Consider the following 72,089-nt stretch of genomic DNA (forward strand, 5'->3'; position numbering starts at 1 on the left):
AATGACTAATATAAGAGATTGAGGAATTATTAGAATTAAATTACAAGTTTGTTATTAGTGATAAAGAAATCATTCCTTGATTTGTAACTTATATTTTATATCATCAAAGGTTACATGTTAAAGGTACTTGGATGGAAAATTATGAGAATATTTCGATTAGGTAAAATTACGAAATTACCCTTATATTGGAAAATGACAAGAATTGTCCCTGGAAGTCGATTAATAAATCTGAAAAGACATATTGATGTGCATAAGAAATGTTAGTTTTACTTGGAAATTATCGATAACCGGTTTTTAACCCCAAAAGGGTTTATGCAAGATACTAGAAGTCTGTTAAGGAATCATTTCAAGATCAGAGAATGTTCGAGGAAACAACTAATCATAGGATCTCTAAATTATAAGTATGCTCGTTAAGAGTTAATACTGAATTCATCTGGTTAAGAAATTATGAAAATGCCCTTGAAAGGTAAAAATAGCTCGAGTTGACCCTGAATGAGAAAGTACTTTGAGGATTTGTACTTAACTCAATGAATTACAGATTTAATTGTTAAGATCATGTCTTTGTACAGAAAATTTCTGATAACCTGTTGGTAACTTCTGAGAAGACAATTGACCTGAAAATCTCCGAGTTAAGAATAAATTATCGAGGGTGCTCATTTGTCAAAATTATTTGAAAGGTCTGGAATAAATGATAAGTTGGAATTAAATAATAAGACTAAAGGAAGGAAATGATTAAAATACACCGAATCTGTAAAATGGCCAGAATACCCCTATAATGAAAAAGACTCAAGAATATTACCAAGCTCAGGAATGATTGGATATCCTCGAGCTCTGAAAAGAATAGAATGAAACAGAGCACCAAATTTACCAAAATACCCTTATGACCTAAAATTAGTAGAAGTGTTGGATTAATTAAGGAATCCAAATAAACATGGATGTGGTACTGCTCTTAAAAGTTATGGATCACATATTAAGCCGAGCAATCGATGCTAGTGTATACGTCAGTACCTAAAATGTATAGATGCTACTTGAATGCGTGTTCGTCTTCTCAAGTGTGGTTCGATGATAATTTTGAAAGTACTCAGCTCAACTCAACTCTAAGTCGCATTCGATAATAAGAAATATATATTTGTTAGATAAATTAACCACGAGGACCAAATTAAATTAAACGGAAGTACAATATGTATCTGAAATTCAGAAACGTCTGGATTAACTGGAAAGCTCTGAAGTAACCGGGATAGACTTGACTGATAAACGAAATGAGTAACCTCAATGACTGAGGATTAAATAGGTGATTGGATGATTTTGGGAACACTGTTGAACTTACATGATGAATTATCCTTATGGTCATAAAACATGAATCAAGTAAGTATGTATTTACTGATTTCGTTGAAATATGGAAATGAAATAAAGACTATTAGAAGATCTATTCAGCGATGATTACGAAGATGATTTATGGACAAGAATTGTTGGTATTAAAGAGTAAATACTCTGAAAAGGCAGTAAATTGACGGGTCGACATGCATTAGTTCTGAGAGATTGTTCAGTTCGAATTGTTCAATAAACCGATCGATTAACATGGATTGTAAATGTCTTGAAGCTTCGTTTCTCCTTTATTAGCTCAAATCACTCTGGGCATTCTGGAATACTTTCCTGATGCACCCGAAAATATAGTGGAATTCTAAAGTATCAACCTTAAATGTCTGGCTAGATCGGTTAGTAATCGATTCTCCTCAATAGAACCTTGTTCCTGGAATCCGATCAAATTGCTCGAGTTTCATGTTATCCTTATTGATAACGATAAATGCCTCTGATAAATATACGTGGATACTCTAGTGTGTTCCAAATAAATTACATGACGATTTTATATGTTTTGAAATGAGTTTAGTACAAGTATTGATTTACTGGTTTATGAACCATGGCAACATGGTAAGTGATTTATGATTATGGTTTTATCGAAAATATAAATTGTTTCTGATTTATGGAATCACGGAAACTACTGGTTTATGAATTATGGTTTTATGTTTCACTGGTTATACTCGAACTGTTTTACTGGGATATTATATGGGTAGACTGGAGGTACAACTCTGATCAAGCTGGAAATTTCTTACGGACCTAAGGGGATCTTTGGGTAGGCTTTCAGGCCGAAGGTACTCCCTTGGGTTAATCATTTGACTACTTATGGTGTACAGGTGGAAATTTGATATACGATTTTTTTCATGATCACGGATATGACATATTACTGGATCACGATCTAGGTATTACGATTTATGGATAAAACAAATTTCTACTGAATTTTTATATGGATAGGAATCTGGAGTATGGAGGCACATCCCTGATCCGACTGTAAGTCCTTACGGACCTAATGATATCTTGGGTAGGCCCCAAGCATATCCTTAGGTCGGTTCCCTTTGCTGTATGCATAAGGTAACCCTACAGACCTAATGATATCTTGGGTAGGTCCCAAGGTATATCCTTAGGTTGGTTTCCTTTGCTGTGTGTATAAGGTAACACTACAGACCTAAAGATATCTTGGGTAGGCCCCAAGGTATATCCTTAGATTGGTTCCCTTAGCTGTGTACTTAAGGTAACCCTACGGATCTAAGGATATCCTTGGGTAGATCCAAGGTATATCCTTAGGTTGGCTCCCCTTTTTGCTGTGTGCCGAGGGCAAGCCCTATGGATGCAGTTCTGGGGAACTGCATAATGGAGTTTGGTTGGGGGTTCAACTATGGTTTTAAAAGATTTATATCTTTTCACTGGTTTTGATTGGAACACACTAGACATTTTATTCGATCTCCTGAAAATGTCATACTTTGAATGCTTCCTATGAACTGTGATCTTTTTGGCTTCAACTTGATGAACTACTGATGTAACCCCAGATTATTCCGTAACTGGTATACGTCTGATTCAATAAGGAAATTATATGGCTTTCCATTTATCTGCATGTCATGTAGCATAATCTGGTAGTTCTGTATTACTGAGCTTTTCGAAGCTCACTCTATTACTTACCATTGCAGGTTAAAAGAATTGTACTAGTATAGCTACAACATCAGTAAGGGAGTTCTTCCGGCGTTGCTTGCTGAGTATGGTACATGTGATTAGGGGGCATGTAATTGTATTTTGTTTTATATCTGAGTTTGAAAAACCTGTTTTATTTCTGAATAATAATAAATCATTTTATGATTTGACATGTTTTAAGAAATTTTTTAAAATTTCCGCTATTTTTACGGTGGGTCACTCCGGTGGCCCAAATGTGACACTCCAGATCGGATCGGGCTACCGCATTGGTCTGAGGGGTAATATTATTTGCAAAGCTTAAACTTCTAAAATATTTTTATTATTCAATTAATTTTCTTATTAATTAAAACCACCTTATTAGATGCAATGAAAAGCTTTACATTATTGTAGCTTATAAGACTCTTTGTCTTACAAATTAGATTTTGCCTCAAAGATAGGAATGAAGTTGGACTAAATTATCCGAAAACCAAAGGCCATCGCAGCTGCTCGTAGTTTCACCTTAGCAAATGTACTCTGTGTAGACACCCGTTTTTGTCCGAGTCTTTTCTATCTAATTGTAATTATTATTATTATTATTATTATTATTATTATTATTATTATTATTATTATTATTATTATATTATGCTTATTTATTGTTATTAATATATTACAAATTTTTGCAGGCCTAATCCCTAAGCCCAACAGCAGATACAAATGAACTGGCCCAATCCCGCAGCATACCCAACAAGCTGGAGCCCAAACCCGGTTCAGGCCCAATACCAATCCCAGGCCCGCTCAGTAACCCAAATATAGATTAGGGTTTACCCTAATCATCATCAGCCGCCCCAACAGAGGAAAGGATGCCACGCTGCCGTTACTGTTCCGGCCCACTCCGATGGTCCAGCCGCCGTTCCCACGTCACCACAGTCATCTACAGCAGAACCAATCAAACAGAAAATGAAACATCATCAACAGTGGACCAAATCACCCTCAAATCCAGAACCCATTAAAAACTAAGATTAAATCCCGATTCTTCGGGATTTAACAGATTAAAAAAATCAGAAGCTCATGCCCTATATTCTAGATCTCATGATATCTATCTAAAGAAGACCATAAAATGAATGGAGAGAACGAAAAGAAGAGGACAGAGAGAGGAGATTCAGAAAAAAAAAACGAAAATAGAAGGAAAAAAAGAAGAAAAAAAAGAAGGAAGCTCTCACCTTTGGTTCATCTGCCACCATCGGTGTCTCACCGGAGCCACAGTACTCCGTCCTTGAAGGTATATGTTTACCTTGGGGGTTTATTTTCATTTTAGGTTTTGAGAGGGAGGGGTTAGTTTCGTTTTAGGTTTTTTTAAGGGTAAGGAAAAGATAAGGGTGTTTGGGCGTAATCTTTCCCTTGGCCACCGAGATGTGGTGGCCGGAGTCACGGTTGTGACTCCCATCGATGGCAGCAGAAAGGTTTTTCCTTTCTCTCTCGTGAGAAGAGAAATGGAGAGGGAAAAGAGAGAGACGGCTGATGAGGGTAAATGAGAATAGGGTTCTGAGAAAACCCTTAATTTAGCATATATACCAAAGGAGACGGCGTCGTTTTGGGCTAAGAGAGGAGACCAAGCTGTTATTTGAGGGATAATAGTTGTCTTGGTCCCTGTGACCTTGTAAACTCATACCGTTTCCGGGATTTAAGGTTAACTACATGTTAGGTCCCTTATAGTTTGTAATCGCATATTTCGGTCATTAAATGAAGTCTTATTTTATTAGTTTTTTTAGCACATTATTTTCGGTTCTTATGCTTTAGTCCTATTATTAAATGCTATGTTATTATTATTAACATTTAACTTTGGCCATAATGTTTGTAATAGTTTCATCCTAGTCACTATTTTCGTGGGTTGTGATATTTATGGATGTTTGAATTTAGCCACCATATTTGTAATTGTTATATTTAGTCACTGTTTTAGCTTTGGGTTAATTACTTTTTGTTCCTCCATGTTTCTGTAAAATTTCATTTTAGTCCTAAATGTATTTGTGGGTTTTTTATTTTGGTACTTGCATGTTTAATATTTGCTGTATAGGCTCTGGTTTATTTGTAATTGTAGTTTAGTACTTAAGTTTGTTGTATGTTACTATTTAGTCTCTTAAATGTCTGTTTCTGCTATTTAGTCCCTTAAGATTCTATTTTTACAGTTTAAAGCCCTTTAACTTTCTGTTATTGTTATTTTAGCCCTTTGGAGTCCTTTAAATTCTTGTTTGTACTATTTTGGTCCATTGAGTGTATGTTTTTGCTATATTGGTCCTTGTAACTTAAAAATACTTATTTTTGGTCATTTAATTTCAGTTTGTAAAATTATTTTGCTTGTATGCCAACTCTTATGTATGTACATATTTTTATGTCATGTATTTATTTATATATTTGTAAATAAATATGTTTAACTTTATTTTTTATAAATATTTAGTTTCGCATATTTTATTTATATTTGTTTCCATTGTATTTCTTTATTTAAATATTGTCTGAATATGTTTCGAGAACGGTATTTGTAGAATGGGCATGGAAAACACCACTTGGTCGAAGTGATGTAATCCCATATGACATTCGAATTAAATACAAACTTGAAATAAATTAATTATATTTCGCTCATTATTAATTTATTTCACTTTAATCCAAATATTGCAATGAATGACTAAATAATAATTTATTTCATTCCATGCGAATTGTTAATCTTAATTCTACATTTTTATATTCGATTCATTTTTAGTTAATCAATTTATTTTTTAAATGTAGACTTCATTTTTTTAATATTCGATTTGCATTTTTAAAATCAATGATGAGTGAATATTTTTTATTGATAAGAAATAGTCGAGTTAGTTTTCCCGATGAAGGATTGTTAATTTCGAGATTTCTTTTCGAGTTAAAGGATTTTCTCTAATTAATTGATTCCAAGCAAATTAATTATATTTCAATAAATGGATCATATTTTAATTTTATATTCGATTCGTAATTTCCACCATTACGACAATGCGTAAGTGACACAGTACCAATTCTGGGCGCTGTGGGGTGTTTACCCTTTCCCACACGTAACCGACTCCCGAATCCATTAAATTGAATCTTTGGTGACGCAGACTAAATTTTGTCTTAAAAAATGATTTTCCTTAAAATTGTTTTGAAAGACGGTTTTAGGTATTCGACCTACCTAACTCAAAGGTCGATGGCGACTCCTTTTCTATTTTATTCAAATCAATTCCAAAATCACCAAATTTTCCAAATTAAAGTCATAATTGTTTTTAAAACTATATCAAATTGTTTTGTTGAAAATTGGTTATGACAGCTTGGCGACTCCGCTGGGGACTTTTTTTAGAGAGTCAGGCTGTATGTCGTTTACATATTGTCATCTTGGTGGAAATTATGATTTCTAGTTTTTAGTTAATTTATGATCCATTTATTGAAGTTTTTAATTGCTTCATTTTTAATTATCATACTAATATTTTATCTTTTTGCTTTCAGGCTCTGTCCAAGTTTTTGTCGAGTTTTTTCTTTTCATTTTGAGTCAAAGGTAGGTACGTTCCTCCTCACACACATCACATACATGTGCATAACATAAGCTCTAGACACGAGCTTCGATCCAAATTAGTCGGGGTGAGTGCTTTACTCTCGTAAGAATTTATTCTTCGTATGAGTTTTAGCTAATAACCCATGGGATACATATCTTATACCTTCGTAGGGATTTATTCCTCGTATGGGTATAAGACATTGAATCCCCTCGAATTGAACTCGTTCCGTTAGAAACCTGTAATGGGTGAGGATAGAGGGTTTGGCAGCCCAATGGGGCACCGACATCAAGGACAATTCGAGTCCCTTTTTCCAGTTAGAGCCAAAACCATGCATATAGTGAACCGTAGAACGGTCACCCTAGGTATAGCTATATCGAACCTATGTCCGTCAGTAGGTACCCAAACTAAGTGTACACCAAGGAGGAGCGTTTCTAAACCCTTATATTCTGCTAAGGTTCGCAGAATTTATTTTTCTTTTCGAATAAAAGCATGCGAACTAGATATCATGCGGTTAGGACTAATTTCTTGAAAATAGATAATTGTGGGTAAAAAGCATGTCCGGGTAGGATTGCTATCTATTGAAAGCATGTTCGGATAGATATCATGACGGGGTAGGTGTTATATTTATCTCTGAATAACATTTTACTCGTATCAATTATTTTACATGTACTAACTAATTTCTTTTCTTTCATTTGTGTGCACTAACTTATCTATTTTCTGTTGTTTGTGTCTTTTTCTCATTCTTCTTTGCATTGCATCATCATAACATAATGCGAAAATGTTGATCAGCAAGGGGATATTCGAGAGAAAATTTTCTCAAGAAGAGATAAAAGTTTTTCAATCAAGCAGTCACATATAAAGACATGCATCGAGGGCTTAAAGAAGGTAAGGGTACTAAAATGAGAATTGCTCGATGATCGTGCAATATCCGATACTGAAATGACGATCCATTGATTTGAGGAAGAATCCTGTAGTAGATTCTCTTTTACGATCATTCCAACTCTAATCATTGAAGAGTGGCGTAATGACTTCAACACCGCTGGGCCTCAACCGAGTTAGGTTACATAGCAATGAGGGGCATCATTTTCGAGGACGAAGATCCGAGACGAAGCATCGATCTACTTCAGACTCAACCATGTAAGCGAAGTCAAGTCTGTAAAGGGGACTGTCTTGTAATGTGAAAACTTTTGTCTCTGGTGAAGATTTGTTCTAAAATATTCGTCGTTGGGATCAATATTTTTGCATCTGCATTTTCATCATTATATTTTGTACAACATTCATTTAAGCATTGTTACATGCATTAATCATACCTTGCGGGAAACTTTAAGGAAACACTTCTAACTGTGCAACTGCATTCACACAGTATTGAGAATGGATGCAAAATTCGAGCAATTGAAGAAAGAGCTAGAAGAGAGTTTACAAAAGATGCAAGCTGAGTGGGAGGTTAAAATGGAGCAGATGCAAAAGACCACCGTGGATCGTATCTTGCAAAACCAAAAGGACATAGTTGGCCAAATGGTAGCAAAAATGGCTGAGCTTAACCAAGGAAAAGGTAGAGAGAAAATTTCCTTGACCCGTGAAACAGTTGAATGTGTGAAGGCACATGCTAATTCACAACCACTTATCTCGTCCAACAGGATTCCTAGTCGCCAAGCGACGAGAAGAGCCAAGAACGAGATCCCAGAGAATTTGAAACAGTGGTGCAGAGAGACATTTCAGGGAATGAGAGGACAAACCTCTCACAACGGGATGGATGCAACAGAACTAGTACTAGTTCCCGACTTGGTGCTCCCGCCCAAATTCAAGATGCCCGAGTTTGAAAAGTACAGGGGAACCAGTTGCCCCAATGCCCACCTCACGATGTTTATTCGAAGAATGACTAGATATACTAACAATGATCAGATGTTGATCCACTGCTTTCAAGACAGTTTGATTGGACTCGCTTCAAGGTGGTACCACCAACTGAGTCGTTCTCAAGTCCGCTCCTGGAGGGATTTGGCTAGTGCTTTTCTGGGCCAATACAAGCACATGATTGATATGGCCCCCGATCGAACAATGCTTCAGAATATGGGGATAAAGAATTATGAGAGTTTTCGACAGTACGTACAACGATGGAGGGATATTGCATCTCAAGTGCATCCACCAATGACTGAAAGAGAGTTCATCACTCTATTCATAGATACATTACAGTCTCCTTATATCGACTACATGATAGGGGTTGCCACTAAGAGTTTCTCTGACATTGTCATGTGTGGAGAAATGATTGAAAGAGCTATTAATAATGGCCAGATATGTGGTACTAGCCATACTGGCATTGATGAAAGAGCTGAGGTCAGTCTAGTGGATTTAACTAATCTGGGGACCGTGTCTCATAATGTTTTTCGTAAAAAGACATGCATCAATCCAATTCCGATGACATATGAGGAATTGCTCCCAGCTCTAATTGAGAACAACCTGGTGATTCCAGTTCAATCCAAACCAAGAACTGACCCATATCCTGAAGGCCATGATATTAATGCCATATGCAGCTATCACATTGGGATCTCAGGGCATACCACTGAGAATTGTAGGGCATTAAAGTGCAAGGTCCAAGATTTGATCGATTCAGGGACATTAACGTTCAATGTGTAATGGGGCATTCTGATCGGAAGTCGGTCGGGGCATCCATCAGGAGATTTTGTTGCATTCTCATCTTGTTTGAATTTGTTTTTCTTTTGTTCTTCTTATGTTTAAATTTTTGTAAGTCACTTGACGTTCGAACATTGTAAATAAAATACTTCCTTTTGAAAAAATGACAATGAGCAAATTTTAATCCTGAATTCTTTGAATATTATTTTAATTAAAAGCTTTTTAATAAATGAGGTTGTAAATCTTTGATAAATGACAAGATTGAACCCTGCAAAATAATGACCCCTTGATCCTAATCCAGAGGTGCACCAGAATACATACCGTTTTCTTGTAGGGACCGAGCTAGTTTTCTATTCACATAAAGAGTCAATCAAAGGGTTTGGCATTCAGGTATGTGTTAGGAGCGGATAAAATGGGGCAACTAGCACATGAGAATGCAAAACTAATTGGTTATGACGTTCAAAGATGATCATAATCTTCTCAGATGGAATGGTCAAGTAGATGAATCTAGTTTAGGTCAGTTGCTTGGGAATTAAACTCTAACGATGAGATTTTCTGACCTTTAACAAACACCGAGACTATAACAGGTTTTCCTCAGCAAGCTTAAGAAATGGAATCCGTAAACAAACAAAAAAAAACATATATATGTATACAATAAAGCTGAGCTATTCCGCTAAAGCAATTGGTAATAGAGGAAATTCGAAAGCCCTGGCTTTATGAATAGATTACATTCAAACCATGACATTGATCGGGTACTTGGCAATCCGGTGTATGCTCCACTGTGGTTGTCAAGTCGAAGACTTTGTGATGACATGAATCCTTCAGCTAGCTTGATAAAGGCAATTATAAAATATATGTACAATAAAGCTGAATTCAGCTAGCCAAACAATGGCAAATTAAATCAAATTTACTAAATAAGGAGTTTCGGCGAATATGGACTAAGGGAGTTGAGGAACGCCTGTTATAGTCGACTTCACACGAGCACTCAGAATTCTCGTTTTTAGACCGATATTTCTGCACTACCTTGACTAGGTAAGTCTACGAAGCTTGAACAAATTGAAGATTTCAGAGAACTGAAACAAAAGTGTTCTAAAGAGTTTAGCAAGTGACTATACTAGTTGTGTCATTTTGTTCGCCGCTGATTAAAGTGCCAAATCAAGAAAGAGGGGTATGACATTACCTTCACAAGGACCAATGGATGAAACACACCTTAGAATTTAGGTAGCCAACCTCTAAACCCACCTGTCGATCTTGATATTTGTCAAAGATTTGTAACTATCAATGATTAAAAGAGCATTTGATTCTCTTGATATCCAATGAATTCATGTTTTATGATTGGCTTCAATTGTGAAACTTAGAAGGAGGCAATATTTTTCAAAATTTTGAAAATTCAAGAAGAAGAAAAACATTTTCAAACAAGATAATCTCTCTGGAGGCGTATCTTGGAATTCAAAAAAAATATCTATCTGAAGCTCAAGATCGAAGCTGGGGCAAGAGAAGCTAAATTTTAGGGCAAAATTTGATGGAATAAACAAATGGTCTCAGGTCAAGGTTTGTAAGAGTACACATTGGTGGAAATACGGACAAGTTGAATCAATGATAGAGTGAAGACGGCTCTCGCGATCATTCTCCTTCTAGATCGAGAAAAGTATACACATACATACATACATACATACATACATACACATACATACATGATACATAAAATTTGTATCAAACATTTATCATCATGTGTATTAAAGACATTTTTCTCCTCACTTGAGGAATAATCAAATAAATTTCATATTGACATCTATCATAACATCCAAGATAGTTAGTCAAAATGCATCATTCTGATCTTTTCAGGAAATAAGAGCTCGGAAATAACCAGACGTTTTCAACTTGAAAGAACAATGCAATCCACATATTTGGCTTCCTGAAGTCAACAATCAGATCTTCTGAAGACGTTTCCTCAACATGCAGGAATCAATAGACAAACTTTGAGCTATTGAGATTATTTTGTGAAAAAAATAATAATAATAAATAAAGTGTCGTCTCACTAGAGATAGTTTTCTTAAAAACAAATTTTATTTTGTCTCGCTTGAGACAACTTTCTCTTTAAAACAAATTATGTCTCGCATGAGACATTTTTCCACAAATTTTGAGATTTTTCTAAAAACAAATTTTGTCTCGCTTGAGACAATTTATTTCAAAACAAATTTCGTCTCATTTGAGACCTTTTCCCTTTGAGATCCAAATTTCGAATTTGTTTCACATTAAACAAAGTTGATCTCATTTGAGATCGTATCTATTTCAAAACAAATTTCATCTCGCTTGAGACATTTTTCCACAAATTTTGAGAATTTTAAAACAAATTGCGTCTCGCTTGAGACATTTTTCCTTTGAGATACAAATTTTGAATTTGATTCACTAAAAACAAAATTAATCTCACCTTAGATTGTTGTTTCTTTCAAAACAAATTTCGTCTCGCTTGAGACCTTTTCCCTTTGAGATCCAAATTTCGAATTTGTTTCACATTAAACAAAGTTGATCTCACTTGAGATCGTTTTCTCAAAAACAAACTTTGTCTCGCTTGAGACAATTTCTCTAAAAACAAATTTTGTCTCATTTGAGACTATATCTTAAAGCAAATTTCGTCTCGCTTGAGACATCATTTTCTCTCATAATACAAATTTCAAGGTTGTTGTACTTAAAGCAAAATTAATATCACTTGAGATTTTCAAAGCTGATTTGTCTCGCACGAGACAGTTTCCCCTTTTAACAAATCCTGAAATTGTTTCATTTGAAAAAAAATAAACACTTTTGAAAACACCTTTGAGATTATTTCCATATAAACAAAATCGACAATATTTGAATCTTTTAAAACGATTTTTTATCTCTTAAAGACAATTTCTTTTGAGGAAAAAATCTTTGAGTTTGTTCCTCTTGAAAAAATCTTGAGTTTGTTCCTCTTGAAAAATCTTTGAGTTTGTTCCTTTTGAATAAAAATCTTGGAGTTTGTTCCTTTGGAATAAAAATCTGTGAGTTGTTTCGTTTGAAAAAAAAAATCTTTGAGTCTATTTATTTTGAAACAAAGTTTTGTCTCTCTTGAGACAATTTTGTGAAAAAAATCTTAAGATAGTTTCTTTTGAAACAAAAATCTTTGAGTTTGTTTCTTTGGAAACAAAATTTTGTCTCTCTTAAGATAATTTCTTTTGAAACAAAAATCTTTGAGTCTGTTTCTTTGGAAACAAAATTTTGTCTCTCTTAAGATAATTTCTTTTGGAAAAAAAATCTTTGAATCTGTTTCTCTTAAAATGAATTTTGTATATCTTGAGACAGTTTCTCTTGAAGTAAATCTTTGAATACGTTCATTTTGAAAATCTTTGAGTTTGTTTCTCTTAACAAAATCATCTTTGAGTCTATTTCTTTAAAAACAAATGTTGTCTCTTGAGACAGTTTCTAATGAAAAACTAACTTTTGAGATTGTTTCATTTGAAACAAATTTGGTCTCACTTAAGATGTGATCCATCTTTGAGTCTGTTTCTTTTGAAACAAAATTTTATCTCTTAAAGACAATTTCTTTTGAAAAAAAAAAAATCTTTGAGTTTGTTTCCTTTGAAACAAAATTTTGTCTCTCGAGACAACTTCTTTTGAAAATACCCACCTTTGAGATCGTTTCTATTAAAACAAATTTTATCTCGCATGAGACAGTTTCCTTCAATGTCATCTTTGAGTCGTTTCCCTTGAAACGAATTTTGTCTCTTAAAACATTTTCTCTTAAAACAAGATCATCTTTGAGTTCGTTTCTCTGGAAACAAGGTTTTATCCCTTAAAACAGTTTCTTTTGAAGAAAAATCTGAGTATGTTTCTTTGGAAACAAAATTTTGTCTCACTAAGATACAGTTTTCTGAAAAACAAAGTTTTGTCTCTTATGAAAATGTCTTTTAAAAAAAAAAATCATTGAATCTCTTTCTTTGGAAACAAAATTTTGTTTCTCTCGAGACAGTTTCTTTGAGAAAAATCTTTGCGTTTGTTTCTTTGGAAAACAAAATTTACCATCATTGAATTTGTTTCCCTTGAAACAAAACAAACATCTTTGAGATCGTTTCCCTTGAAATGAATTTTGTCTCATTTGAGACAGTTTCCCATGAAACACAGATATTTGAGAACGTTTCCCTTAAAAATAAATTTTGTCTCGCTTGAGACAATTCCCTTTAAACGTCATCTTTTGAGTTGTTTCATTTGAAATGAATTTTGTCTCTTTCGAGACAGTTGCTTTTGAAACACATTATCTTTGAGCTTGTTTTTCTTGAAACAAATCTTCGAGTCTGTTTCTTTTGAAACAAATCTTTGAATTGGTTTCTCTTGAAACCATAACTCCTAAAGATGGCCAGCCGTCCTCATCATGTAGGAACCGTGTCATCCCCAGACCAGATCTCCTCATCACGTAGGAGCCGTGTCAACTATAGATAACCAGCCGTCCTCATCACGTAGGAACCGTGTTATCACCTTTAGATGGACAGAACTCTTCATCACGTATGAGCCGTGTCATTCCCCAAACCAGATCTCCTCATCACGTAGGAGACGTGTCAACTATAGATAACCAGCCGTCCTCATCACGTAGGAACCGTGTTATCACCTTTAGATGGCCAGAACTCTTCATCACGTATGAGCCGTGTCATTCCCCAAACCAGATCTCCTCATCACGTAGGAGCCGTGTCAACTATAGATAACCAGCCGTCCTCATCACGTAGGAACCGTGTTATCACCTTTAGATGGCCAGAACTCTTCATCACGTATGAGCCGTGTCATTCCCCAAACCAGATCTCCTCATCACGTAGGAGCTGTGTCAACCATAGATAACCAGCCGTCCTCATCACGTAGGAACCGTGTTATCACCTTAAGATGGCCAAGAACTCTTCATCACGTATGAGCAGTGTCAACCCTCGACCAGATTTCCTCATCACGTAGGAACCATGTCACCCTTAGACGACCCGAACTCTTCATCACGTATGATCAGTGTCGTCCCCAACAACCAACATTATCCAATTTCTAAGTTTAAAAAGGAGAGAACCAGACAAAAACGAGATGTCTTGTCATCTTTGCCCTATTCTTGTTAACACAAGAATGTGCAAAGAGGGGCAGCTGTAGACACCCGTTTTTGTCCGGGTCTTTTCTATCTAATTGTAATTATTATTATTATTATTATTATTATTATTATTATTATTATTATTATTATTATTATTATTATTATTATTATTATTATTATTATTATATTATTATTATTATTATTATGCTTATTTATTGTTATTAATATATTACAAATTTTTGCAGGCCTAATCCCTAAGCCCAACAGCAGATACAAATGAACTGGCCCAATCCCGCAGCATACCCAACAAGCTGGAGCCCAAACCCGGTTCAGGCCCAATACCAATCCCAGGCCCACTCAGTAACCCAAATATAGATTAGGGTTTACCCTAATCATCATCAGCCGCCCCAACAGAGGAAAGGATGCCACACCGCCGTTACTGTTCCGGCCCACTCCGATGGTCCAGCCGCCGTTCCCACGTCACCACAGTCATCTACAGCAGAACCAATCAAACAGAAAATGAAACATCATCAACAGTGGACCAAATCACCCTCAAATCCAGAACCCATTAAAAACTAAGATTAAATCTCGATTCTTCGGGATTTAACAGATTAAAAAAATCAGAAGCTCATGCCCTATATTCTAGATCTCATGATATCTATCTAAAGAAGACCATAAATTGAATGGAGAGAACGAAAAGAAGAGGACAGAGAGAGGAGATTCGGAAAAAAAAAAAACGAAAATAGAAGGAAAAAAAAGAAGAAAAATAAGAAGGAAGCTCTCACCTTTGGTTCATATATTCTAGATCTCATGATATCTATCTAAAGAAGACCATAAATTGAATGGAGAGAACGAAAAGAAGAGGACAGAGAGAGGAGATTCGGAAAAAAAAATGAAAATAGAAGGAAAAAAAAAGAAGAAAAATAAGAAGGAAGCTCTCACCTTTGGTTCATCTGCCACCATCGGTGTCTCACCGGAGCCACAGTACTCCGTCCTTGAAGGTATATGTTTTACCTTGGGGGTTGATTTTCATTTTAGGTTTTGAGAGGGAGGGGTTTAGTTTTGTTTTAGGTTTTTTTAAGGGTAAGGAAAAGAATAAGGGTGTTTGGGCGTAATCTTTCCCTTGGCCACCGAGATGTGGTGGCCTGAGTCACGGTTGTGACTCCCATCGATGGCAGCAGAAAGGTTTTTCCTTTCTCTCTCGTGAGAAGAGAAATGGAGAGGGCAAAGAGAGAGACGGCTGATGAGGGTAAATGAGAATAGGGTTCTGAGAAAACCCTTAATTTAGCATATATACCAAAGGAGACGGCGTCGTTTTGGGCTAAGAGAGGAGACCAAGCTGTTATTTGAGGGATAATAGTTGTCTTGGTCCCTGTGACCTTGTAAACTCATACCCGTTTTTGGGGATTTAAGGGTTAACTACATGTTAGGTCCCTTATAGTTTGTAATCACATATTTCGGTCATTAAATGAAGTCTTATTTTATTAGTTTTTTTAGCACATTATTTTCGGTTCTTATGCTTTAGTCCTATTATTAAATGCTATGTTATTATTATTAACATTTAACTTTGGCCATAATGTTTGTAATAGTTTCATCCTAGTCACTATTTTCGTGGGTTGTGATATTTTATGGATGTTTGAATTTAGCCACCATATTTGCAATTGTTATATTTTAGTCACTGTTTTAGCTTTGGGTTAATTACTTTTTGTTCCTCCATGTTTCTGTAAAATTTCATTTTAGTCCTAAATGTTATTTGTGGGTTTTTTTATTTTTGGTACTTGCATGTTTAATATTTGCTGTATAGGCTCTGGTTTATTTGTAATTGTAGTTTAGTACTTAAGTTTGTTGTATGTTACTATTTAGTCTCTTAAATGTCTGTTTCTGCTATTTAGTCCCTTAAGATTCTATTTTTACAGTTTAAAGCCCTTTAACTTTCTGTTATTGTTATTTTAGCCCTTTGGAGTCCTTTAAATTCTTGTTTGTACTATTTTGGTCCATTGAGTGTATGTTTTTGCTATATTGGTCCTTGTAACTTAAAAATACTTATTTTTGGTCATTTAATTTCAGTTTGTAAAATTATTTTGCTTGTATGCCAACTCTTTATGTATGTACATATTTTTTATGTCATGTATTTATTTATATTTTTTGTAAATAAATATGTTTAACTTTATTTTTTATAAATATTTAGTTTCGCATATTTTATTTATATTTGTTTCCATTGTATTTCTTTATTTAAATATTGTCTGAATATGTTTCGAGAACGGTATTTGTAGAATGGGCATGGAAAACACCACTTGGTCGAAGTGATGTAATCCCATATGACATTCGAATTAAATACAAACTTGAAATAAATTAATTATATTTCGCTCATTATTAATTTTTTCACTTTAATCCAAATATTGCAATGAATGACTAAATAATAATTTATTTCATTCCATGCGAATTGTTAATCTTAATTCTACATTTTTATATTCGATTCATTTTTAGTTAATCAATTTATTTTTTAAATGTAGACTTCATTTTTTTTATATTCGATTTGCATTTTTAAAATCAATGATGAGTGAATATTTTTTATTGATAAGAAATAGTCGAGTTAGTTTTCCTGATGAAGGATTGTTAATTTCGAGATTTCTTTTCGAGTTAAAGGATTTTCTCTAATTAATTGATTCCAAGCAAATTAATTATATTTCAATAAATGGATCATATTTTAATTTTATATTCGATTCGTAATTTCCACCATTACGACAATGCGTAAGTGACACAGTACCAATTCTGGGCGCTGTGGGGTGTTTACCCTTTCCCACACGTAACCGACTCCCGAATCCATTAAATTGAATCTTTGGTGACGCAGACTAAATTTTGTCTTAAAAAATGATTTTCCTTAAAATTGTTTTGAAAGACGGTTTTAGGTATTCGACCTACCTAACTCAAAGGTCGATGGCGACTCCTTTTCTATTTTATTCAAATCAATTCCAAAATCACCAAATTTTCCAAATTAAAGTCATAATTGTTTTTAAAACTATATCAAATTGTTTTGTTGAAAATTGGTTATGACACTCTGCATGTTTTGGATTTTGATAATGAGATTGTTGTTGTCTGAATGGAAAGTTCGGTTTAGTTTTATAATGTAGGGCATCATTTTCTTTAATGCTCTCGTTTGCCCCGATTTGGTGTTTATGTCTCTTCGTCCGATTTTGTTTGTTTGGGACTTGGTCGGAATCATATGATAATTGAAACCATATATTGTTGTTGGGGTATTAAATCAAACATTATTATGAGATGAGGTTTTCAAATTAATCTGTCTTAGCATGTATTGTCTACTGAGTATCGTTTAACCAAAGTCTCGACTGTCATTAACATATATTTATAAAATTTTAAAAGACTAAAACGGATTATATATAAAATATATAAAGAAAATATTTAAATTATATAAGAATTTAAGGGCCCATTTAGTTTTAGAAAATATTGATTATTTTTATTTTCTTAGAAAATATAAAACATTGAAGAAACGTGTTCAGTTGTAAAATTGGAAAATAATTTCTAGAAAATGAAAACAAAAATAAATGAAAATATGAAAACATAAAAAAGATGTTATCACTATTTTTATCAAAATTGTTTTGAAAATTTGGAAATTTGAAAATATGGAAATATGATATCTAGAATTTTAACTTAACTTACACATGGACGGCAATCCTGAAAGGTAAAAAACTGTCAAGAGTTTCTCGCGTTGGAGCTGCACGATTGGTTAGAACTGAATCTTGGAAATGCAGCAGACTTTGTTGGCCAGGTAGAACACTAGGACGTTCTGTTTGGGTCAATTGTGTGAAATATTTGGTTACATCGTAATTCGATGGTTTTCGATTCACTTGGGGAAGACAGCAGATCAGTGCTGGAGCGTAGTAAATCCTTATGGGGGTTTAAAGTGCAAAGTTTTGGCTACTGAAAGGTGCCAACGACCTTTGATGCTCGACCCGACTCACAGGAACATTTGTTGGACACAGCCACATCCGGGATGGGTGAAGGTTAGCTCTGATGGAGCTCGGGATAAGGTGTTAGGTACCACCTCCGGGATATATTTATAAGATAGAGAGTATTTTATATTATTTTAATTATTAAACTTTTAAAAATAAAATAAATATAAAATTTAATATACATTTATGAATGATTATAATTATTTTATCATCAAGTATAATATATGATATATTAAATAAATAAATAAATACTATTTCATTTGATTTCTTAATTTTAATTAAAATTTAATTTTTATATATTTTTGTATCATTTTAACACAAAAAAATTAAATGAAAATAATAAAAATTCAAAATTCAAAATTTATTAAATATAAAAATAATTTTTTAAATAATTTTTTAAAAGTGTAATATTCTATAAAATTTTCAAATTATAATTTAATAACTTAAATAATATAAAATAATTGTAGAACCCATTTAAAAAATACTTTTAATATTCTCAAACATTAGAGAATAAAAAAGGTACAGTCTTTATATGTGTGTGTCACAAAATCAAATCAATACATAGGGCCTTAGTTACAAAACTTGTTTTCAATGAAAAGAAAATAACACATTAAAATTATTTTTATTGAAGAAAAACAAATTATTTAAATTATCTTTTAATAACCTAAACAATTATAATATAATGTTATTCAAAAAAAGTTATTATAATTTTTTTTCTTTTTATCAATAAAAAGTTAACTGTTACTAATACATATATTCAAATATTTTATCTACATATCTATTCTAACTCGAATTTTAAAAATATTTTATTTTCTAAATAATCTAAAATAATTATAAAATATTTTCTATTTATTTTATTATTAAGAATTTATCAATCCTTTTATTAGTTGTTATCAGGGTAATTTATTAATTATTAACTTTTAAAAAAGAACTCGTAAAACAACAAAAAATTATTAAATGTATTCGCTTCACCCATCTATTCATCTTAAAATAATTTTCAATTAATAAAAAATAAAGTAATTTTTAAATAATTATTTATTATTTTAAAAAATAAATAAAATTAATGTATTTTATTGATTGAAAATACGAATATGATACTGTGTGGACGGATTGGTCTAATAACTTTTCCAAAAAGGTCAGCAGCTACTTAACAAAATTATAGTTCCTTCTTGGTGTTTTAGGGTTTATATCTTAGCTTGGGAGATACACAAAGCGAGGAGGGCTACAATGGGGAACCAGAAACAAAAATGGACGGCGGAGGAAGAAGATGCTCTTCTGGCAGGAATCACCAAACACGGTCCTGGAAAGTGGAAGAACATCCTTAAAGATCCCGAATTTGCCCCTTTCCTCACTACCCGCTCCAACATTGACCTCAAGGTTCTTCGTTTGTCTGAGTTGATTTTTGGATTTGTTTGTTGTTTGGTTATAGGGATTATTTTCCTATGAGTATCAATTTTTGCCTTTTCACATTGTTTTAATTGAGATGATATTTTACGTCAAGAAACCCTGACTGTTAGTTTGACGTTAGTTGAATGGTGACAGACAGGTTAATTTAAAAGGATTCTGGAATATTTGTACAGTGCACGTGCTTAAAGGTTAAACTACTAAACGTTTAACCTTAATTCATGTACATGTTAAGTGGTACTGCATAATAAAAGTTTTGTTCTTCATGATATCAAATATTTAAGCTTGGTATAGTTTTGGAAGTATTCAAGATTTTGTTGTGGGTTTATTGCAGTAATGGGTGATATAAGGTTACAGGGGCGGGGGACATGGTCATTAAGAAACCTATATTTTGATGGCTGTTAAAACTCAAAACTAAAGATTGAATGTTTATCTAATTCTAGTTTTCTATATCCATATGAATGATGCTTGGTTTAGGTGAATATATTTCTTCCTGCTCTATTGTGGTTGAACTATACGATTTTCTCATTTTTTCTATTGTTTTCAGGATAAATGGCGGAATTTGAGTGTCAGTACCAATAATCAATGCGCCAGAGACAAATCCAGAGCACCCCAAGTAAAAGCCATTGTTGCTTCCCTTCCCACCACTCCCAATTCTTTAGCTCCAGCAGCTTCACGTGCTCTCAGTGCAACTACTGATGATGTTGTGGGCGATTCTTCGAATAACAGCTTAGATGGAAAGAATGCTCCTAGGTTTGTATTATATTCTTTCTGTTCTATGTCTAAAAGACATCTGTTTTGAAGACTTATCTTCTCATAACTGTGGTGTGAGAAATGGAATAAAATGAACATCCCTATTTGCTAGAGCTTTTTGGATGTAATAAGGAATTTTGTCTGAATTTGGTTTTTCATGGTCAATTAGAAATCTGAAATACCCTTTGCGTATGAAGGGTTCTTTTTTATAATTATTATCATTATGGTTTGCATTACATTACTACTTTTATTTTATGTCAATAATAATTATTTTATCTTCCGTAAAATTTGAAATAAAATATTAGTAAGTCTTAAGTTGAATTTCTACTTTTGATTTCATAGTTTTTTTGTGGTTTCTAAATCGATGCTACACTGCCTTGCAACTTTACTGGAACACCATATTATATGATTACTATAGTCTAAACCATTTATTTTTTGAGATGCAGAGAGTTCATGTTGCTTGATAAATATGTTATGCTCCCTTCTTCATTAGCTACTTGATTCTATCTCTCTTCTTTTTATTATTATTATTATTATTATTATTATTATTATTATTATTATTTTGGTTTTACCAGGTATAACACAATGATTTTTGAAGCCCTTTCAACGATTAAAGATACAAATGGATCCGATATAAGTGCGATTGTTAGATACATTGAGGTGAGATGGAATTTGTTTCTTCTTTTTCTTTACCCCCCCTTTTTAGCTTTCACTTGTATGTATCTTATGTTGAGGGAGTTGCAATACTAGTATACTACTAGCAAGAAGATTGTGGATTAGAACATAGAGCATCGTTACAAAATGTTAAATTTCCGCACAAACACTCTGTGGTAACCAAATTCTTTACAAACGGGGACCTAATATTGCATTAGATGATTCAATTGCGGGGCCATGATGCTAAAATGCTGACTGTCAACATGAATCTCATATTATTTAATGTAGAAGACAAAGATTAAATAATTTTAGGTACTTTCTTGGAGCTGGATAGCTTGCAACTAATATCAGGCTGTATTTAGAAATGTAACAAACGCTTTTTCTCAATGCCTCACTTTTTAGTCCAAATCCTTCAATAAATTTGAATTTTTATCTGCAAAGTACAGTGCAATAATTCACTTTTACAGGCACATCACATCCTTCTTTCCTTAAAATTGTGAAACTGGAATATCTATGTTTTATCCTGCGGGGCCTTTTCTCTTCCATCTGCATGTGTGTGTATTTGATCTAGTCTTCCCTATCTATTTATCTATGCATGTTTGGAATATAGATATTAACTGTGTGGATTTACAATGCTGCAGCAAAGGCATGAGGTTCCGCCAAATTTTAGAAGGTTACTAAGTTCAAGGCTTAGAAGACTTGTTTCTCAAGGCAAACTGGAAAAGGTAAATGTGTTTCTATAATGAATAATATACCTTTGACTGCCTTTTTTATATATATAGATATGGTCTTCTGGAGCGTGTGCTAAACATGATGAAAAAATCCTTTCAACAGCTGGCATTTTCCCATGCTATTCTAAACTTCTAAAATTGCAGGAAATTGAAGAGAATATACTTAAATTGTTCAAGTTTTTAATTCTTTTCTGCACATTCACATTAGTTAACTGCATAAGTGTCTCTAGATTGACAATCAGAATTGTATTCGCCGATCTCTTTAAGAAGACAACTTTGGCTCTATTGTTGAAACTCTTCTACTGTTTATGCATTTAAAAGATGACTATTAGCAAATCGGTTATGGTGATGACATGCTAGCAAATAATTAGTTTATATGCAAGAAATTTTGATGTTGTATTACACTATAGAATCATTTAATTGAAAATGTGATTTTATGGTGGATGTTTTTAAAGGTCGCATATCCGGATGCCATCCTCTCACTCATGTCAGAACCATCCAATGCAGGTACAAAATTGCTACAAGATCAAAGAAGATACATTGACAGGAATGGAATCGCCTACCCCTAAACAAAAAGATATGCATTTATGGCAGAATTCTAGTGCAGTGAATTCTGGTGAAACAGTGGCAGAAGCAGCAATCACAGCCGCCTATAAAGTTGCTGAAGCTGAAAATAAATCATTTTTAGCTGCTGAGGCCGTGAAGGAGGCAGAAAGAGTCTCCAAAATGGCAGAAGATACCGATTCAATGCTTCAGCTAGTGAAAGAAATCTATGAACAATGTATGAGAAGCTGCACGTTCATACTATTTCTCGGGCATAATCTTTTTCCCTCATACCCTGGAACCTAATTATAAATTATTTTTTCTTGTTGGTACAGGTTCACGAGGTGAAACAGTTCTGTTGGCTTGAGTCTTAGCTTCCTAGAATGTAAGTGATAGTTGTCTTTCTTTTATTTTATAATTTTTGGCATCTTTGTATGTATGTGAATTGTGAGTCCATTGATCTTGTTGAATGAATCAATGCATCGGCATTGAAATGCATTTATGACCATTCAAGATCTATGATGATTCATGTAGTTAGTATATTATAAGGTTTAATTGTACAATTAGCTCGTTATATGAGAGTGGAAACCGGTTTTGACTTTTGGAAACAAAATTTAGTTTAGGGGAATGTACATTTTGGAATCATAGTAAGGAATGTACTCATTCAGCTTCATCCCATGACATTGGCAATGAACCTACATTTATATTTACAATTGTGATGGAATTTTGGGTATGCAAATTTGTATGGTACGACGTACAATTTACACTAAATTTTACAAGTATATTGTAAATAGATTTATATTTAATGCATTGAGAGTGTATAAATTTCCCATCAATTGAAGTGTCATCACACCCGATGAATTGTATGTTGTCACCTATTAACAAATTTATTCAACGGTTAAAAGTTTATATTATTCATATTTGTTTTTAGGGATAATTTTGTTTAGCTTTTGAATTTGATGAAATTTTCAACTTGGTCCTTGATTCTTTTTGTAGTTCACATTAGTCCATGAACTTGGTAACTTTGTCCATTTTCAGTCTTTTGGATGATGTGTCATTTTGGAAGTGTGGCATACTGCATAATTAAGAATGACACATCATCATAAAAATTAAAATAGGTAAAAAAAAAAATCTAAGTTCAAAGACTAATGTGGACCATAAAAAAATTAGGGACTGGGTAAATGTCGTCAAGTTTAGAGATTAGAAATTGTTTTTTCTAAAAGATTTTAACGACATGTCAACATGTCATATTTAGGTAATAATAATAATAGCAGACTGCTCGATTATCTGCTGTTATTCATTCGCTTTCTTGATTTAGAAGAAATGTTCATTGCTATCTGAATAATAAAAAAAATCAAAAAGTGGATGAAACATCCAAAAATGAGTAGAAATCTACTCAAAACCCCATTTTTTGAATTTTTGTCAATCAAGTCACCTAATTATTTAAATGCATTCAATCAAGCCATTAACCGTTAATATTTAATGAAGGAGGTGACACGAAAGTTAAAAAATTGGTATAATCACACATTTGGTCCTCAATATTTATACTTTCAATCAATTTGGTCATAGTTTTAAATTAATTTAATAAATTTAATATCCAATTAGACAATGACACATGTCATTACAAGATTGAATGATATTTTATTAATTTATTTTATACCCAATCAGTTTATGACACGTGTCATCGCCGGATTAAGTACAAAATAGGGTGGAGGAATAATATGAAGTTGAAGGATTCAAACCCAAGTTTAACCTTTCCATGAGAAAGCTTAAACCACTGGACTAAGCACCTCATTTGGTCATGATCTACAGCATTGTATATACAATGTGTGGCATAGAAAGTTTAACCTTTACTTGACTAAATTATACAATATCATATAAATGTATAATCATTAAATTGAGTTTTAAAAAAAAAAAAAAAAAAACTAAGGTTTAGATTTTTATTTAAACTATATTTATTTTTTATATAATTTCTTTATATATAATCATTAAATTAACTTTTAAAATATAATTAATAATTGATAATTTTAATTTTATTTAATGATTATATGTAAGCATTATTAATTTTATTAAAAATTAAATTATACTTTGGTTATATAAAAGTCAAATATTGTAATGAATATTAAACAATCAAAACCCTAGTATGCTGCCGTTAGGGAACCCGAACGTAAACCCTACTTTGGTTGAACTCACCGCCCATGCTGGGAGGCCACCGGACACTATTGCCATGGTTGATGGCTTGGCGGTCCTGGAGAAGCCAGGGTCCCCGCTGAAGGATGAACGGGAAGTCAAGAAGTTACGTAATGAACGTGAGCAAGTGAAACCCTTGGGTGGGGATAAAACAATCACTGTGGATACGGGTGAGAACTCGTCAGCTAAAAAGGAGTTTCCGAAGAACGTTGAACAGGTTGTGGAGAAGCAAGGGGGGGAGTAGGCTGTTAAACCATCCTATGTAGTATGTACTCATGGTCGCTGGCAACACGGACAACACTAGATAGTCGCTGGCAACTCGGACAACACTAGATAGTCGCATACGTTTTACGATACAGATGATATAGAAGTCCTTGATGATATAGATGCTGCAGGACCTATTACAACGATCCGGTTCTCAGAGTGAGTGCATGATAGGATAGATCAATACATACAACACGTCCTTATCATTTGATTGTTGAATAGAACAATTAGATACAAGGCTTTGGAGAATCGATTGATGGCATTATGGAAACCCTTGGGAGAAATTCAACTAGTAGACTTAGATAACAATTATTATCTGGTGAAATTTTACAGTACTAACAGAGGGACCCTGGATTATTTACGGGAGCTATTTAACGTTACAACCATGGAGTAGGTCGTTCTCAACTTCTGAGAAGTACCCTTCATAAGTTCTAGTATGGGTAAGTCTGTCGGGTTTACCTTATCGCTATTTTCGAAGGCTTTGTTCCATAGAATTGCAGGCGTGGTGGGAAGAGTGGTGCGAGTGGATTATAACACTCAAGAAGGAGGTCGAGGAAAATTCGTCAGGTTAGCTGTAATAGTACTTGAACAAACCATTAAAGTTATGCATTGGAATCGATGGTTTTCTACAAAAGTTAGTATGAGGGTATAACCAACATTTGTTTTTCGTGCGACATCTATGGGTATACAGCCGATAAGTGCGGAAAAGATTGTGACAGAGGCAACTAAGGAACACACAGTACCCATTACTGGTCCTTCCTTGGAGTCCCGTGGAGAGGGTCATGGTCATTAAGAAACCTATATTTTGATGGCTGTTAAAACTCAAAACTAAAGATTGAATGTTTATCTAATTCTAGTTTTCTATATCCATATGAATGATGCTTGGTTTAGGTGAATATATTTCTTCTTGCTCTATTGTGGTTGAACTATACGATTTTCTCATTTTTTTTCTATTGTTTTCAGGATAAATGGCGGAATTTGAGTGTCAGTACTAATAATCAATGCGCCAGAGACAAATCCAGAGCACCCCAAGTAAAAGCCATTGTTGCTTCCCTTCCCACCACTCCCAATTCTTTTAGCTCCAGCAGCACTGGAGCACTGGCAAATCTGGAAAATGAAGATGACCCGACGTCTCGGTGACCGGAACAGGTGATTAGTGCCAATAGTGTACAACAAGGTGGAAAAAGTTCGATGGGGAAGCGGGTTGAAGTAGGCTCTAAGCATACGAAAGGTAGAAAGAGACAAAACTCAAGTGTTGATGCTGGAAATAAAATAGGATCACAAGCGGGTACCACACGTGGAGCGAATCTTGATGGCATTCATGTGTTACCCTCGGTGAAAGGACATGCAGTTAAAATTGTTATACACACTACTACTCAATTACTTGAAACTTACAAGGCTCTATCCATTCAAGAGCCAAGTCAGCGTGGGAAAAAGGAGATTGGCTTCAAAATAAACCCACTGAATGGTGGGGTGGTTAAAACATTCAAGGAAAATATACGACGATGGGGGATTGCAAATATGAATCGGACAAAGGCCAGTGAATGGGTGATGGCTTTGTCCCATTAGATCGATGTTGATGGCAAAGCGACCAATCTGACTATATATGCAGGAGCATATAGATGCTCGGTTACTAGAAGCAGAACTCATTAGTGATAATGAATCAATGGAAGACGTTGAGAATATGGATGCCGAGGAGGTGGAGGCTTCCACGTAAGCCTTCTTCATTGGTGATTCTTCTGTATTTTGTTAATTATGAATTGCATGCTTTGGAATTGTCAGGGTGCGGCAAGCACTACGTTTTGACAGTTTTTTCAGACTTTTTTTAGGATTTTAAACCATAGATTGTAACGTTGTTTGAACCTCACATCCATGGTAGAAAAGCAGATAGAATTATTGTCAAACTAAAGTATTCACACCCTTTTCTCATTGAGGCACATGGCTTCAGTGGTGGCATTTGGTTGCTTTGGGATGATGCAGTGGAAGTGGAGATTCTAAATTTGTCGAACCAATTTATCCAGTCATGTTCGGATTTCGGATACACAGGGGTGGACAATTCTCATGGCTATTTATGCTAGACCGCATAGCATCATTCGGGAACATTTGTGGCCATCGTTGATATCTCTTGACCCTGGGTGTGATCAATCGTGGCTTCTTGGTGGAGATCTTAATTCTATTCTCCATACTCATGGGCCTAAGGGTGGTAGTAACCGATCCATCCAAGGTAGTAAAACTCTTCAAGATTTTCTTTTCACAGCTGGCTTGGTGGATTTGAGCTTTAATAGTCCGCCATTTACGTGGTCCAGGGGTAATCTACATCAGCGTTTGGATCGGTTTCTCGCTAACGATACTTTTTGTACCATGTTTCCTAGTTCTAGTGTGATGCATCTTGATCGAATTGGGTTGGATCATAGACCAATCCTTTATCGAACTTCTGTGGATACCATTCAGTTTCGTAACTGGCCTTTTCGGTATATTACGGCTTGGAATGATCACCCTAACTTCTGGGATTTCGTTCAGTCCTAGTGGCATGAAGGTCGCAGTCTTATCCTAAGTTTGCAGAAATTCACATCGGAAGTTCAGGCTTGGAATAAAGAGGTCTTTGGATATATCGGACAAAGAAAACGATCCTTAATAGCCCGTATCAGGGGAATTGAGCGTGCTTTGGGTGACTACCTTTCGGATTTTCTTTGTGACCTTGAAATAGAACTCCGAGCTAAATTAGAGGTGGTGTTAGATCAAGAAGAAAACTTACGGAGACAAAAGACGTTTTCTGACTAGGTGCTCAATGGGGATAGGAACACGAGATATTTTCATGCTTTTGTTCAGGCTAAATGGAATCGTAACAAGATCACAGCTTTTTGATGAGAGAATGGGGATTGGTGTACGGACACCGAAGAGCTCCAGGCCTTGGCCGTGCATTTTTTTCAGTCTTTTTTCAAAGTGAAGGCCGAACTGCTCTTCCGTATCCTATAAAGCGCTTTCCATCTTTGACATGGCACCATTAAAAGCACCTGGAAAAGATGGTGTCCATGCATCCTTTTATAAAAAAAAAGTGGTCAGTCGTCGGTGCGACTACTTGCAGGTTTATCAGAGAGATTTTTTAGTGTGATACATGGCATCCGGAACTCAACCAAACATTGCTAGTTCTCATTCCTAAGTTGACGGTGCCAGAATTGATTAACCAGTTCAGAGTTCAGACTAATTAGCCTATGCAATGTTGTGTACAAAGTAATTATCCAAATGGATCTCGGAGAACCGGACTAGCTTTGTTCCTGACCGGTCCATATTGGATAATATAATCACATCGTAGGAGGTCATCCATTCGATGAAGGGTAAGACGGGACGGAAAGGCTGAATGATGATTAAAATTGATCTTGAAAAGGCTTATGACCAATTAGAGTAAAACTTTATTGAGGATACTTTGTTTGATCTGAGTATTCTAGAGACGTTGATCAAATTAATTATAAGGTGTATTTCTACAGTTAGTATGAGTATTCTATAGAATGGTGAGATATCTGAAGAATTTATACCTTCGAAGGGGATTCGACAGGGAGATCCACTCTCACCGTATCTCTTTGTGCTTTGTGTAGAGATTGACTCAATCGAATCAAGCGGAGGTTTCATCAGGTGTGAGGCGTCCGTTTTAAACCTCTTCGACTGGTCCAGGAATCTCTCACTTATTATTTGTGGATGACATGGTACTCTTTGCAGAAGTATCTAGGGAACAAGGGCAAGTCATTCACTCTGTGCTCGTAAAATTTTGTGAGGCTTCGGGACAAAAGGTTAGTGTAGCCAAAACCGTAATGTTTTTTTCTTCTTTCAAAGAACGTCTGTCAGACTCTTCGCAATCAGATTAGTTCAGATTTGGGTTTTAAAGTGGTGACGAACATGAGAAAATACCTTGGTGTCCCCTTGCTTCATGGTAAGGTCAATGTGGCTGTTTATCAGATCTAATTCAAATGGTCCGGGATAGATTAAATGGGTGGAAAATACGGACGCTTACCTTTGTTGGTAGAATAACGCTCACAAAATCTGTTTTGGTTGCTCTACCAACATACACGATGCAATCAATGGTAATTCCGTAGAGAATTTGTAAGACGATTGAATTTCTCATTAGACGCTTTATTTGGGGTAATAATGGAGATAATGGCGGAACATCTCGTTAACTGGGATTGCGTGTAAAAACCAACAAAAGCAGGAGGGCTTGGTTTTAGGAAATTGAAACATCAGAACGATGTGTTTCTAATGAAGATAGCATTCCAATTTTTGGCAAAGGACTGTCTTTGGGTTCAGTTTCTCAGGGCCAAATACAAGTGTGGGGAAAATATCCCTTGTGAGATAGCTCGATCCAGATGCTCCGCATTATGGAAGGGTTTGGCCTGCGATTGGTCGATGTCAGACAAAATGTAACGTGATGTGTCGAAAATGGCAATAACATTGATTTCTGGTTTGATGACTGGTTGGATGATTATGGACCTTTGATAAACCACGTTACGGCAGCAGGCACAATCGGAATGCAGAGAGCTATGGTTGCCCAGATGACTGATGAACATGGGAACTGGCGTTGGCCTTTAATCGAACCATTGCTGCCCCAACCTGTGCTGTTGAGTCTAGCAGCGAAAATAGGTCCTAAACAGCATTTTATTGTGGACTCGTTGGGCTGGAAACCACGAGAGGACCAACGTTTTACAGTTAAATCAACATACGAGGCTCGTGTTTCTCAACAGGATACTGATACGGATGTCGCATGGAAGATGATAGCTAAATTTCGAGGGCCTCCAAAGATTAAATTCTTTTTATGGCTTGTTGGCAGGGGGAGAGTGTTGGTTAATGTTGAGCTGAAACGAAGGAACTTCATTATTGATAGCTCATGTCCGTTATGTGTTGCACCCATGGAATATCTTAATCATCTGTTGCGTCAGTGTCCATCGTTAAATGCCATTTGGAATGCACTGGTGAAACCAGATCGATTGTCAATTTTTTTTAGCATGAACATCCGGAATTGGATCGTGCTTAATCTGGATAATCCTCGCGACATAGTGGACCAGGTTGAACATTGGGATTTACCGTTTGGTGCAATTATTTGGAATATTTGGTTACATCGGAATGCGATTGCCTTTGACATCCCGGTAGATGATGAACAACCGGTGCTGAAGCGTAGTACACAATGACTTGAAGTCATGCAAAGGGCAATGGTTAGGGGGGATGACTCAGACCTCTGCTATGTGTGGCTTGAGGACAGAGCTCAATAGGTGGCAACCTCTCCCTCCGGGATGTCTCAAGATCAATGCTGATAGGGCCTGGCAAAAAGACTCTGGCCTGGTCGCGTGTGGTGGTGTGATTCGAGACAATGCTGGCAGTTGGCATGTGTGGTTTGCGAAATTCCTTGGTAAGTACTCCGTATTCGAGAGCGAACTTTAGGGGCTGTACTTGGGACTCATGTGCTCATTGGATATGGGTGCTGTAGACACACTTTTTTGACCAATTAAAAGAAAGCATATATATATATATATTATTTTATGTATATATTATATGTATTATTATTATTATTAACAAACATTTTTTATTTACAGGCCCAGAACCATTACAAAGATAACTCAACAGTGGGTAACCAGAGGCCCAACAAACAAGTGACCCAACCCGAGTCACATAGGGTTTCCACAAACCCTAGCAGCTTCCTCATCCACAGCGCTGCATGTTCAACGAGAGATCCCCCACAGTCGCACTCATCTCAACAGCGTCGGTTTTCTCAGCAACCACTAATGCCACGCCGGCCATTTCGCTCAACAAACAACAAACGCGCATTAGATTTCTAGTTAGATTAGGAGTCTAAAAATAGATTTTTTATGAACTATAAATAAGTGTAATCCCCACTATTTTGGGACACACTGGAAATCACGAGAGCACACACACGATTTACATAGGAGATTCACACAAAAACTCAAAACGTTGTAAAGGCATTCGAAGCTATTTTCGAAAAGAAATAAAACATGTAATATTTTTCTTACCTTCAGTTTGATTTTCACTAGCATGCGTTGTGGGAGTATTCGTTTTGTGCTTGTTTTTGCAAGAACTCGAAAGGGTTTTTAGAAAAATAAAGGGAGCCGATGAACTAAAGGGGGAAGTTTTTTGAGAGTTTCAAACTCCAATTTACTCTCCCCCGAGGCTATTTTTTTTGAAAACGAAGGTGATTTTCGGAGTAAGTGTGTAAAGAGGTTTTGAATGGTGAAGGAAAATTTTGATTTTGCTGCCGATGACCAGCGGCTGACGCTGATCCACGGCAGCGACGAGGCGGCGTATGGTGGCCGGATACTGGGTTCATCAAGAACCCAGGCAATGTTCTTCATCTCTCAAGAACAATGGAGAGAAAAAAAGAGAGATGGGGGGAGGGCTTTCGTGAGAAGAAGAAGAGAATGAGAGTTTTAATTTTTTTTAGCTTAAATAGTCGACCCGCTGACCCGATTATGACCTGCGCCTTGACCCGACGGATCCCCTAGACCCGCGTGTTTTAGAATTAAAAGGGAGTAATCCCATTTTTGGTCCCTCGTCATTTCAATCCGTGAGTTTTGACCTTGAATTTTAAGTTTTTCTCCGAATTATCCTTAATTTAGCCATCCAATTTTGCTTTTATTCGATTTAGTCCTTATTATATATATTTAATTATATCTTTTATTTTTCCTTTCTTTTTTTATTATCTATTATTACCTTTTTAGTATATATTTTTTATTTTATATATGTATATTTTTAGTTATTTATTATTTATTATTATTAATGCATATATATATATATATATATTTTGAGTTTTCTCTTTATTATTATTATCTTTATACATATTCTTTTGTTTATTTCATTTCTTTTATTTATCTTTTTTTTCTTGTCTAGTTGTTATGTATTTATTTATTTACATACATTTTTCACTTTATATTTTTTTTATTTTTTATTTTTTTCCGTTTGTTTTATTTTATTTATTTCTTATTGTCTTTATTTTTTATTCACTTTCATTTTTTTCCCCTTAACATTCATTTTCCTTTAAGGTTATTTCAATCGGATAGAGGTAAGTTTTGGATCGTTATTTTACATTTTAATTTAAGTTTACAACTTTCTTAATTAAGACAACTGGAAATTATGTAGTACCGAAAGGGCGGTTCAAGGGTGCTAATCCTTCATTGACCGTAACCGACTCCCGAACCCGACACGTTTCTGGTGAGACGCAGATCATGTAAGAAATAAGGTATCCGATCAACCCATTTTTTAAAATAAATGATTGGTGGCGACTCCAATCCATTTTCTTAAGTCGAAGCCCAATTCTGGGCCCAACCGAAAGGCGGTTTCGATAGCTTGGCGACTCCGCTGGGGACACAGGTAAATGAGTCAGGCTAAGGTAATTTTCAGTTGTCTTTTTAACGAAAAGGATAAGTTTAACTTTTAAGGTAACATTTCGATCCTTATTACTTACTTTTGATTATATTTTCGAGTAAATAGTTGTACTAACCGTTTTCTAATGATTTCAGCATTCCAAACTCGTTTTTCACTTAAGGCTCTAAACCCGAGCTCCGAACCTGTTTTTAAGTGGGGGTAAAAGCGACGCCTCCGTGTGAATTTATTCACCGTATGGGCCTAGCAAGTAACCTTCGAGATTCATATACGTTATGCCTTCGTGTGAATTTATTCTCTGTATGGGCATAAGGGAATGTGTCCTCTCGAGTTTAACTTAGTCTACACAAGCTTATAATAGGCTTAAGACTAAGGGTCTGGCAAGCCCCAAGGGGGCACCGGCAAAGAGAACTCGGGTACCATTTTTTAGAACCTGAACCGGGAGACTATGGAGAAATATAACCTACCCCGAAACCCCATTTCAAACCCTAGGACATTTTTACCCTAACCATGTTGTTTTTTCCCTTCTACTCTTCTTTCTTTCTTTTGTCATTTTTTTGTGTTTATTTATTTACTAACTTTTTGCCTTTGTGTTTGTTTTCAAAGCATTTGCATAATAACAAGAGGCCATTAATCCACCAAAAACGTGTTTGTGAGACATAAATAATTTGCATTAATGGACAAAGGGGTTGTAATACAGGAGATGAAAATGCAGAGGACAATCTACAAGGCGACTATGTGTCATATTCAATCCAGAAGATGTGGTGCCCACAATTGAAGAGTATATCACTCTGTTGCATTATAAAGGACTCAGAATGAACCGGGTCTACATCAAGCACAATGAAAGTCTATCTTTGAAGACTGACTGACATAGGTTGTAGGGGCAAGATGAAGGTTACTGATCTTGTGAGTCCCTTCAAAGACAACAATGGAAAAACGATAGTTGAAATTGGAGACCATTGCTGACAAATTCAAGAAACAAACAAACGAACTTCACCTAGTTCCTATCAATTGAGGGCTCCAATGACGTATTCGTTGGGAACAGGTTCAACAAAAGATAAATGTCATAGATGCATTCATTCGAGACTTCTTAGGCCAGTACAAAAAGTAACTCAACATTTGGACGGTTCATCCAGAGAAGCCGGAGCGGTTCGACAGGTTATTCAACCAGTGACTGACGAAGGCAGAAGACTAGTCAACTGTCAGAAGCTGTCATGATATTTTTTTCTCTTAAAAGATAAAACACTTTTGTCCCCAATAAAGATTATTTATAATAATAGGCACATTTTTTTGGATCAATGACTCGAACATTTCATTCATCATGTATTCTTGCATATTATGCATTATTTTTATTTTCTTTATTGTTTTTTCATTTCTAACACGAGATGTCTCATAAAGGGAATAAACAAGCTTTGAACACAAATTGAAGATTACCTGAAGCGTGTTTGAAGATCCACAACGATGAATGAGATACTAGCGCGTGTTAGTAAGATCGAGAAAATTCAAGAGCAACTCATGAAAACCCAACGAGAGATGATTGATCAAACAAGAAGATTTCAGGATGAATCCAGAGAGCAGATGACCAAGTTAATGGATATGATAAATGTTGTGATCCATGGAGAGAAGTCACTAGTGGATCCTATGAATGCTGGTAATGAAGCTGAAACGATAATAACCACAGGACCTATTAAAGAGCCAGATATTTCAGGTCCGCACCAAAAACCAAATATGGTTATAGAAGGTTCCACTAGGCCAACCATGGAAAAAGAGTTTTCTCTTGTGAGAGATAAATTTCACTCAAAGAAGAGGGTCAGAGAATATGACAGAAATGTTGACCAAGAAAGCCAAGAAGGATCAACCTATCATAATTAGAGGTTCTACCCCCTTCCAATCATCAAGACAGTACACTCAAGTTCTATCTATAAATTCATCACCCAATAGTCTCTCGTCATGGGGACAAAATGAGAAGAAAAACAAAGTGCAGGGTTTTTAGTTCCCTCCCATCCACTTTTCACTTGAAAATTTACGTTAAAAAATGCTCTCAGCCGGATTGATTACACCGGGATATATCCAGCCACAGTGGCCCCCGAATGAAAAATAAACCTACAAAGAGATTCTTTGGGTAAACCAAGATGGAACCCCAGCTTGTTCAGCTAAGGTTCTTGGAAACTTTGAGGATCCTTTAGAACAAGCAATCCAGAAGTGCAAGGTAGAAGACTCGAAAGTTGTCAATTCAACAGAGAATATATGCGAAGAACATCCGAACATGAGGGCTTCCGTGAGTGTAATCCAAGACTGGCCTGTGGGTTTGAGAATGGATGGGGCAGTTGTAGCCAGGAAGACACCTCAAATTGCTTCAACAGAGGATTCATACGAAAAACCTAAGGTGCAAAAGGATCGAAAAAGAAATCCAAGTAAAAGAGCTTCCATGAATCTAGTCCGAGATTGGCCCGTGGGTTTAAGAATCAGTGGAACAGACGTAGCTTCAACACCTATATCAGATTTCCTGAAAGCAAGAGGGATTCTAGGTAGAAATTACGCCAATCACAATTACGATATATGGTCGGGATCCATCCAAAACTATTACCACTTAGGAAAATCGTTTTGGATCTAAATTTGGGCCCAATTTCCAGCAACCAGGAAATGAAATACTGATAAATCACGAAGAAGTGTGATTTTCCCTGGAAAATGACCCAGAGGAGGCAGAAATTAATGTGTCTGAGGGTACATCAAAAAGAGCCCCGGTCAGTGAGGAGTGGGGAGCCAACGCAGATGAAAGCCCTAATCAAACTAGTGGGGCACCCAAATGAGGCCTTATTCCATTTTGTGGCATCCTGTTTGAAATTGTTTTTTTGAATTTTCTCGTATTTGGAACTTATTTTTAAACTCTTTTCGGATATTTAAATGAATTTATGTTGAATGTTGAACCAAATTTACAACTTGAAATTCCTTGAATATCACATGAATTAAAAGCATTTTAATAATTGAGGTTGTAAATCTTTGACAAATGACAAGATTGAACCTTTCAAAAGAAAGACCCCTTGGTCCTAATTTAAAAGATACATCAGACTATATGTTCTTCTCTTTCAGGGATCGAACTAGTTTTCTCTTCTCATGAAGAGTCCATCAAAGATTTGGTATTCAGGTATATGTTAGGAGTGAACAGAATGGGGCAACTAGCACATGAGATTGCAAAAATAATTGGTTTATACTTTTGTTTAAGACGTTCAATGATGATCATGATCTTTTTAGATGAAATGATCAAGTAGGTGAATCTAGTTTAGGTCAGTTGCTTGGGAATTGAACTCTAAAGATGAGGTTCCTTGACTTTCAAAAACACCTAGACTATAACAGATTCTTCTTAACAAACTTAAGAAATTGGACCCGTATACTCAGATTATAATATTATATATATACAATAAAGCTTGAGATGTCCCTCTAAAGTAATTGGTTAAACGCCCCGGCTTTATAGATAAGATTCAGCTAGCCTGATAAAGGTGATTATATATACAATAAAGCTTGAGATGTCCCTCTAAAGCAATTAGTTAAACACCATGGCTTTATGGATAAGATTCAACTAGCCTAATAAAGGTGATTATAATGTACAATAAAGCTTGAGTTGTCTCTCTAGAGCAATTGGTTAAATGCCCCGACTTTATGGATAATATTCAGCTAGCCTGATAAAGGTGATTATAATATCTATACAATAATATTGAGTTGTCCCTCTAAAGCAATTGGTTAAAACACCCCGGCTTTATGGATCCAGCTAGCCAGACAATGGCAAATTAAATAAGGAGTTTCGGTAAAAATGGACTAAGGGAGTTAAGGAACACCTGTTATAGTCAAATTCACACGAGCACTCAAAAATTTTATTTTTAGATCGATATTTCTGCACTATCTTTGTTAGAGGAACTTACAAAACTTGAACAAATGGAAGATTTCAGAGAACTGAAACAGAAGTGTTCTGAAAGGCATAGCCATTGATTATGCTAGTTGTGTCATTTTGTTCGCCTCCGATCAAAATGCCAAATCAATAAAGAAGGGTATGCCATGATCTTCACGATGACCGAATCGATTAAACAAACCTTAATAACCTACCTCTAAACCAACTTTTCAATCTTGATATTTGTCAAAGGTTTGCAGCTATCAAAGATTAAAAGAGCATTTGATTCTTTTGATATCCAATGAATTCCTGTTTTATGATTTGCTTCAATTGTGAAACCTAGAATGAGGCAATATTTTTCAAAACTCCTTTTGATATTTTTCAAAATTTTGAAAATTCAAAGAAAAAAGTATTTTCAAACAAGATGAGTTCTCTGGAAGCATATCTTGGAATTCAACAAATATCTCTCTGAAGCTCAAAATTGAAGCTGAGGCAAAGGAAGCCATTTTTGGGGTAAAATTTGGTAGGGGAAGGAAAACAAATTATCTTAGGCTGAGGTCTGCAAGAGTACACCCTGGTGGAAATGAAGACAAACTGAGTCAGGATAGAATGAAGACTGCTCACACGATTATTCCCTTCACAGATCAACATTATGTATATCATATTTAAGCATGTTGAAGAATTCAAAGATCAAGAATCAGAAATTCAAGATTCCAGCATCAAGAGTTATCGAGACTGACAACTAGAGATTGATATTTCTCTCTAAACCCTAAAATAACATGTTTCGTATATACATTTTAGGCGTATGTACATTTTAGGCATATATAAGAGCATCACATATGTGCAAAATTTTGTATATTCATGCTAGAGTCAATTTCAACTTCTCAGCGAAAGATATTAAACTCAAAAGAAGTGCAATTTACAAGTGTGGATCTGAACTTCACAACGAAGAACATCTAATTAAAAGCTCAATTTCACAGCGAATGAGAATCCACGATTTCAAATTCACGAAGAAGGATATCGTGCCCGATGAAGTGATATAGTGTCACAACAAACATGGCATTCGCAGATTTGACTTCCTTAAGTCAATGATTAAAACTTCTGAAATGATTTCTTTACAATGCATGAACAAGCAGATTATCGACCACCTTTGAGATTGTTTCTCTCGAAACAAAGGGTCGCCTCACTCAAGACTAATTTACTCAAAACAAAGTTTTGTCTCTCTTGAGACAGTTTCTCTTAAAACAAATTTTGTCTCTCTTGAGACATTTTCTCTTAAAAATTTTTTTGTCTCTCTTGAGACGGTTTCCCTTGAAACAAAAACTTTGAATTTGTTTTCCTTGAAACAAAGTTTTGTCTCTCTTGAGACAATTTCTCTTAAAACAAATTTTGCCTCTCTTGAGACATTTTCTCTTAAAACAAATTTTGTCTCTCTTGAGACGGTTTCCCTTAAAACAAAAAATTTGAATTTGTTTTCCTTGAAACAAAGTTTTGTCTCTCTTGAGACAGTTTCTTTTAGAACTAAATTTTGTCTCTCTTGAGACATTTTCTCGTAAAACAAATTTTGTCTCTCTTGAGACAGTTTCTCTTGAAACAAATCTCTGAATTTATTTTCCTTGAAACAAATTGCGTCTCCTTTGAGATAGTTTCTTTTGGAACAAAATTTTGTCTCTCTTGAGACAGTTTTTCTTGAAACAAAATATTTGAATCTGTTTTCCATTAAACAAATTTCGTCTTACTCTAGACAGTTTCTCTTGAAACACAAAAAAAAACCTTTGAAAATGTTTCTCTTGAAACACCAAACCTTCGAGTTCAGTTTCACTTAGCTCAAAGGCACATCATTTGCAGCATAACTTAAGTCGAGAAAAGCTATCTGTCAATGAAGACCTTTCGAGTTCGATCTCATTCAGCTTGAGTGCCTATCAACCACTTGGTGAAGTCAAAGAATTATTTTCCAGTCGAATTTTCAAACCAAGGTCTTTAAACCGAGAAAAAGACCAGAGTTGACTACAATTTGGCAACGAGAAGCCATATTCCGATTCAAATTCTGAATTGCGGCTTCAATTCCATTTCAAGATGGACCCGACTCTGCAACTAAGATGCTATTCACAACTCAACCTCATGATGAATGAGTCATTTTAGGATTCAATTCAAATTGACAAATCAGTCTCAGCATTGGATTTCAACTCTACAACAGAGGATATTCGATGGGGATTGACCCCTATATGGATGGTGTTTGATATATTCATGTTAGATGAAAAATGTGTCTTTTAATCTTTGCCCTACACCCGTTACACGACTATGGGCAAAGAGGGGCAGCTGTAGACACACTTTTTTGACCAAATTAAAAGAATGCATATATATATATATATATTATTTTTTATGTATATATTTTATTTATGTATTATTATTGTTATTAACAAACATTTTTTGTTTACAGGCCCAGAACCATTACAAAGATAACCCAACAGTGGGTAACCAGAGGCCCAACAAACAAGAGACCCAACCTGCGTCATATAGGGTTTACATAAACCCTAGTTGCTTCCTTATCCACAACGCCGCATGTTCAACGAGAGATCCCCCACAGTCGCACGCATCTCAACAGCGTCGGTTTTCTCAAAAACCACCAACGCCACGCCTACCATTTCGCTCAACAAATAATAAACGCGTTTTAGATTTCTAGTTAGATTAGGAGTCTAAAAATATAATATTTTATGAACTATAAATAAGTGTAATCCCCACTATTTTGAGACACACTGGAAATCACGAGAGCACACACACGATTTACACAGGAGATTCACACAAAAACTCAAAACGTTGTAAAGGCATTAGAAGCTATTTTCGAAAAAAAATAAAACATGTAATATTTTTCTTACCTTCGGTTTGATTTTCACTTGCATGCGTTGTGGGAGTATTCATTTTGTGCTTGTTTTTGCAAGAACTCGAAAGGGTTTTTAGAAAAATAAAGGGAGCCGATGAACTAAAGAGAGAGGTTTTTGAGAGTTTCAAACTCCGATTTACTCTCCCCCGAAGCTATTTTTTGAAAACGAATGCGATTTTTGGAGTAAGTGTGAAAAGAGGTTTTGAATGGTGAAGGAAAATTTTGATTTTGCCGCCGATGACCGGCGGGCCGGCGTCGATCCATAGCGGCGGTAAGGCGGCGTATGGTGGCTGGATACTGGGTTCATCAAGAACCCAGGCGATGTTCTTCATCTCTCAAGAACAATTGAGAGAAAAAAGAGAGCTGGGGTGAGGGCTTTCGTGAGAAAAAGAAGAGAATGAGAGTTTTAAAAGTTTGTTAGCTTAAATAGTCGACCCGCTGACCCAATTATGACCCGCGCCTTGACCCGACGGATCCCCTAGACCCGCGTGTTTTCGATTTAAAAGGGAGTAATCCTATTTTTGGTCCCTCGTCATTTCAATCCGTGAGTTTTGACCTTGAATTCTAAGTTTTACTTCGAATTATCCTTAATTTAGCCATCCAATTTTGCTTTTATTCGATTTAGTCCTTATTATATATATTTAATTAAATCTTTTATTTTTTCCCTTTTTTCCCTTTCTTTTTTATTATCTATTATTACTTTTTTAGTATTTTTTTATTTTATATATTTATATTTTTAGTTATTTATTATTATTAATGCAAATATATATATTTTTAGTTTTCTCTTTATTATTATTATCTTTATATATATTCTTTTGTTTATTTCATTTCTTTTATTTATCTTTTTTTTCCTTGTCTAGTTATTATGTATTTATTTATTTACATACATTTTTCACTTTATTTTTTTTTATTTTTTTCCGTTTGTTTTATTTTATTTATTTCTTATTGTCTTTATTTTTTATTCACTTTCATTTTCCCCCTTAACATTCATTTTCTTATTTCAATCGGTCAAAGGTAAGTTTTGGATCGTTATTTTACTTTTTAATTTAAGTTTACAACTTTCTTAATTAAGACAACTGAAAATTATGTAGTACCGAAAGGGCGGTTCAAAGGTGTTAATCTTTCCTTGACCGTAACCGACTCCCGAACCCGACATGTTTCTGGTGAGACGCAGATCAGGTAAGAAATAAGGTATCCGATCAACCCATTTTTTTTAAAATAAATGATCGGTTGCGACTCCAATCCATTTTCCTAAGTCGAAACCCAATTTCGAGCCCAATCGAAAGACGGTTCCGACAGGTGCAAATCCTGTTATCTTGGAAACTGATAATTTAGTAGCAATTTCGGCAACTCAAAGGAGTCACTCGGTTGCTGCTAGAGTTACCATTATTCACCATATTGAGGAACTATTGAGGAGAGATTGGAGAGTACGGATTCAACACGTACCGAGGCTCGGCAACAAGGTTGCAAACTGCATGGCGTCTCTGGCAAATGCGAGGAAGCTTGACTAGATAACTTTTTCTACACCTCCTATTGAGGTGTTAAGTGTGCTGTATAAGGATGTTGTACATATTTAGCTTTTGTGTTTTGTTTTAGACTTGCCTTTGTAACAAAAAAAAAATCAAATATTGTTTAAAATCTGAATTTAGCCTTTAGTGAAATTATTTTTTAAATTTCAAACTTGATTATATTTAAAGAAATTATATAAAAATTAATATAATTAAAAAAATATAAAAATCTAAATTTTACCTTTTATATTTTAAAAAATCAATTTAATGATTATATATAAAAAATATTTGTATAATTTTATCAAATATAGGCCTTAGTTTGATGGCTAAGATGCTTGTACCCTCTTTTAAATTCTCAAGTTTGAATCCCCTTATAAATATGCTATTTTCTTATTTAATAAACCAAAATATAATTTTTAATTTTTAATATAATTATAAATCCTTATATATAATAATTAAATAAAATTAAAAATTATTAATTATATTTAAAAAGTTAGTTTAATGATTATATATAAAGAAATTATATAAAAAATAAATATAGTTTAAAAATATAAAAATTTAAATCTTACTTTTTATTTTAGAAAAATTCAATTTAATGATTATATATTTGTATAATATTGTATAATTTAATCAAATAAAGGCTTTGGTTTGATGGCTAAGAAGCTTGAAATCTCTCTTAAATTCCCAAGTTTGAATCCATATTCAAGCATGTTAGTCTCTCTTTTTTCTATGCTACAAATTATATGTGAAATGTTGTAAATTCTGACCGTTTGAGGTGTTTAGCCCAACGGTTCAAGCCTTCTTAAAGAAATATTAGACCTAGGTTCAAATCTTCTCAATCGTATCTAATTCTTTTACCCCATTTTTTACCTAATTAGGTGGTGACACATATTATGAATTGATTGGGTATAAAATAAAATTAATTAAAACTAGTAAAATATCATCCAATCTGGTAGTGACATGTGTCATTGTCTAATTAGATATTAAATTGATTTATAATTATGACTATATTGATTGAATGTATAAATATTAAGGATCTAATGTGTGACTATATCAATTTTTTTAACTGTCACGTTACCTTCTCTATTAAATATTAACGACTAGTAGTTTGATTGAATGCATTTAAATAATTAAGTGACTAAATCGATAAAAGTTCAAAAAAATGATCAAAATAAAAATAGACTATAATTAGTTGTCACTGGTATAATTTATCTTAAATTTTATTATTTAGGGTAAACTATAGTTAGGGCTGTAATTTACAGTGATTGAATGCATTATAACATGTATTTTGATAACTTCATTTGATAGTTAATTAAAAAGAGCGTTATTTTGTTTAGATATTTTAGATTCGAGTAATTATATAAGGTATGTGTTATTAATAAATTAATTTTTTAAAAAATAAATACTATTTTATAATTATCTATCATTACTTAAAAAAATGCGTTAAATAGCATTGAATAATATCGAACAATTAATTAATGTTGGTAGAATTTAAAACTTTCACTCACGTTGTAAAGTACGTGTAAAACGATCTAATAAAACATTCAATACGATTACAACATAAAAAGGTTTTGACATGATTAAATTATATGAGAATTATAAACCCCGAACAAATCGAGGAATTTAACTTCTTAAACCGAAGTTATAGTCCTTAATTGTAACAAAGAAAGAAAGAGAAGGGCAATGAGGTAAAATCAGTGGGGTTGGTGGATTATAACAGTGGAAATAGTAGGAGAATACGCGGATATGTGATATCCATCGTGGTATTAAAACCTAAAAGAGAAACGACCCTCGCCCTCCATTGCTTTTCTCTTCAGTTTCTATCTCAAAACTCCACGGCGCAGATCCGAGGAGTTTGGGAAAACCCTATCTCTCTATAAATATCAACCGAAAAACTCTCTCATAAAACTACCCCCTCTCTCTCTCTTCAACAAACCCACTTTCATTTCTTTCCCATTGCTCTCTGCTAATATCATCAGTTTGAAGGTTTCTCTCTCTTCCTACTTTATTTTTTTCTTTCATCGGTTTTCTAGCTTTGATTGATTTATTTCCTGTTTTTAATATTTTTTGTTGGATTTTCTTTGATGTTAATTGGATTTATTTTTACTGCTCGGGTTCTGGGTTTGATCTGTTTTAGTTTTATGTGTTTGGGTTTTTGTTTTTGAGGTTGATTATGATTAGTTCACGTAGATATTTTTGGGTTCCTTTTCTCTTGTAGTCCGGTACTCTTTCTTTGTAGTTCGAGATTTGAGAAATTAACAAATTTAAAACTTTCTGCTAAATTTATTCCTGAAAATAAAAATAATCCTGTTGGATGTATAAGACGAAAGAACGGAAAGTACGTCTTATTTTGTATTTTATTAATTTATGTTCCCGAAAGTAGGAATTTCGAAAAAAAATTTCCTGAGCTTCTGCTTATGAAAGTCTTTATTTTGTGTTCTTATTGCGAACAAATCTTAACTTTTAATATTGTAACTTACAGGTTTGGGTTTAATGTCTTACACTTAGTTGAGTGAGATGATTGGTGGTAAATGAAAAGCAAATATATGATGGATTTATGATGCTAAATGTCTGATGTTAGTTCACTTTTAATGCTATTGGCGGTGTGATTCTAAGGCTGATCTTTAACAAAACCTATCTGTATTCTCTAACATTGGTATAATAGTAGACTGTTTGTATGGATTAGGCAACGGCTCTAACATTGGTATTATCTATCACCACTTTCTTTACCAAACCCTTCATATTGACTAAGTTTCTTGTCTTAGTAACAGGGGGTTAGTCATCCATAAACATATCTGTATATCAAAATGGATGTTTAATCAACAAAGAATGTGTACTTATTGCTCATGTAATTACTAATGACTGATGATTTGTTGCACCTTAAGGCTGAGACAGTGCTTTCAACAAGTGTCCTATATAGAAATATTTAGATGTTTGGTAATAACAGTGTTGAACCTTTCTTCTGATCGCTTGGCCCTGAGTGAATTTTGGAGAGGTAGGCAATATGGGTGTCTGGTGGTAAAGGGTTTATGATCCAAATATCAGATAACTGTATGCCTCTTTGTATATCTTCTCCAAATACTAAATTAGAAGTTAATACTTGTGCTTTCTTTCCCATGGTGTGCTAGTTTGGTTCTTCTGTTATATCTTTCTCGGTATGGAAAAGCTCTTCCCTTTAATGTCATTAAAAACTTTTAATATTACATGTTGGAGGTGATATCTTTTGGTGTTTGTATACCATGCAGCATAGTGATTTTATTTGAATCCCGCTTAATTATATTTATCAGTATCCTGTTGTATCGTTTAATCCAAAAGCAATGATCTTGGTTTAGAGGTTTGTATGGACTTATTAGTTTATTCTTTCTTTCTGCACAGTCATGGCAGGTGTGGCATCAGAAGGATCTCAATTTGATGGTCGCCAGTATGATCAGAAAATGACTGAGTTGTAAGTTTATTGTTTACAGATTGCATACTATCTGCCCTTTGCATATGTTTTTTCCTTCTAAACAGGGGACTGCTATTTGGTTTGCAACTTGCTGATTCTGATATCTGGTGAAAATTCAAATTGCACAGGCTCCAAACTGATGGAGATGATTTTTTCACAAGTTATGATGAAGTTCACGACAGTTTTGATGGTATGGGACTTCAAGAGAACCTTCTGAGGGGTATCTATGCGTATGGTATGTTAGTCTTTCAGAAAGAAATTTTTTACAAGTTGCACAGCCCCCCACTTGTAGGACTTCTGTGCTTTTCTCTATGGTTTGTTTTTGTCAAATATATGCTGACTTTTTTCGTCTTGTCCAAAATATTTTCTAAGGTTTTGAGAAGCCTTCTGCAATTCAGCAGCGAGGTATTGTTCCATTTTGCAAGGGTCTTGATGTTATTCAGCAGGCACAGTCTGGAACTGGGAAGACAGCAACCTTCTGCTCTGGAATTTTACAGCAACTTGATTATGGTATTGTCCAATGCCAGGCTCTAGTGTTGGCACCAACTAGGGAGTTAGCACAACAGATTGAGAAGGTAATGCGTGCACTTGGTGATTACCTGGGCGTTAAGGTCCATGCTTGTGTTGGTGGGACAAGTGTTCGTGAGGATCAGCGCATTCTTCAAAGTGGTGTTCACGTTGTTGTTGGCACTCCTGGTCGTGTCTTTGATATGTTGAGGAGGCAGTCACTTCGCCCAGATTATATTAAGATGTTTGTCTTGGATGAGGCTGATGAAATGCTTTCCCGTGGTTTTAAGGATCAGGTTTGATATTTCATCTTTTTATGTTCCCTTAAAATGATTTTCGATTTTGAAACGCATTGTTTTCTATATTTTGTGCTTTGATAATGTTACGTCTGTCAGATCTACGATATCTTCCAACTGCTGCCAGCTAAGATTCAGGTTGGAGTATTTTCTGCTACAATGCCGCCTGAAGCCCTTGAGATCACTAGGAAGTTCATGAACAAACCTGTGAGAATTTTGGTTAAGCGCGATGAGCTCACCCTTGAGGGTATCAAGCAGTTTTATGTGAATGTCGAAAAGGAGGATTGGAAGCTTGAAACTCTTTGCGATCTCTATGAAACCCTTGCCATCACCCAGAGTGTCATCTTTGTGAACACAAGGCGCAAGGTTGACTGGTTGACCGACAAGATGCGTAGCCGTGACCACACAGTTTCTGCCACCCATGGAGACATGGACCAGAATACTCGTGATATCATCATGCGTGAATTCCGCTCTGGTTCTTCACGTGTTCTCATCACTACCGATCTTCTTGCTCGTGGTATTGATGTGCAGCAAGTCTCCCTTGTCATAAACTATGATCTGCCAACTCAACCAGAAAACTACCTCCACCGTATAGGACGAAGTGGAAGGTTTGGAAGGAAAGGTGTGGCCATTAACTTTGTGACTAATGATGACGAGAGAATGCTGTATGACATCCAGAAGTTCTACAATGTGATCATTGAGGAGCTGCCATCAAACGTTGCTGATCTCCTGTGATGAGATTTACCTTTTTTGAAAGTTTGTTCGAGGCAAAAGGGTTGCTGTTTTTGCAAGTCGTTTTTAACATGCTATTTTCGTTGTTTTTATTTGGCTTTCTAGCTTCTTAAGTTAATGTTCCTAAACATATTTGAACATTTAATGATATGGGGGACCTGCACATTTGCTACATTATGATTGTCCAGTTTTGACAACTTGTTTGCAGTGGTTTTATCTCTTATCATATAAACTCTGTTCAAGGCTGAGCTGTGATCTATTCTCAGCACTTGAGCTTATAAGTGTTTGCTGCCAGCTTTTGGCCCGATAACTTGTGCTTTTGATTTTTTGTTTCTTATAAGCAGCAAAGCTTATAACTACTCGAAACATATGTAATCTTCATCACTTGCCCATCTTAAAAGTAGATTAGACATTTTAACACTAGTCGTTGTAAAGAATTGCACTGCTTTCATTAATGAACAAGTGTTCTACTTTATACCACATATAAACCATGCAGTTACAAAGAAATTATGCGTTACCGACAACCTGGTAGCTGCGTAACAACCAGCTAACACCTCATGTACCAACTCACGGAAACTATCATCATCATTGTCCATCCACATCAGTTGCATGACATTTACAACAATCAATCGATATGCTTTGAAATCGATTATAGGAGTTTTTTTTAAAACAGATAACATTAAGGTGATGTTTGTTTTTACTGTGTAAGATCTGCAAAGCTCTTATGTCTGTGCCGCGTAGATCACGTGCAGACATTGGGCTTCGCAGACCGTTTGTTTTTTAAAAGACAGAAGCTCTTCTAACGCCTGCGCGGCGCAGACGTGGTCTTATGTCTGCAGTCGTCTTCTAACCTCTTCAAAGAGGTTTTATATTTAATTTTATATTATATTTGATTTTAATTTTAATATTAATTTTTTAAATTAATTAAATATTATTTTTTTAATAATATATTATAGATATTAATTTTAATATTAACTTTTTAAATAAATTAAATATTAAAATTTTGATATTATATTATAGATATTTAATTTTATATCATATAAATTATTTTATATATTATTAAAATTATATTTATTTTAATTATTTTGATTTAAGTTTAAATATAATATTTTTTTGGATTTGCTATTTTTAAATTATATTTAAACTTTTTACAAAATGTAAGTATTTAAACCACATTGCTTAATAAAAAAAATGATTTCATTGTTTGATAATTAAGATTTTAAAATATAAAATATAAAAAATTATAAATTATGTTTTTAAAATTTTAAAATATAATCAAAATTAAATAAAAAATAATCATAAAATAATTTGATAAATTGAAAAAATATTTTCTAAAAATATCATATAATTATAAAAATAAATTATGAATATATATTTAAAAAATTAAAAGTATTACATAATTACATATTTTTAAAAATCATATAATTTAATGATCATTTATAAATTTTATTCTATAAAACTTATAAAACTAATAATACATGTGATTATGTGAGACTTATAATATAATTAATGAGATGGTGTTTGTTTTTCTAAAAAATTTATTATTGTAGTTGTATGAATTATTTAAATTTCAATATTGTAAAACTCAAATTATTTAAATCTCAGTATTGCAAAACTCTTTTAAGTTTAAAAAATCAGTTTATTTATATTTCAGTTTATTTTAGCAGTATGTAGACGTTAAAAAACAAACAGTCTTCTTCTTGCAGACTGCAGACTTTTGATCCATCTTTTCTGCATATGCCTGTAGATGTGGTCTGCAAACTGCAGACCTTTTACCTCTGCAAAAACAAACACCACCTAAGTTTATGTTAAAATAAGGATAAACTATTATAATTTTAATATTTATACATAATTAAATGCTTGTGCATTTATGAGTAAGCATGTTTGGTTGATTAATCAAGTTACTTAGTTCTGTTTTATCATATTTTCTTATATCATATGTTCTAGATCCACTAGAAGCATCCCCTTCCTTCCTATGGTGTATCATTTTTCATTCCCTATAGGTAGAATTAGGATTAGAATTAAGATTTATAAAACATATTTATGCATCTATATAGTAAAATAAATTAAGTAATTATTATGTAATAATTAAAATACAAATTCTAATAATTCAAGTAATTGAATGGCATTCAAATAATGGAACTATCATTATTGTATATACCTGATTTTATTGGATATGCTCATTTAGGAGCTCCTTATTTTCGTTTAATTCATAAATCAAGTCAAATAGTAACACCATGACACGTGTTACACACGAATGACCATTCAAAATAAGGTGTGTCATGCAATGGCCGACTGCCTTCAAGAGATGGAGCGTTAATGAAAATGAAGTAGAAAATGTCACAAAATCCCACCCACGAAAAGCAACATTTCGAATAACAATAAATGGGTAAACTAAAGTCAAGAAGCAACCCCCCACTAGAGCTGTTTCCACTTTCCATGTTTTGTATTTTACTTTGTGCAGTGCCTCAACTTGATCTTCAACATGGAAGGTTTTAGATCCAAATCATACAGGGATGGAGAGGCGCAGAGGGAGAGTTACTACGAAGGAGGGCCAAGGAACATGCAGGACCTCAGATGTTACAGCGCCGGTGGTTATGCAAACACTGTTCAACCTAATCAGATTAAGTTGAAGAAAAGCAAAAGCACTTTTGGGCCTTCTTCAAAAGCCTGGAGCTTCAATGACCCTGAGCTGCAGAGGAAGAAAAGGGTTGCTGGATACAAGGTTTATGCAGTCGAAAGCAAGATGAAAGGGTCTCTCAAGAAGAGTCTTAGGTGGTTCAAAAACACTTGTGCCCAAATTGTCTATGGGACATTTATTCCCCCCCCCCTTTTTCCCAACTTGGGATACGGTAACTTCTCAAGAATCTTGAAATGAAATTTCCATCATCCGTTTTTGTATGGTTTTTTTTTCTTTAATTCTTCTCATGTCTTTGTCGACACTAGACAGTAATCAACCTATTACTTTCAAACATATTACCTCAACAGTAGCAACAAATATAAAAGAGGTTACAATATTGATATAAAAAGGCTACAAATAGCCTGCTTTTGAATTTTTAAGTATATGTTACATGATCTAAACAAATAACACTTTACTGAAAAAGGTAGCAAAGACATCTAAACCTGTATATGGTTTCTATCATTGGGCGCCTCCACATTCTGTCTTTGTTAATACTTACAGTTATAATTCCCAACTTTGAGCTCTTCTAATTTGAAAAGTAAACAAAACAAAATAGACGGCTTCTAGCACGAGTGTATGCGAAAGTATGTCATCATAAAATTTGTTGGCTGCCGGGTAGGCCGTGGTAGTAGTCTAATAGGGTACCCTCTCATCGTTACTAAAATGCAGGCTTTCAATGCCCCTCATAGCAGACTCCAAATTCTTTACATTTGAGGTGTTCCTACCAGAAGGTTGCTTGTTCTCCGATAAAATGGGTGTGTTTCTTTGTCTACTGGAGATTTTTTGGAATGACCTTGAACTTGCATCGATGGTACGGAGGTGACGGGGTTCAGAGTCACCAACTGTGATTGCTGCTGCATCACGGTTGCAAGAGATAGCAGCTCGCCTTGAAGATCCACTTGAAGGCAAGACATTAGAACCAGCCAACTGCATAAACCAAGGAGGAACAATAACTAGAAAGGGCATTCAAAATCACACACCCATTTTACCAATTTCAATCAGATCCCGGGGGGGGGGGGGATTATGCATGAGGAGAAAGAATACATTTCGTTACCTTAGGATCTTTAGCAACAGGACAATCATTTGCTATTGGACTTTTTTGCTTAGCCACGTTTCTAGAATTTTCGATAGGGCCAGAATGCCTCCTGAGTGTAGGATCTCTGGAAGACCAACCAAAAGGTCCAACTTTTCGACCTGCGGAAAATCAATCATATTAAAAATACTATGAATGAATAAGAATCAAACAAAACGGAAACTATTGTTAGATATGACTAGGAAAAAAAAGGCATACCTGATTTCCTATCAGCAATGGCAACTGCAGGAGGTATGCCAGAGCTAGTTCCAGCACCAGGGCCCTGGAAAACATTAAAAATGCAATATACAATTGATAAAAACTAGTTAAAGGTGATTCATAGACGCTAGAAGCCACTAAATTACCTAGTCTGGCAAACTACTTACAAGAGCACGGGCAGGAGGATTGGAAATCTGAGATTGCTGATACTTTAATATTGTCCAATCAAACACGTAATCAAACTGAAAACCTGAATTCAGAAGGAAAGCTGACAGATTGAGTAGAAGTTTCCCATATTATTTGAATATTAAGAAGTGCAATCAAGTAAACAAGAAAAAAGGTAAAAGAAGGAAGAACATGGGGCAGATAAAGTTCTAACCTTCACGAATGAAAAGTTCACGGAACAGGCATCTCAGATAAGAATAATCTGGTTTATCATCAAACCGTAGGGATCGGCAGTAATGGAAGTAGGATGCAAATTCAGATGGATATCCTCGACACAAAGCCTAAGATGAAACCAATAAGTTTTCCGGACCTTCAAGTTGCAATAACAAGACATAATAAGACATTAATTAATTCACCTCAATAGAAGTTGAGACTTTCTTTTCACTTATCTTGTCATACTTTTGCTTCTTAGTTCCAGCTCTCAGTCCCTGCCAGGGAAGACTGCAAAGACACGGGGTTATGCCTAAATTATCCCAATTGCTTTGCTCTATGTGAAATAAAAGTGGTGGGAAGTAGTTACCTTCCCCTTAAGAAATACATTAGAACATATCCAAGTGTCTCTAAATCATCTCTACGGCTTTGCTCTATAGAAAGATACAGAAAAACAGTTAGCAAAGCAAGCTAGCATGCAATATTTAACAATTAGGGGCTGTTTGTTTACTGCTGAATGGAACCATTCAACACCGAATGCTGAACCGTTCAACATTCAGTGTGTTTGATTCTCACATCTGAATGAAGACTATGTTGAATGAAACAACAAAACACTACTGAATGATTCAGCATTAAAGTACATTCTGAATCATTAAGCACCCGGTATTTTACCATAATACCTATTTTTTCACATGTCTTATTAAACAATCATATCTTATAATATAATAAATCATTATGAAGGTAAAAATGAAAATATTCATAATTCAGATTGTATATTCAGAACTATTATCAAACAGCATGTCACATTCAGAGTCAATTCATACAGAGCCTTTGAATCATTCAGGCCATTGAATCATTCAGCGCTTAATCATTTATTTTATCAAACAGCCCCTTACTCTCCAGGTTATCTGAAGTTAAAAAAAAGGTTGAAAAGAATGTCCTACCAATTCCAAGATGAGTATTCATGCTTGCGTATCTTGCAGTTCCTGTAAGATTTTTGTTTTCCCTGGCAATAAATACAAGCACGTCATAAAATTTTTAATCTGAACAAGTATTGCATAGATTTATATTGTATACAGTAAATCAGTATAGCACAAAAAAGTTCTACCTGAATAACTGTCAAGTTCTTTTAACATTCACTGTCAAACAAAAAAGGTTTTGCCAGAGGAATTGTGAACTTTTAACATTCAATATTAAACATTAAAGAAACATATAGTAACTACATGAGCATTGTAATAATATTGATAAAAGCTAACAGATCTACACATTGAAGCATTTAACTTTAACAACTGGTGCTCAATAGAGAGAACCTATTCCAATGGAATAACTTCCCATGTTGATTATTATAAAGTATTAGCAGAATAAAATAAAAAATAAAAATAAAGAATTAGAAGAATATGAACACTAAATCTGAAAAGGAAGAAATTATTTGAATAAGAATAAATCGCCACATTAATTTTTTTTAAGGAAAGGATATGACATTTGAAGAAACACTATTAAGGGCTTGGACCAACCAGTACGAATTTGTTTCTATTTATAGTAGAAAGGAGCCTAAAACTATCTAAATACTTTATGAAATTGTCGAAAATTGAACGATTTTCCATCAATTAAAAAAAATAGAGGGAACATGAAAATTTGGTTTTCCTCCATATGATTTTTTTTATATATTTTATTTGAAAAACTATAAAAACAGGAGACAGAAAATGTCATGGTTTGAGAAATAATTTATAAAGATGCAATATTGAAATAAAAAATCTTAGAAGAAAAACTAGTTTGTAGGATAAGCTAGCAATTAAAAAAAGTTTAAAGTTGTGACAATTTAAGTCAAATATATAATATTTTGAGGGTACCAGTTTAATTTAATATAAATATATATTAATAAGATTTTTTGAACAATGAGAAATAAAAAAACTTTCAAACATTTAAGTTTTCAAAATATTTGTGTGTGTTGGGGGGAGGGATGGCCCGCTCTGGTCCTTCTTAAGAGCCACCGTTGAATATAAGAACCCTTGACACGAAGCCAAATATCATACGAAAAAGCATAAAAAAAACTTTCAAGAAATCGCACTAAAAATCAGTATGGCGTGACATGAATTCAGTAGCACCATTCAGCTTCAAACAAATATTTAAGAAAATAAAAACACTGTTCCGGAGTAATCGATTGAACTAACCTATAAGGGATATGTCGATGGGTTGAAGTATCCCTGTACTTCTTCGCCAGACCAAAATCAATGATGTAGACCTATATGCAACATCAAGTACAAAATCAGCATACCAAGAAGCCAGATATCCTCAACAAAAAAAGGAAGTAGATTGGAGATAATACCTGATTTGCATGCCCTCCTAAGCCCATGAGGAAATTGTCTGGCTTGATATCCCGATGCAGAAATGATTTTGAATGAGCATATTCAACTCGATTGATCTGATGGCAATGTGCAATCACCAAAAACTGTGAGACTCAAATAAAACATACCAGAACAGATCACACATAATGAAGGAAAACTTACCATCTGATCCGCGAGCATGAGAACAGTTTTGAGTGACAGTTTTCGACTGCAGAAGTTGAATAAATCTTCAAGACTAGGCCCCAGTAAATCCATCACAAGGGCATTATAGTCACCTTCAATGCCAGACCATCTCACATTTGGAATTCCAGCTGCCAAAGATATAAGTACACTATTAATCACACAAGACAAATAGGTAGGATAGATCAAATAGGTAGGACACAAGCATGAAATTTGATCTTTACTTCCTCCCTGCAGTATTTTATACAACTTCGATTCATACAACAATTGCGGATGCTTGGTCTTCACATTTTCCTGGTCAAAAAAAAAATCACCAATATTTATTGGAACAATCCATGCAATTCAAAATTAACACAATAAACAAAAGAAAGATGCATGGTATGTCAAGTTAAAAGTTGTTGCAGAATAAATTGCATTATCCATATCATATAAGACGAACATTTCTAATAGAGTAGTACACTCAACAGACAGATGATAGCTATGCCACCTGGAATGATTAAGCGGTATGCTGTTGCATGATTAAGAATTCGATCCCTAAAATGACAATAGAATCACTTTCACTTCGAGAGCTGAATATGCTATCATGCAATTCATCTTGTGAGAAGCTCACAACCAAAAGTGCTCAAATCATTATAATTTAAGTATCATGGATGACAATAGCATGAGCCAAGCTCCAGAGTTTATGGATCTCTGGAAAAGATATGCAAAACCCACAGATCCTTGCTCACAGCATTCAAGTGGCTTCAATTTAACACGGTAAATAGACGCAAAAGTAATCCAACTGAATATCATAAACAACAAAAATTATAACCCTAATAGTGCTAAAACATTCAAATTGGACCATTGAACCAAATTTGGAAGTAAATTACAATTGAACAACCAGTCATAGCGATAACAGCATTACACGGATTTTTTTATATAAAAAAACTGCTTAACAAATCAAACTGGCAGAATTCAATTAATTATCCACTAAGACACTAACTGTTAAAAAATTGCAACGAAAATGCAAACAAATTAAGATGAAAAAGTTGAAGAATTCGAAATAAGAAAATAACTTACAAGCTTAATCGCAACATCTTCATTCGTTTGAATATGTGTACCTAAAAATTAAAAGGAAGTTTGCAATAACAGAAAAAGAAGAAAAGCCATAGAACTTAAAATATAAGAGCATAAATAAATAAAAAATAATAAGCACAAACCAAGATAGATCTCTCCAAACGATCCGCTACCGATCTTTCGACCTAGTCGATACTTGTTCCCAACTACTGGCTCCATAACAGCCGAAATAAACAAAGTTAAAGATGAAGAAGAACGAAAAACCTATTTTCCCGTTTCTCTTTCGCTGTCGATAATGCTCAATTCAGATTAATATATTTAGAAGAAAAAGAGAAAAGAAAACCCTAACAATTCCAGCAGCAAAAAGGAAAGAAAAAGAAGGAAGTGACGGTGGAGTCGAGAGAGAGCTGAGGGGATGTGAAGAGTATCAGGAATCGACGGCGTAAATGTGCTGTTGAGGGTGGACACTGGGGACGTGGAGGGAATAAATAGGAAAACTTCATCTCCAACTCGATAACTCCGAAAATAAATAAAAAATGAGATAAAGGAGAAGACGAAAGATTGCGGGAAGCTATTATTGTTTAGGGTAAATTACAAAGTTAGCAACTAAATTTTATTCTTTCACCTATTTCATTCACTTTATATTTTTTCAATTTCTTCAATGAACTTAATGGCAATTTCATTTAAAAATACCCAAAATTAAATAACACCTATTTGGCACCGTTTATCGAATATGTAGCAAACTAGCACCCTTTCTAACAGATTAAGGCAGAGGTGCGTTGTGTGAAACGCGTATTGCTGAAGTGGAGGAAAGGCGTGTTGCAAGGGGCTTGCTATCTTGGGTTTATGTTAATATGGCGCCACAGTGGAAGATACAAACAAAGGCGCTTTAGAAATCATTTGTAGGATTTTTTTAGTGGTTTAGGGTTTTTTATGTTAGAATGATTTAGAGTTTTTTATATAATAGTTTAGGGTTTTTATTTGTTAAAGTGGTTTAGGGTTTTTATTTGTTAAAGTGGTTTAAGGTTTTTATTTTTTAAGTGATATAAGGTTTATTGTTTAAATGGTTTATGATTTAGTGTAAAATTAAAATCTTAATCACAAGAAAATCTAAACTGAAAATATTGAATCCTAAAACATTAAATGGAAAAAAATAGAAGAAAGCCACATCTTGTAAAAAAAAAAGAAAATAAAATGACATAAATTGAAAGTACAAGAAAATAAAATCACATAAATTGAAATATTAGAAAATACAATTACATAAGTAATGGTAAACGGTTAAGTGTGATAAAAGAGATAGACATTTTTCCTATTGTGACCTAGGTTTCTGCAATGCCCACATATTTTATTTTCTTTTGACGTTTCTCGAATATCTATATCGCAATGAATTCGAATAGATTTTGTACGAACTGACTCCCTTAATAACAACGAATCTGGTATAATTATAAGTCAAGTTTGAATCTCATTTGAGTCTTATTCATTACTATTGAGTTAATCGATTGACGAATATGGCCAAGAGGGGGTGAATTGGCAATTAAATTTTGGTGGAAGCTTTTGTAGAAAATTGAAAGAAATTTGCACAGCGATTTAGAGTGGTTCGACTTTCTCAACCAAAGTCTACGTCCACTACCTTAGCTATCCACACTAAGGATTTTCCATAAATTCACTAATTTGTCTTTCTTTTGAGGACAAAGAGTAACCTTACAAACCCTCAAGAATTATACCCCAAATTCTTGAGAACACTCTCTCCCAAAGAGAACAATACAAATTTGCAAACTTACAAGGAAATCCTCACAAGGTAGATTGTTTGCACAATTCTAGAACAAAGAAAAGAACACTCAAGAATGAATACAATTGAGCACAATAAGTGTTCTTGAAAGCAAAATGAATATTGAATGAAAGATAGGCTTGAAATGCTCAAACTTGAGGTTTGATGCTTTCTCTTTGATTCTCTCTTGAATCTAGTTGCTTGATGTTTCTTGTTGTTGATCAATGGCTTCTAAGCTTGCTTAAATACACCTTGAATCACTTCTGAATGTTGAGGATCATTAATGAAGTTATTGTAGTCGTTTAAGTGTGAAAACAATTAATATTTCTGCTTGGAGTGTGGGGGGAATCGGTTCCCTAAGTGTAAAATTCAAATATTTCGACCGTTGAACAGTGGGGGGAATCGGTACCCCTGGGGGAATCGGTTCCCTCCGAGCATACTAGAATTCTCGGAGCCAAACCATTCAAGGGTAATCGGTACCCCCTTGGGGGGAATCGATTCCCTCTGAGCAATCTGGAATTTTTGGTTTTGAAATGGTTCGAAATATTTTGTAAAATCGTTTTGAAATTATTTTAAGATTAAAACTTAATTTTACACTTGAGTAAGGATTTAAAATGAACTTTGAAATACTTTGAGTAATATTTTGATATTCGATTTAATATATCGAATATGCTTAGAAAAATCTTTTTCAAAATTAAAATTCTTTTAATTTAATTTATTATATCGAAACATCAAAATGTTTTCAACAATCTCACCCTTTTTGATATAACAAAACATTTTAAGATTTTCTAATTTCAAAATGAATTTTGATTTTGAAAATTACTACTTCCCCTTACTTTAACACTACTCCTCTTCAAAAACTCCTCTTTTAATTTAATAACATTTCTCCCCCTTTTTGTTAAATCAAAAAGATTCGTAAAAGAATTTAAAACAAGGTTTTGAAATCATTTAGCCAACTGATTATATATATAGTTTAAGCTGCTAAGATCACAATCAAGAGAAACATAAGTCATTAGTTTCATAATCCAATATTCATAAATAATGTGAAATGGCAAAAAATTGGTCATAATGCAACTAATATGTAAATGATGCAAAAATAAACATTAAGCTCAAAATGAAAGTGAAAATCAAACCAGATATATAAGCATGTAAGTTCAAATATCCAATTATCCAACAAATTCAAACACCCAAAATAAAACAATCCATGAACATCAAAATGTTTCACAATTAAAAGTTCTGAGTTCGGGATAATAAATCCATTGACCCATTGACCCTAAGACCGAGTTTGATAAACAAATTACTAAGGAGACAACCATAAACCAAGGTTTCTATATTCTTGAAAGGAATAGTGTTTATGAAAACTCACTAAAGATGATCTGTGGTAGATTAATCTTCTTTTTATGTTGGATACAATATATCCATGTTCCTAAGGGAGGAGTACCTACCTCCGGATGGTCTAAACCACTAAGAGATCAAATAATGAAGGAATCTATCACGATGAGTTCTTAGGGTACTCTCACTATCCTTAGACTTATAGGGTGAATCCACAGTCTCTTTTTCATTAAACATGAGTTATCTAGTCCAAAAAGGGTAGCGATTGTGCCGGAGTCAATAAAAATGAATTGTCCTAAAAGATAGGATCGAATTCCTTTACTTTTAGATCGGCTCTCGTTTTGGACACATACCACATTGGAATAGAAAAAAAGTGGACTAATTGATGATAAACCAAAGGTTTGAGTTTAAAGAGTTTATCAAACTTCTAGGATTTAAGAGTAGGAAGATATTGAAAGTCCATATCTTTTATAGCTTGGATCGAAGGGATACACTTTTCCCAGATTTTGTATGAATCAAAACAAGTATGGTACATATGATATAGATCTTGTCCACAACCAGGTACGTTGAAACAAGAGTTCATAATGGTCATATTTGGGTTATTTGGATTGGGTGGAGGAATAAGAGGTCGATTTTGACTTGAGCTACTAGACAATGTCCTAGGTCGTTTAGTATTTGACATGGTTTAAGAATCAGAATAAAATATGTAACCTGCAAATTTAAACACATGTATGCAATATAATCAAACCCAAAGCTCAAATGAGTCCTCAATATTTCAAGGTTCTCTAAACCGAATCTTAAAGGGCAATGTTTTGAAAAACTATTTGGAAAATAATGTTTGAAAATCATAATACGTATAGTTTTTATGAAAACATAATTGAATCAAAAACATCAATTAAAATAACAATTTTTGATTTTTTTAATTTCGAAATTTAAAGATAGTTTTGAAATTTTGAGTGTTTTTGACGAAATTGGTTGTAAAATCATCATATAACCAATGCCCGATGTAATGTTCATCTTAGAACTAATCAAAGCTAGTCCTAAGTTCAAAAATCAATGAAATAGAGGATTTTGAAATATTACCTTGAAAATTTGGATTTTATGAGAATGTGATGTTGTTTGCAAGGATTAGAAGTTGAAGAACGATCTAATTCCGACTTGTATTTGATGATTTTGGAAAAAATGGAGATTTAGAGAGAAAGAGAGGATGAACGCCGTTTAAGAAAGAAGAGAGGTTTTGAGAGAATGGGTTTTTTGGTCGTGATATATCCAGAACTCGTGGGGGGTATCGATTCCCTCAAGGAGGTAATCAGTTCCCATTCAAAGGGGGAATTGGTTCCCTTATGGGGGTATCGATTCCCTCTGCCAAATATTTAAAAAATTTGTATTTTAAACATCCAATAGTGCTAAAATAATTAATCCTAGTGGTATTGGCAACTCATATTGCGAAAATTAACTATGTTCAAACAATCAAATTTGTCATTAAACATCATTTGAACAAACTATTAATTTTCACTAATAATCATAAACTCCCCCTAACTAATAACAAGAATGCAATCAAAAATATTATTTTAAGTATTTTTTCATTTATTCTTAAAAGTGCTAAAAATTATTTTTAAACATTAAGTAAAGATAGGTCAGTTAAACCTAATTATCTCCTAAGTGTCCAAAATCTTTCCTTATCTAAGGGTTTTGTAAATATATCCGCTAATTGATGCAAAGTATCAATAAATTCTAGAACTACATCTTCCTTAGTGACATGGTCTCTAATGAAGTGATGTCTTATTTCAATGTGCTTAGTTTTAGAGTGTTGGATGGGATTTTTAGTGAGACAAATAGCACTAGTATTGTCACACTTGATAGGAATGGTACATACTTTAATTCCATAATCAAAAAGTTGTTGTTACATCCATAAAACTTGTGCACAACAACTACCAGCTGAAATGTATTCGGCTTCAGTGGTAGATAATGCAACACAAATTTATTTCTTTGAAAACCAAGAAATCAACATATTTCCAAGGAATTGGCAAGTACCGGAGGTGTTTTTCCTATCTAATTTGCATCCTCCATAATCCGCATTAGAAAAGGCATGCAAGCTAAAGCTAGAGTCTCTAGGATACCAAAGTCCTAAACTAGGAGTGTCCTTAAGGTATCTAAAGATTCTCTTAACAGCTAGTAAATGTGATTCCTTAGGGCATGATTGAAATCTAGCACATAAGCAAACACTAAACATAATATCCGATCTACTTGCAGTTAGATAAAGTAGAGATCCAATCATTGACCTATATAATTTAACATCTACACATTTACCTCCTTCATCCAAGTCAAGCTTTGTAGAAGAGCTCATTGGAGTGTCATGAGGTTTCCCATTTTCCAGTCCAAACTTCTTGAGCATATCTTTGACGTACTTGGATTGATTGATGAAGATGCCATCTTTTCTTTGCTTGATTTGGAGTCCCAAGAAAAATGAGAGCTCCCCCATCATGCTCATTTCAAATTCGCTTTGCATTAGCTTAGAAAATTCTTGGGAAAGACCATCATTAGTAGAACCAAATATTATATCATCAACATAAATTTGAACTACTAATAAATTTTACCTTTATGCTTTAAAAACAATGTAGTGTCAACCTTCCCTTTTGAAAAATCTTTTTCAATTAAAAAGTTTGACAATCTTTCATACCAAGCTCTAGGAGCTTGTTTTAAACCATAAAGCGCTTTTGTCAATTTAAGAACATGATCAGGAAATTTTGAATCTTCAAAACCTAGAGGTTGTTCCACATACACTTCTTCTTTTATAAAACCATTTAAAAATGCACTTTTAACATCCATTTGATATAGTTTAAATTTATGAAAACATGCAAATGCTAATAACATTCTAATCGCTTCCATCCTAGCTACGGGAGCGTATGTTTCATCATAGTCTATGCCCTCTTCTTGAGTATACCCTTGAGCAACAAGTCTAGCCTTGTTTCTCACTATATTACCACTCTCATCAAGCTTATTCCTAAATACCCATCTAGTACCTACAGTAGATTTATTACTAGGCCTTTCAACTAATGTCCATACTTTACTTCTCTCAAATTGATTTAATTCTTCTTGCATAGCCATAATACAATGTTCATCTTTTAATGCTTCTTTAATATTCTTAGGCTCTATGCATGAAATAAATGCAACATAATTACAAATATTTCTAAGAGAAGATCGAGTTGTTACCCCTTTGGACGGATCACCTATAATCTCACCATCCTTGACATAGTTGTACTCTCTTAGATAAGATACTTCCCTTTCTTCAATGGTTAGATTCTAAAGAGGATCATGAGTTACCTCATTTTTTTGTTTCTTCCTTTGATGATGGTTCTTCAACGTCATGTCTAACTTCATTTGTATTTATAATACCTACATCATCATTCACACAAGAATACTTCCTCGGAAGAGGATTATCATCGAAAACAACATGTATAGACTCTTCTACAACTAAAGTTTTTATTAAATACTATATAAGCTTTAGAATTTAAGGAATAACCCAGAAAAATTCCTTCATCACTTTTAGCATCAAATTTGCCAAGGTTTTCTTTACCGTTGTTTAAAACAAAACATTTACATCCAAAAGGATGAAAATAGCTAATGTTAGGCTTTTTATTTTTGAAAATTTCATATGGAGTTTTCTTTAAAATTGGCCTAATCATTACTCGATTTACAACATAACAAGCGGTATTTGTGGCTTCCGCCAAAAAATATTTTGGCAAATTATTTTCACAAAGCATGGTTCTAGCCATTTCTTCTAAAGTTCAAATTTTCCTCTCAACAACTCTATTTTGTTGAGGGTTTCTAGGTGCTGAAAAATTATAGCTAATACAATTAGAATTACAAAACTTATTAAATCCAAGATTTTCAAATTCAGTGCCATGATCACTTCTAACACTAGTGATAGAGTAACCTTTTTCATTTTGGATTTCTTTTGAAAATGTGATGAACTTTTCTAATGCTTCATCTTTAGTACTTAAGAATAGAACCCAAGTATATCTAGAATAGTCATCTACCAAGACAAATGCATATTGTTTTCCACCCAAGCTAGTAGTCCTAGTTGGCCCAAAAAGATCTATATGGATCAATTGTAATACTCTACTAGTTGACACATCATTAATGGATTTAAAAGAAACTCGCTTTTGTTTTCCTTTAGCACAAGCATCACAGATTTTATCATTATCAAATTTTAGTTTAGGCAGCCCTCGAACCAATTCTCCTTGAACTAACCGTTGCAAAACACTCATGCTAGCATGTCCTAGTCTCCTATGCCATAACCAACTATCATCCTTTGAAACTAGGCCTAAATTAGTCATTTCTATAGAGTCTAAATGCACCATGTATATGTTTCCTATTCTATGAGCAACAAGCATAATCCTATTAGATGCAATGTCAATGATATTACAACCCATTAGTTTCAAATATGACATTGAATCCCTTATCACATAATTGACTAATACTCAAGAGATTATGCTTTAATCCATTCACATATAACACATTTTTAAGTTGTATGGAAGAGGTATTACCAATAGTACCAATACCTTCAATGTGACCTTTTGAATCATCACCAAAAGTCACTTCTCCTCCATTTTTGGCATTAAGCTCAATGAACCGCTTTTGTCTCCGATCATGTGTCTTGAGCATCCACTATCAAGGTACCATGAATTTGGATTTGTTTCCCGTGCCTTGTAGCAATGCTCCTTTTCATACAAACATAGATTAATTTCTAATTTTTGGTACCCAAATTCTTTTGGGCCCATATCCATTAGTTTCCAAAATCCTAGTCCCCTTAGGTATCCATTTGTGTAGGATATACTTATCTTTAGTAGTAATGAGCTCTTTAGGAACCCATATACTTCTAACGATTTTTCCATTAGAGGTTCTTTGGGGACCTCTATGATTGTAGTTTTTTAAACTTTTTCTAACAAAGTTGGATTTTGAATTTTCTCCATTTTCAAAACGTTTTGTTCCAACTTTATCAAAAGAAGCTTTAAGATCAATAATTTTCTTTTGATGATCATCATTGACCTTTGAAAGTAAATTTTGCAAATCCAAAAGTTTCTTTTCAAACTCTTCTAGTTTGATTTGCAAATCTTTGATTTTACTTTCAAGATTATTGTTGGTTTTGGATATGAGTTTATTTTCATTTTTCAATTTTGAAACATCATTTTTATATTTTAAAAACAATTTCTCATAATCCAAAGCCAACCCATTATATTCCTCTAATAGATCATCATAGGATATATCATCAAAATCAGATGAGTTAGAGGTTACCTTAGAATCTTCCCTGAATGCCATCAAGCACAAGTTTGCTACTTCTTGTTCCTCTTCATCGGAACCTTCTTCATCGCTCCATGTAGCCACATGAGCCTTGTGCTTATTCTTTGATTGACCATTTCTCTTCAATTGTGGGCAATCATATTTGACATACCCCGACTTTTTGCATTCATAGCAAATGATCGGGTCCTTCTCTTTTAGTTCATTTTTGAGGCCTTCATTTCGTTTGAATTTTCTCCCTCGGTAAGGTCTCATCATTTTTCTGAACCGTTTGTCAAACAATGCCATTTCCTCATTATCGTCATCTTCATCTGAATCACTCTAATCTTTTGTGGATTTGAGAGCAACTCCAATGTTTTTCTTCTTCTCATTCTCCTTTGGTGTCTCTTTAATCTTATCAAGGTCCACCTCATATTCAAGCATCATTTCATGTGTGAGGAGTGAACCGATTAGCTCTTCAATAGTTAAGGACGTTAGGTCCTTAGACTCAATGATTGCCTTCTTCTTTGATTGCCACGATTTTGGAAGGGAGTAGACTAACTTTCTCACAAGCTTTTCATTTAAAATGATCTCTCCATATGATTTGAGACCATTGACAATCGTTGAAAATCTATCCGTCATAGCTTTGATATCTTCATTTGGTTTCATCTTGAAATTTTCATAGCTATGCGTTAGAATACTAATTTTAGATTTCTTTACCTCATCGGTACCTTCATGAGTGACTTGAAGTTTGTCCCATATTTCTTTGGCGGCTGTACAAGATGAAACTTTTCCGTATTCATCTGGTTCAAGAGCACAAAATATGATATGGATGGCTTTGGAGTTGAGCTGGAACATTTTTGTTTCTCCTTCACTCCACAATCTTGGATGAGTGAGAGGCTTGATGTATCCTTCTTCTACGACATTCCATGCTCCCATGTCACTTGCTTGAATGAAGTACATCATCCTATTTTTCCAATAGGCATAGTTAGCCCAATTGAAGAAAGGAGGCTTGTTGACGGGCATCGAATCGAGACCGGAGTCAAAGTTTGAAGTAGAGACCATTGATGACTTTGATTATCGATTTAACTCTTCCCGAATCGACTCAAGAGGCGATTAAACCTTCAAATGAGTTAGGCTCTGATGCCAATTGTTGAGTTAATCAATTGATGAATATGGCCAAGAGGGGGGTGAATTAGCAATTAAAATTTTGGTGGAAGTTTTTGCAGAAATTTGAAAGAAATTTGCACAACGATTTAGAGTGGTTTGACTTTCTCAACCAAAGTCTACGTCCACTACCTTAGCTATCCACACTAAGGATTTTCCATAAATTCACTAATTTGTCTTTCTTTTGAGGACAAAGAGTAACCTTATAAACCCTCAAGAATTATACCCCAAATTCTTGAGAACACTCTCTCCCAAAGAGAACAATACAAATTTGCAAACTTACAAGGAAATCCTCACAAGGTAGATTGTTTGCACAATTCTAGAACAAAGAAAAGAACACTCAATAATGAATACAATTGAGCACAATAAGTGTTCTTGAAAGAAAAATGAATATTGAATGAAAGATAGGCTTGAAATGCTCAAACTTGAGGTTTGATGCTTTCTCTTTGATTCTCTCTTGATTCTAGTTGCTTGATGTTTCTTGTTGTTGATCAATGGCTTCTAAGCTTGCTTAAATACACCTTGAATCACTTCTGAATGTTGGGGATCATTAATGAAGTTATTATAGTCGTTTAAGTGTGAAAACAATTAATATTTCTGCTTGGAGCGTGGGGGGAATTGGTACCCATTCATAGGGAATCGGTTCCCTAAGTGTAAAATTCAAATATTTCGACCGTTGAACAGTGGGGGGAATCGGTACCCTTGGGTGGAATCGGTTCCCTCCGAGCATACTGGAATTCTCAGAGTCAAACCATTCAGGGGGGAATCGGTACCCCCTTGGGGGGAATCTGTTCCCTCTGAGCAATCTGGAATTTTTGGCTTTGAAATGGTTCGAAATATTTTGTAAAATCGTTTTGAAATTATTTTAAGATTAAAACTTAATTTTACACTTGACTAAGGATTTAAAATGAACTTTGAAATACTTTGAGTAATATTTTGATATTCGATTTAATATATCGAATATGCTTAGAAAAATATTTTTCAAAATTAAAATTCTTTTAATTTAATTTGTTATATCGAAACATCAAAATGTTTTCAACAATTACATATAGGGGAAACTCAAATTCATATACCTTGGATACTTGTGAAAGTTGGTATACGGGATCAACGTAACTTTTATAGTCTAAATGAGAATGTGAGCAAGCTGCTATGATATGGAAGCACAGATATTTCAGAGCTTGAAAAAACTCACAATCACACAACCTTTCTTGTATATTAACTCTGAAAGATTTAGATTCAATCCCTTGAAGATGTCATGGCATTTCTATGACACAAAATAATTCACAAGTGTTAAAAATATTTGTTACCAACATTCCATTTGATGCTGCAACGTTTTTTATGTAGATATGTTATTTATCTTAGGTGATAAACATGGTCGTTTAGTATCCAAGTAAGAGTTTGTCCCTAAGATTAACAAAACGAAAATAAGTCATTTTAACCAAAGCAGTTATAGGTAAATGACGCACCCCTTTAAGGTTGAATTGATAGCCTCATCCAAGTTGGTAGTCATATGACCATATTGATATTCACCATTGTATACATTTTTCCACATTTCTTTTTTGATGTCTCTAATGTAATTGTTTTATTTCTCATTTTTTTCCTTACAACTCTTGAAGCATAAACCCAAACCTTTGAGGTAAGAGTTCGTAACGTAAGCCATATGTACTAGTTAGTGTGAGTTAGAAATAAATAAAATGAAAATGACTGAGAAATGAAATTGAAAAAAGTAACACCCATGCATATAAGTAATTGACGTTCATCATTTTTCTTATATTTTCTATGGTAGTTTGCAATAATATGTCGAATACAATAATGATGTTGGACATGTGGGGATTTCCATATTGGACCCAAAGAGTTCATTGTTGTTTTGATACCAGCTAATCGATCTAAAATGATGCAAATGCATTCCCTCGTGACAACATGTAACCATAAAATTTTCAGGAAAAAAGCCAAAGACTTTGTATCTTCTTCTTCAACAAGGACAAAAGCAACTGAAGAATGTTACATTTACCATCTTGGATAACTACCAATAATAAAACTTGTTTGTATTTTCCATACAAGAATATACCAACAATTTGGATCACCAGTTTATAGTATTTCCCCACATTAATGCACTGTGGGTAAGTCCAAAAACACGTAGAATTGGAAACAATCTCGAAGAACATTCATATGCATGTTGAGTTTCGAACTAAAAATAGTCTTAGGATTCAGTCTTTGGATTAATTTAAACCAATTGAGTAGCTTGTTGTAAGATAAATCTCACTCGTCGTGTAGTTTTATAATGACATTCTGTTTTACCTTCCATGCTTTTCTGTAAGAGATAGTGTACCCATATTGAGATTGTATAGTAGAAATGAGCACTGCAATATCTATGTGAGAGCTTGCTTTGACCATGGGCATGATGGCTTCGAAAATAATGTTGGAGTCCAAGTTTGGATGGTCATGGTTGATCCTTCTTGCACAACATGTGTGAGAACCGTTGTATCTTGTTAGTTCCAATTTTTATTTTCTTCTTCCTCTTTGATACACGAACCATCCAATTATATATGTTATCACGTTGGACACAGCAGTAGACATATTTTTTGTGGTTGATCGATTAACTCTAGAGTGAACTGAATTACGAATATTGTAATTCTTAATTGCAATCATTACTTCATTTTTGGATGTGAACTCTATTCCAATATATATGCCCTCAGGAAATATGAACGACTTCCCATTTCCGTTGAACCACTCAATATAATCGTTCGTAACCGAAGAACCAGTTTCATGCATATATTGTTGAGGGGGCATGCGTTGATACCGATCCTTACACATCATTATCTAGTCTCTATGCTTCACCGCCCAATTAACCTCTTTTTGCCTCTTCTATCAATACTATGGATATTGTTGAGATTGATGAATGCTTTAGGAATATTATGTAAAACCAAATTGACGAAGCACACAATTAATTGGATGCCACTCAACAATATCATACATACAAGAGGCACAACCACCACCTATACATCTAATAGTCCACTCAAGTTAGGTGGGATGCAAGCCCTTATTTCATTGGTCGAATAGGGAGCCTATTTGAACTAAAACAAAAATATATATTTATTATCAAAATAATATTTTAATTATATAACGATATAAAAACATACCTCTAAATCAATTTTTTAATCAATGAGTAATAGAGTATCTTCTAATTCATCAGGGATATCACGATGCTTTTTCCTTATTGATTACCACCTATTTAATATAAAAAATATATTTCATTATATACTCAAAAAATTTATTTATAAATGAATTCATTATTGAAATTACCTTAATAAAGACTGTTGAACTGTATTTTGATATAACAATTAAGGCGAAATGTTTTTGGACTTGAATTGAATTTATTCAAAGTTTTCAAAAATAATTCAAAGTGCATTTAACTTGGAATTAAGCACAAAATGTTTTTCTTGACAAACAGTACCGATATTGTTCTTATAGTATCGATACCTCATGAATAATACATATATTGTTCATATAGTACCGATACCAAAGGTAAGGGAAGTATCGATACTCACTAGGTAGTATCGATACTACCAACATTGCTCAAATTCCAGAATGCAAAAATAGTACCTATACCCAAAGGGGTACCGATACTACTTCACATAGTAGTATCAATACCATGAGGCTTAGTATCGGTACCGTCATGCCTAACGACTAGTTTTATTTAAAAATATAAAGGAAGTAGTGATATTCCCCATAGGATTACTGATACCCTCTGTTCTGGGAAGTTTTTTTTTGTAGAGAAAAACATCCCCAATGGCTCTAAAAGATTCCCAAAGGCTAGAAATGGCCACAAATCATTCCAACATATAAATACAAGTTCAAGACACTTGAAGAAGAGTTATAACACCTATCCAACCAATCAAACACAAGAGAAATTTTTTCATTCCTATTTTACTTTCTCTTGTAAATATTTTGTTCTTGTGAGCTTTATTTTGTAAACACCTACCTTGTCAAGGTTTTCTTGTTTACATTTATTTTCTTTTGTAAAAAGAGGTTTGGTTCTAGTTTATCCATTGAAAAACTAGGGAGAGTAAATGTTATCTCTTGATCATGTAAAAAGAAAGAACACATTAGTGAATTTGTTAGAAAATCATTAGTGATGTGTTGCTAAGGTAGTGGATGTTGACTTAGTTGAGAAGTCGAATCACTATAAATGTTACTCCCTAAACAAGTTTTTGCCAATTCACCCCTTGTGCATTTTTTTGGTTGGTTAAATTGAGCTTAAAAAATCCCAGCAATTGGTATCAGAGCTTGACTCGTTAGAAGGATTCACATCCTTGAGACAATCTTCGAAGAAGCTCTACTGATTCCCGATGCAACCGACAAAGAGATGACTTCAACATCCGATGCTTATTACATAGAAGATTCTCAACCGATCAACAAGCCACCCTACTTCAATGGAGTAAATAGATTTTGGAAGAATAAGATAATGCTCTTCATTCAAGCAAATGATCTAGGAGCTTGAAACTCAATCATGAAGGGTTACTCCACTCCACCCGATGAGATGGATTATTGGAGTGATGGAGAGAAGAAGAAGTTTAACTCAATGCTAAGGCTATGCACATCCTCTTTTTTGCATTAGGCTCGGATGAATATGGAAGAGTCTCATCTTGTTCCAATGCCAATGAGATATGAGATAAGCTCCAAGTCACTCTTAAAGGAACCGATAAAGTGAGGGAAACTAAGATAAGCCTTCTCAACCATAGCTATGAGAATTTCAAGATGAAACCCGATGAAGACATCAAAGCTATGACGAATAGATTTTCCGTGATTGTCAACGATCTCAAGGGATTTCGAGAAGTAATCCCTAATGAGAAGCTTGTGAAGAAGATGATCTACTTTCTTCCAAAGTCTTGGCAATCAAAGAAGATTATGATTATCAAAACTAAAAACTTAAAGTCTCTCACTCTCAACAAACTAATTGGTTCTCTTTCACTCATGAGTTGATGATGAATGAAGAGGAAGAAGATAAAGAGAAACAAAACAAGAAAAAGAAGGAGGTAGTCACTGTCTTCAAGTTCACCAATGAGAGCTATCAAGATTGAAATGAAGAGGTGGATGAATACAATAATGAAGAAGAAGAGATGGCCAAGCTCTTCAAAAGATTCAAGAGATTCATGACTTCTAAGGAAGTGAAACATGAATCGAGAAAAAAGAAGAGTCCCCCGGTGTGCTTCAATTGTCAAAGAACGGGGCATGTCAAGTATGAATGTCCCTCTCCTAAAGAAAAAAAGATCAAGCAAGAAAAAGGCATTTGTGGTAGCTTGGAGCGATGAAGATGACTCCAATGATGAAGATGAAGTGGCCAACTTATGCGTCGTGACCATCCAAGAAGATTCAATGGTATGTTCTAACTCAAATGAATTAAATTCATATTCTTTTGATGAGTTACAAGATGCTTATTAGAGTTGTATTTGAATTTGAGACCATGAATTCCAAACATAAGAAAATAATTTCAAAACTTAAAGTTGAAAATGATTTGGTTTTGAAAGCAAAAGTTGATTATGAAAATCAAAATGAAATTTTGAAAAATAACTTAGAGCTTTTAAAAGTCAAAATCAATGATTTAGAAAAAGAATTTTTTGATTTGAAATGTAACACCCCAACCCGTATTCGACCCGAATACAAATTCAAGGTGCTACATTGATTTTTCAAATCTTTGACTTTTAAACAAATATTTGACAATAAATTTCCTTTTAAACAGTAGAATATTTTTATAAATGATAAAGGGTACAACTTTGAAATTTACTACAAAAGTATAATTCTTCATTTACATAAACACCATAAAATTTACATTTACAAAAACTTGATCAGAGCATTTTCATTTAAAGCAAGTATACATGCCAACAAAATGAACAAAATGTAATAACCTACTATCTCAAATGATTCTGATCTGATCTTCACTACTTATGTTGTCATCTCCTATTCTTCACTCCTCGGATCTCTTTGAACCTACGTGAGAAACAATCCACACACTAAGTCTATGACTTTGTGAGGCAATAAGTAGCATCAAATTTTAAAAATATCTTTTCAAATTAATATATAAAACCTTTCCTGATTGAATGAAATTTGGTTTCTAAAAATTCAATAACTCATTTCTTTATTCAGCTTATAACTTTATTCAGCTTATAACTTTATTCACTTAGCCCAATGTATAACACTGAGAATTTAGGATACCTGAGGATTGTGTAGAATTTGTCCCTAAGGACCACGTAGGAGTATCCCGAAGGATCACATAGATTATCCCGAATGATCGCGTAGAACCCTCGACTCTTGGCATGCCCACTATACCCCTAATTCTCACATATACACCTTGGGCTTTCACTAATAATTATATTAAATTTCATCATTTAAAGTGTATATTATGTCATATATAGCATTCTCGTAGATAATTTACATGTAGGCATTTCGAAATCATATATCACATTTCATTTTCAAAACAATAGATCATAAAACTTAGTTTAACATATAATTGAATAAATATCATAAAATATTGCATAAAAGAATTGAAACTAGTTTTCGATAGAAAACTTTGAAGTTGGCTCATCGCAAGCCATCCTCCAATCCAATATATAACAATTTGATTGCACTCACCTTTACCTTACTAAGGTCTTTACTCTAATGTTCAAAACTTGTAATATGAGTAGTCCGAACGTTGATTTTGATCACAGACTACACAAAACAATCAAAATAAATATTAAATCATTTATCCTTAATCATAAAAACTTAATCAACAAGAAATTCAAAATCTCTCATTTCATATTTAGTAGTATCAGTACTCCTTCAACAGTACTGATACTTCCCTTGGTTGGTATCGATACCTCCCTTTGGTATCGATACCATTTTTTCATAACTTCAAAATGGTATCGATACCCTTTTCTTGGTATCGATACTTCCCTTGCAGTATCGATACCCTAACAATCAGTACCGATACTGATCCTTAATTTTTAATTGTTTAAGCCTTGAAGTATCAGTACTATTCTTATAGTACCGATAATCGTGCCCATATTTTCAATTCTTCACTTCGAATTTGACCCAAAAACCCTCTAAATATTTTACTTTTAACTCTAATCATCTCCTCAAACTCACTAATACTCATACTAATCACTTATCTTCACTAATCCTCTTATAACATCCAAATTTCTCAATAATATCCTTGAAACTAAAAATCATTTCATTTCAACAAACATGTTATTATTTAGTTCTAACACCTCAAATCTCTTAGCTAGGACTTTGACAAGTCAATTATACCTTTAGAATTAAACAACAAACCATTTTATTCATTTCATGATAAATCCTTATTAACTTAGTTTTTCTTCATTAACAAGCTTCCTTAATCTTCTCTATCACTTAAAGCTTTAATACAAACCCATATTTAATACAATCAACACTTAAAAGAAACTCACCTTAATTTCCAAGAAAGCACGAACCAAGAGAAGAAGAAGAGAATAACCAAGTATCCATAATTTTCCTTCCTTATCACTTATCATCTTAATATAAAAATAGATATAAAATCCATATACTAGAAAAAGACCATCTTGCCTTTTTTCTCTTCCTTCATTGCAATTAACTTCTAACACAAAATATCCAACCATTAGTCCTTAAACTTATCACTTATTCCAATTACGCTACTAAATCTTAAATTCCTTACCTTTCAATCATTGACCAGATGTTTGGGATATTACATGAAAGTTAATTAATTTCTTAAAACAACTCATTATGTTTAAAAATGAAAATACTCACATTGTCATTTTCATGGTCATTTGGAACATACTTGTCATTTGAAGAAAGGAAAACGTTTTAAAATTAGACAAGTATGGGTTCCCAAGAACAAGGGGCATTGAAACTAACGTCCAAGGATCCAATGCAATTTGGATACCAAAATCTACTTAAATGTCTCTTGTAGGTGTGTGGGAGCAATGATGATGAAAATGAAGATATTCAAATGCTCTAGCCATACTTGAAAAGGAGTGGGTAACCTCTAAGCTTAATGCTTTTGATTATTTGGTTGCTCATTTTGTTTATGCATGCATGAGTTTTGTTTTTAAATGATTTTATGTTTTCTATCTCATGTATTTTAAAAAGGAGTAATGATGAATATTTTAGAGATTTAATGACTTTTCATAATTTTTGTTCATCATAATGAATTTTTGTCAAAATTGGTTTTAAATACAAATGATATCTCTCTAACAATTGATATCAATTTTTCAAAATGTTTTGATTTTAATTTTTTTGACCTAAATTTAAATGTTTATGCATATAATTTAAAATGCAAATGACATCTCTCTAATAATTGATATCAAAATTTTCAAATGCATAACATTTTTGGAAAGCTTTATGCATATGCACTTAATTTCAACATTTGGAATTCAATTTTGTTTATGTGTCAAGCTTTTAAAGTCATTTTTTTTTGTTTGGAATGCACTTTTTGAGGGGGAGATTTGATTTTCAAATGATTTTTTAATATCAAAACTACCACTTACTCTCCAATGTTATTTTTGAACTCTGAAGTTGAATTATTTTTTATATAACAAAAAGGGGGAGAAAGCATGTGTTTGAAAAATTCAATTTCTTAATGAAAAAATGGGAGCTAAACATTTTCATATTTTTTTTCCAACAATTGGTATCTTTTTCATTAAATATTTTATTAAGGGGGAGTTTTGTCAAAAACAATTTTTCAAATGTTTTGTTATATCAAAAAGGGGGAGATTGTTGAACTATATTTTGATATAACAATTAAGGCAAAATGTTTTTGGACTTGAATTGAATTTATTCAAAGTTTTCAAAAATAATTCAAAGTTCATTTAACTTGGAATTGAGCACAAAATGTTTTTCTGGACAAGCAATACCGATACTGTTCTTACAGTATCGATACCTCATGAGCAGTATCGATATTGTTCACATGGTACCGATACCAAAGGTAAGGGAAGTATCGATACTCACTAGGTAGCATCGATAATACTATCATTTCTTAAATTCTAGAATGCAAAAATAGTACCGATACCCAAAGGGGTACCAATACTACTTCACATAGTAGTATCGATACCATAGGCTTAGTATCGATATCGTCATGCCCAACGACTAGTTTCATTTAAAAATATAAGGAAGTAGTGATACTCCCCATAGGATTACCGATACCCTCTGTTCTGGGCAGTTTTGTTTTGTAGAGAAAAATATCCCCAACGGCTCTAAAATA

The 72,089-nt window shown here is 34.0% G+C and overlaps 4 protein-coding genes across 5 annotated transcripts; 3 read left to right on the forward strand and 1 right to left on the reverse strand.

Annotated features, from left to right (window-relative positions):
- Positions 1 to 19,357: 19,357 nt before the first annotated feature.
- Positions 19,358 to 22,913, forward strand: LOC120216893 (telomere repeat-binding factor 4-like). Its single transcript, XM_039214171.1, has 6 exons — positions 19,358 to 19,592; positions 20,167 to 20,372; positions 20,948 to 21,032; positions 21,668 to 21,751; positions 22,265 to 22,538; positions 22,636 to 22,913. The coding sequence occupies exons 1-6, from the start codon at positions 19,443 to 19,445 to the stop codon at positions 22,665 to 22,667; spliced, it is 831 nt and encodes a 276-aa protein (XP_039070102.1). The 5' UTR covers positions 19,358 to 19,442; the 3' UTR covers positions 22,668 to 22,913.
- Positions 22,914 to 42,163: 19,250 nt separating this feature from the next.
- On the forward strand, positions 42,164 to 45,570 carry LOC120216894 (eukaryotic initiation factor 4A-10-like). Its single transcript, XM_039214172.1, has 5 exons — positions 42,164 to 42,389; positions 43,779 to 43,848; positions 43,977 to 44,083; positions 44,221 to 44,651; positions 44,751 to 45,570. The coding sequence occupies exons 2-5, from the start codon at positions 43,781 to 43,783 to the stop codon at positions 45,384 to 45,386; spliced, it is 1,242 nt and encodes a 413-aa protein (XP_039070103.1). The 5' UTR covers positions 42,164 to 42,389; positions 43,779 to 43,780; the 3' UTR covers positions 45,387 to 45,570.
- Positions 45,571 to 47,830: 2,260 nt separating this feature from the next.
- Positions 47,831 to 48,284, forward strand: LOC120216836. The gene has a single exon (XM_039214136.1). The coding sequence runs from the start codon at positions 47,869 to 47,871 to the stop codon at positions 48,259 to 48,261; it is 393 nt and encodes a 130-aa protein (XP_039070067.1). The 5' UTR covers positions 47,831 to 47,868; the 3' UTR covers positions 48,262 to 48,284.
- Positions 48,285 to 48,400: 116 nt separating this feature from the next.
- Positions 48,401 to 53,660, reverse strand: LOC120216895 (casein kinase 1-like protein 2). 2 transcript variants are annotated; one of them, XM_039214174.1, is made up of 14 exons: positions 53,454 to 53,660; positions 53,314 to 53,354; positions 52,479 to 52,548; positions 52,237 to 52,385; positions 52,056 to 52,151; positions 51,901 to 51,971; positions 50,674 to 50,735; positions 50,100 to 50,163; positions 49,936 to 50,020; positions 49,734 to 49,860; positions 49,522 to 49,604; positions 49,355 to 49,418; positions 49,118 to 49,257; positions 48,401 to 48,990 (listed from the first exon to the last, which is right to left on the reverse strand). In XM_039214174.1, the coding sequence occupies exons 1-14, from the start codon at positions 53,527 to 53,529 to the stop codon at positions 48,697 to 48,699; spliced, it is 1,422 nt and encodes a 473-aa protein (XP_039070105.1). In that variant the 5' UTR covers positions 53,530 to 53,660; the 3' UTR covers positions 48,401 to 48,696. The 2 variants fall into 2 exon arrangements, with proteins under 2 accessions (XP_039070105.1, XP_039070104.1); XM_039214173.1 differs by having other exon boundaries at positions 51,901 to 51,968; positions 52,053 to 52,151.
- Between the last annotated feature and the right edge of the window lie 18,429 nt (positions 53,661 to 72,089).

Source organism: Hibiscus syriacus, unplaced genomic scaffold (genome assembly GCF_006381635.1).
Source record: "Hibiscus syriacus cultivar Baekdansim isolate YM2019G1 unplaced genomic scaffold, ASM638163v2 tig00110174_pilon, whole genome shotgun sequence".
In the NCBI taxonomy this organism is placed as follows: Eukaryota; Viridiplantae; Streptophyta; class Magnoliopsida; order Malvales; family Malvaceae; genus Hibiscus; species Hibiscus syriacus.

Coding starts and splice junctions, on each gene's coding strand:
- LOC120216893 (XM_039214171.1), top strand. CDS start 19,443: ATGGGGAACCAGAAACAAAAATGGACGGCGGAGGAAGAAGATGCTCTT. Junction 20,373..20,947: donor GATGGAAAGAATGCTCCTAG/GTTTGTATTATA, acceptor TGGTTTTACCAG/GTATAACACAATGATTTTTG. Junction 21,752..22,264: donor CTCAAGGCAAACTGGAAAAG/GTAAATGTGTTT, acceptor CATCCAATGCAG/GTACAAAATTGCTACAAGAT.
- LOC120216894 (XM_039214172.1), top strand. CDS start 43,781: ATGGCAGGTGTGGCATCAGAAGGATCTCAATTTGATGGTCGCCAGTAT. Junction 44,084..44,220: donor GAGGGGTATCTATGCGTATG/GTATGTTAGTCT, acceptor ATATTTTCTAAG/GTTTTGAGAAGCCTTCTGCA. Junction 44,652..44,750: donor CCCGTGGTTTTAAGGATCAG/GTTTGATATTTC, acceptor TACGTCTGTCAG/ATCTACGATATCTTCCAACT.
- LOC120216836 (XM_039214136.1), top strand. CDS start 47,869: ATGGAAGGTTTTAGATCCAAATCATACAGGGATGGAGAGGCGCAGAGG.
- LOC120216895 (XM_039214174.1), bottom strand. CDS start 53,529: ATGGAGCCAGTAGTTGGGAACAAGTATCGACTAGGTCGAAAGATCGGT. Junction 50,021..50,099: donor ATGTATTTCTTAAGGGGAAG/GTAACTACTTCC, acceptor GTGTCTTTGCAG/TCTTCCCTGGCAGGGACTGA. Junction 49,861..49,935: donor AAGTCTCAACTTCTATTGAG/GTGAATTAATTA, acceptor GTTTCATCTTAG/GCTTTGTGTCGAGGATATCC.